Raw genomic sequence first — 70,173 nt, 5'->3', positions numbered from 1 at the left:
ATATATATATATTTAAAAAAAAGTATAAAAAATGTTTTTAGTGTGTAGTATTATACAAATTAATGAAAAGAAAATTGAAAATTTTTTGAATCCTACTTTTATTTTTTATTTTTAACTATTGTGACTATATTAAAAAAAATGTATAAAAAATCTTTGTATTTTTGCTTATTTAATAGATTAAGTTATTATCATTTTACTTTTTGTTATTTATATATAAACTATCTTATTATATATATATATATATATATGTGTGTGTGTGTGTGTGTGTGTATTTCCAATCCACATATTTTTCATTAAATTTTGTATTATATACATATACTTTTTATTTATTAACTTACCATTTCCAATATCTTTGTCAAATTTTACATCATAGTTTTGAGAATGCAAAAAAATCATATATGTAAGATTGATATATGTTTTACTGAGGGTGATTCATTTGATATGTCAATTATACTCACATTTGAGAGGTTGTGGGGCTAAAATATTGGAACCAGAAAAATTGTTGTAAATGATAAAAAAAAAAAAAAACACCATAACTATGTCCATAATAAATAATAATAATATATAAAATATAGAGTTAATTATACTTTAGTATTCTATATTTTGACAAGAATGTATATTGAACGCTCAAATTTAAATTGTTTAACATTGGATTTGTTTTATATTAGTCAAAATTTCAAATTAATTCCCAAATTGATTAAGAGAAAATTTAAAATTTGAAATAATTGATTAGTTTTTTCATTAATTAATTAATTATTATTTTTTTGGTCGAAAGAGAAATATTATTAATCGAAAGTCATTGTTTACAATTGCAAAAAAACGAGGAGGAACTAGACCCTCATCCTCGAAAACACATTTTATTTTTAGTTGCCTTTGCTATCCAATTAGCAACCTTATTTAATTTTCTAGGAACATAGTTCACGTAATCCTAATACTTAAGCAATTGTGAATATTGCAGAGTAAATTAGATTGCCATCCTTGAGCACACATTTTATTTTTAATTACCTTTTTTATTTAATCAATAGCGTTATTTAATTACCTAGGAACATAGATCACCTTTCAATACTCAAACTGTTGTAGATATGCCTGAATATCCAAAATGATTGTTGCGCCATGAGAAGTGATTTCATGTATAAACTCCTTAGAATCACCTTAAAAAATAACGTAACTCCACCCCCACTTAACTACCCAAATGCACAAATAAAGATGTGCTAAGCTTTTAGCTTTTAGGCTAGAGTCAAAGGGTATTTGGTAAGGAAAAAAACCAACGCATATAATATCAATCAAGATTAGAAACAAGGTCAACAGAGTCATAATTCTAAATCAATTACAAATCAAATCAATGGTTATTAATATCTTATAGCTCATTCTTTCTATCAATAATTTTATATCTTGTATAGAATATTTTATACCTTTTATGTATTAGTCAATGCATGTATAAAGAGGTGTTGTTTGATAATGAAAAAACAAACTTTATCATTCTTTTTCCTTGATTCATTGTATGTGTATATGTATATATATATATATATATATATATTTCTTAGCATGTAGTATTTGATGAAAATCTGTTTCCCATATGTCCTACTTCCATGTCCAATCAATCTTCAAACTTGGAAGTCATAATGTTCCCAAGCTTTGATGAATGGCAAAAGCCTGATAAGATTCGTTCTAATAAGAATCCTAATGTAACTGTACAACTCTCCTGTTGACGTAATTTTTGTCTATGAAATTGATGTAGGTTCCCTTTTTAGAAAATTTCAAAGAGATCATGATTCATCTCAACATATGGATATAATGACCCCAACCATTTTTTAAGGAGACAATGATTCAACTCAACCCATCAACATAGAGACTCCCTTTTTACCTCAGCTTGCAACATTGATCAATTATGTCACTATGGAAATTTTATCAGATCCCTCAATGGGCTCTACAAATTCCTCCTTGTTCAAGGAATTCTCTGTTCATATTAATACTAATAACCAACTTAATGACCATTTATCTATGATCTTCCAGTTGCACTTATATTGTGGTATTAGATACTACATCTGACATGACTCATTCCGGAAACCCTCTCAGGATTTCCTAGGTGATCCCACCTAGTGAAGTCCCATTGGACAATCCCTAGAGGATATCCAATAGAAACTCACTTAAAACGTGGACAAACGAACACAAGTATTATCAATAATACCTCAATATATAATATAAAACCACAACAGCATAAAAGTCCACAACTATGGTCCACAACCAGCCTACTATACTATAGGTTATAACTACACATGTATATAACATGGTCTTTACTGAGTCCAATATTTAGTTCAAAGCATTCTAAGAGTGTTTGCAAAGTTTAGAAGTACTAATAAATAATAAATAAGTCCATAAAGATAAGGATAAAATAAAGGAAGATGGGTACTGCTGCTGCTGTGGAAAGAAACGAAGTGACAAACAATGCGCGAGGTAGATTGCTAATAACTGTCTGGACTTAAGGAAATGAATTTAAAACAAATAAAATGTGAGATAAAGAAATTTCGGTGACTAGCATAGTATAATAGAAAAATAATAATTTATTTTCGTAAAACTTTCTCTCAAGACCTATCGTTCCACTCATTTGAAAAGTTTCATGTTTAAAAATTATTTCACAAAACCCAAACTTGTACTCCAATTCAATATCATAAAATCGGTGCTTAAAAAGAATACAGTGAATGATCATTATAATATTATAGATATCTTAATCAATATATAAATATTGAGCATAAAATATTATAAACACAATTTCACAAAATAATTATGAAAGTGCAGTAATAGCCACAATATTGAAAAACCAACAATATACTCAGAACATATACAATGTACCATACGATAAACCAAAACTGTAAACCGTAGGATACACACATCTCACGACCCTTAATGTACGAAATGTAGCGTGGAAATAGTAAACCATTGGGATATATCAAATCTCACCGTCCGTGGCAATAATAAACCTGTGGGATGAACCCAACCTCACAGTACCATGGCAATAATAAACCTGTGAGATAAATCCAACCTCACGACCTGTAGCAATAATAATCCTGTGGGATGAATCCAACCTCACGGCATTGTGGCAAACCTACATGCTATAATATAATACTGATTCGAAACATTGGTACTATATGGTACATCAATTAAAAATAAAAAATACAGCATCCGTAAAAACAATCTTATGAAATCATACTTTTCCAAACGATGCTGTATCATAAATCACAATTTAATATTCAAACTTAATCGCTTGTTTAAATATTTAAAAAATTTCAAATCATCATTTCATGCTAAAACTAGAAATACCACCATGAAATATATATCACCATAAATCAATTTTAAGAACATAAAATTATAAAATAATTGAATACGCTTAAAATATGCTTAAAATCTTATAATTTTAAATCTGTTTTCTTAAATCGATTGTTTTCCAAAATGATTTAAAATCTCAATTCAAATACCACGATATTTAAATACCACAAGTCCATTTATGAACTCATTAGGATTGGAAACTAAAATATTGTCAAAAGTCACATAAAATGATATCACATATATGTAAAAGAATCCTCATATATGCATAAATGAACATTTAAATCAAGCGATATGTTTATGTAAAATACTCAAACCACATATATATTATACTACATGCCCAAAACATTTTAAAAAAATAACCATTCACAGTATTGTAGATGCTCACTCCCGCTCCCCTGTAGGATCGCCTCCAAACTCAACTCAAATGTATGTAATATAATAACATATTTCTCAGACTCCAATAACTAAACCAAAGACATTGATGTGTATCAAATATCTTAAAATTATTTATATAACTATAAAATTATATAAATTGGACACCGACTAGTCCAATTATACAGTATACCCTTAGAACTTGATATCCAAAATTGGAGTTTTTCACCTAAAGGCTAATATTTTGAAATTTAACCTTCCAATGTGTTCTATTAATATATAATTTCACTAAATTTTCCCAATTTGATCAAATTTTTCAAACACAGTTCCAATTTATCCGGTATTTAACTAATTTACTCAAAAATGGAAAAATTATCAAACGATGTCCAAAATTCACAAACTTCATATCTACGGAAAGCCTAAGAGATAAGAAACACACTGGTGTGCTCATCTCGATCCAAAAGTATCTCCGGTGGTCCAAAAACTTGATGGAAATATTGGTCGAACTTCCCGTTGACGTATCTTTCAAATAGTAAAGAATCTGGGCAAAAGGAGCATGGAAATGAGTTCAGAGGGTTCAAAAATTGGAGGAATGATGTATGGGTTGGCCTAGAATGGCAAGAAAACATGAAAATTTGGGTTGGCCTAGAATGGCCTGATCTGGGCGTGTCGGCTGACCATTTACTATGACATTTCATGGTTGAGGTCGCCGTTAGATGCTCCTTTCCCCTGTGTGGTGCGTGTATGAAGAAGGTGGTCGGATTTGGGCAAAAAGATGATGACTAAGTTGGATAGTAAAAAGGTTCAAAATGATTCGGTTTGGACCCACAGGTCTAGAGAGGAATTTTCTCCAGTTTGGGGGGACAAAACAAGTATTTTAGAATTTGTCTCCTATTTGACATGCTTCCCAAGGCTTATATAGAGCCTTGGGTCACTAAAAGACAAAATCTTGGGATTGATTTGGATACTGATATAAAATCGATGCTTAAAATTTCTCAGAACTATAATTTTTTATCCGTAACTTGAAATTTGGCATGCTACTAGTCTATGAACTCGTATCGATGAGCTCTACACAATAGTATCTCAGTTAAACAAAAAATATTAAGCATAGAAAAAGGCAACGTAGGACCCATATATAGTCGACTTGGTCAAACCTATACAACAGGGGTATTTTGGTACGGGTTGTTACAACACTTATTGTTGATCCCATAGGTTAAAGGCGTATCTTTCTTTGGTTTCACAAACAATGCATTTAAGTTTACAAAGTATCGCACCTAATACTATTGTACTACATTTTGCACCTGCTATTGATCCAATGATCACTCAACGATCACATTCTATGGTCACTTGTCATAGGCTAAAGGCCCATCTTTCTTTGGCTTCCCAAACAATGCTTAAGTGCAACTAATATGGTGAGTTCAAAATGGGCCCATCATTTGAAATATTAAAAGGATGGCTCTCTTGATCATTGTAATTTGACAGGACTGCTCCTAGGGTCTTTCTTTGAAATCTGAGGTGGTTCTATTTAAGAAAATCCCACTGAACTAGTATTGAAAGTTTACTGAAACCTCCCCATAAATTAGATATAACCTAATAGTATAAATAAATAAACATAAACACTTTTAATAGAATTTCCAAAAATAGTAATTACAACCATTTTTAGACCCAAGAGAAAGAAAAATAAAAATAAAATTTATATATATATATATATATTAGATTAATCCACCAGGCCATATGAAAAGAAATATATAAGTCCAAAGATAAATAAAAAAACATAAACAATAAGTCCCATAAGAGTGTAGAAAAGGGAAAATACAATGGTAGCGGAAGGACAATAAGGATGAAAAATGCAAGAACGATGCGATACATGAACATAATGATGAAGAATGCCTAAAAATAGCATGTGTTGACTGTTAGCTGAGGCATGTAGGAATAATTTTAAAATATAAAATTGTGAGACGAATTCAGTGAGTGAACATGTAAAATATTATGAAAATAAACATTATTATTAAAAATCTTTTCTCTCATAACCTCACTTTTACTTTTTGAAAATTTCCTTATTTGTATAAACAATTTTCACAAAACCTTGAATTTTCCTAAAAACATAACAATTCTCATAATTCAAAAGATAAAAAAATTAATATAAGAAAATATTCATCACTTCATAAGTAAAATAACATCATTTTAAATTATAATTTATAATATCAATAATCATATACATATATATATATATAGATATCGTATCCTTAGTGTACCTATTAATGTTCATGTGCATTATAACCTTTACCATAATCTGTTGCATGACCACATTTAGTGTCTTAGTTTATTGTTGACTATCAAGGGAAGGGAAAATTGTTAATATGATCCTTCACGTCCTAGAGGCGTTGCAAACTGGGACTTCCTATCCAACTTAAGAAATCATGTAATCAAGTATAGGATGGCCAATAAAGCACGCGTAATCATAATCCATCAAATCCATAACCATGATGCAGTATGGTACACAAAAATCCACAAACTAGTATACAACTCATAATCCAAAATATATATATATATATATACTTTAGTTATTCATAGCTACACTGTCATTATAGCTTTGTTTTGATCTTTAATGATTAGGCTTAAAAGTATTGTTATAGATAAATGTCTATCATGATAGTTGATCTTACCTTTATTAGAATGTATATCTATAATTACTACTAACCTGTTCTTGATTTTGCAATATGTATGTAAGTTTTAACATCAATGAAACTGTCAAGCAATTCATATCATTTACATTGTTAGTCTTTACATAGTATAACATCATGTCAATCATTCCTACAATTTCTTTTAAAATTCCTTAACTTAGTCAAGTATCCTTTCCAAACTATCCTTTCCCTTCAACTACATGCTTTAGAAATCATAAATATTGCTTATCATCATCGGTAGCAATTTGAAAGGATTCGTGACTTGTGCAATCAAGACACCACCTGAGTTTATTATCATCAAAGTTTCAAAGAAAATAGACTTTTCTAAACAGATACCAAACCCGAATATTTTGCTTTGGCTTCAATTGGATCAAGCACTATTTGCATGGATTCAATCATCTATTTCTAGAGAGGTACACATTTAATTGTCCAAAATTGATATATGTTTTCAACTTGGGAACTCATTAGGTAGGTTGTTTGGAAGCCATTCATATGCTAGAATCATGTGATTGAAGCTACAACTTCAATCCACCAAGAAAGAATCAATCTCTATCACTACTTATTACACCAAGATGAAAGAAATTTCTGATAGTCTATCCATGACCAGCTACAATGTTAGTGTTAAAGATTTCATCGTGCACATCTTGCAAGGTTGCATATTGAATATGATGCTGTTATAATGAATATTAATTCTCATAGTATACCTTTAGAAGTTAAAAATGTGCAAGTATTGATACTAAGCCAAGAGATGTGCATCTCAAATGCAAAACAAATTGCCCAGCTTATTCCTCATGCTGGTAAAAATACTAGCAAGAAACCAGGACAAACAGTGTCAACCCATGGTGGAGCTACTGCAAATCAAAGTGGATGAGGCCGAGAAAAAGGTCTGGGTTCAGGATCTTGTGTTTTCTATCAACTTTGGTAGCTAACTAGACATATTTCCCTAGACTGCTATCATAGATTTGACAAGGATTTTCAAATGCCAAAAATATAAACAACAGGTATTTGACTTATTATTCAAGTTTTAGCATAGTAGCTAATCCAGAGTGGTTGATGGGTAGTGGTGCTACCTACCATGTCATTGCTGATCTGTCAAATAAATATATATATATATATATATAAAAAGGAATATGGAGGCATGGACAAATTAATTATCTGAAGCAGTCAAAGTTTGAAAATTAACTATACTAATTCTTCTACTTTTGAAATTGGTGCTAAAAATATTAAATTAAATGATATATTGCATGTTCCAAAAATAAAGTAAAATCTTTTAAGTATAGCAAGATTGACAATAAAGCACTAGCTTTGGCTTTCAATGCATGTTTAAATATTAATTTTTTTAGTTCTTTTTACTCAAAATTTTCTAGTGATAAACTATGGTATATTTGCCATAGACATCTATCTGTTTCTATAGTGAGATTTATTACCAATGAATGTAAATATTTTTTTATATTACGTTATGTTTTTTTAATGAGTCCTGCTTCCCATAAGTAACTTGCAAAGCAAGTTCCCCGCATCTGATAAAAATTCTTCATCTTTCATCCCTCTTAACCCTTTTATTTGTAAAATTCCTATGATTTCTAATATTATAGATAATCTAACTAGTCCACCTCTTGAAGTCTTATGGTGAAACAACCGCACCCAATCCTTTTGAGTCACAGTGTGAGCTATGACTTGATATTATGGATCAATCAACATCGCTTACTCCACACAGACACGCCAATCCCCTTTAGGTAGCCTTATTTGCACTCTACAACGACGAACTCAGAATCAAACCTCCATAGAAATGTGGAATCCTACTTATGTAACTTGTGTTCTTTGTCATCCTTCAATCCATGCAATCATGCTTCATGATCGAGCATCTTCATGGATTGGTAGACAAATCATAGGGCCTTTTGTCATTGATTCTTCCACTTCTTTTCCATTTATTGAAACTCGTTATACTCATCCCATGATAATGAGATGGATTAGAATTTCTAAGATAAAATTATTCCTTCATTAGAAAATTGTAGACCTTGACCATAATGAGTCTACCACTGTTAAATAAGCTTTGTCCCTAATGGATTCAAGCTATGCAAAATAAGATTACTACGTTACAATGTAATCAAATTCGGATACTCGTTTGCCAAACTGTTGGGATGAATATTACTGGCAGTAAATAGGTGTTCAAAATTAAATAGAATCTGGATGGAACCACTAGTCGTTACAAAGTTAGACTTGTTGCCAAAAATTTCCATAAGAACCCAAGCATAGATTTCAAAGAAACTTTTAATCCTATCATTAAACCTTCTACCATTTGTATTATCCTCTCTAGTGTCATTTCTCATGGATGGGTCATACACCAAATTGATATCGATAATGTGTTTTTAAATGGGCGTTTAATAGAGACCATTTTATGAAGTAACTAGATGGGTTTCTTGACTTTAGTAAGCCATCACATATCTGTAAGCTACACAAGTCTATCTATGGGTTGAAACAAGTCTCTAGAGTCTGATATGATTAGTTGAAATTTACTATATGTCAATGGGATTTGTCAAAGGTTTCAGATGGATTCTTCTCTATTCATAATGCAAACCACAAGTTTAGTCATTTAGGTTCTCATGTATGTGGATGACATCATTGTTACTAGCAATGAAACTACTGTAATTACTAGGTTCATTCACAAACTTAGCTTATCTTTTTCTTTTGAAGATTTAAGCTCCTTGTCTTTCTTTCATGGCATTTAAGCTTTTAGGGGCTCTGCTAGCCTCTATTTATCTCAAGAAAAATATATATGTGATCTTCTTGCCAAGACTGCCATGCTTGAGTGCAAGATGAGTTCTACTCTTGCCCACTTCGTCCAATTAAGGAAAGATATCGATGCTCCTTGTTGATAAGTGACTTTATCAAAGCACTATTGGCACATTGCTATATTTGTTGATTACATGACTGAGTTGGCATTCATAGTGAACAAGTTGAGCCAATATCTTCAATAACCAACCAAACTTCATTGGGTTACATGTAAATGTTTTATATTACTTACAAGGGACTATCAACTTAGGGCTTCACATTAGACCATCACAACATTTTTCTCTCTATGGATATACAGATGCTGATTGAGGCACCTGACATAGATGATCAACACTCCATTGGTTGTCTTTGTATCTATTTTAGTGATAATCTTGTCTCTTGGTTGTCCCATGAATAAAATGTAGTTGCTAGGTCAAGTACATAGTTAGAATATCATGCTTTGGCTAATGGTGCAGCTGAACTTGCTTGGATTGAGTCGTTAGTACATGAGTTGGGTGTTTTAGTACCTCAAATTCCACTTCTCTGGTGTGACAATATTGGAGCAAGTTATCTTCTTCTAATCTAGTTTTATGTACATGAACTAAACACATCAAAATCGATGTTCATTTTGTGTTTGATAAAGTTCTTCATGAGAGGCTACAAATTAATTTAGTTTCCAGGTCTAATTAAGTTGCTAATATTCTCACTACAAGATATTTATCTCCGAGACAAACTGAACCTGAAGCATTACCTATCCTTTTTTTTATTTTTATTTTTAAGGGAGTGTTTGAGTAGTTACTTTAGTTACTCATGGATAGACTTTCATTATAGCTTTGTATTAATCGTTAATGATTAGGTTTAGAAGCATTGTTATGGTAATAAATACCTATCATGATAGCCGTATCTTATCTTTATCAGTATGTATATCCGTAATTACTACTACTTGTCCTTGATCTTGTAATTTGTGTATATATATATATACATTTTTTTTTAACATGAATGAAACTTTCAAGCAATTCATATCATTTACATTATTAGTCTTTACAAATATTATCTATATATTTTTATAACAATATATATCAAAATATGTACGGGTTCTATTTTACAATCCCTTTGTTTTATGGTAACCAAAATGGGTCTATGGAGTCTGATATGTTTTTGTTTCTTCAAATGTTTGCCTTTTGCCAAATCCATGGGTTTCTCTTTCTTCTCTATCATCTCTTATGTCTTCTGCTAAACTCATATCTCCAATTTTGTCTACTCCGGATCAATTATTGGTACTCATTTGAATTTCAAACAAAAATCTACAAAATGAAATATATATAAAAAATTTGAATTTTTTTTTTTAGTTCGAATTATAATTTAGAAATTCAAAATGCAAAACTCCTTTTGTGCATCCAAATATGATATACCACATGGAAGTCTCATTTTTAATTTGCTTTTATTCTTTTTTAATATTCTAGTGTTTTTAGGATACTATTTACATTTGTAATACATATTATGGAGGATTTATATTTGTTATTTTCTTTTAGTAATTATGACCCTATAAATAATGACCATATAATTCATATTAGAATTATAAATAATGATAAACAATGAGCATATAATTAGACAATGACTGACTATATTATTTTTATTTTATTTTATTTTATTTTTTGGATAGAATTAATCAAACTGTTGAATATTGCTTCCAGTCCAAATGATGCTTAAATTTTTTTTTTTACTATTAGTAATATGTTATAAATATGATTTTGTTTGATAAACATAAATTTATGGAGATTTTTTTTTTCTGGTAAAATGGAGTTATATTTTTTAAAGTTGGTAGTTTGATTTGAGAATCTATACCTTTTCCTTTTGAATGCAATGCTTACACATGTTACCGATTTATTGCTATGTATATTCATTCTTTCTTTTATTTTTTTTCTTTTTTCTTTTTTTTTTCTTCTTTGGTTTTGATACTGGACAAACTCATATTGTAATGTCAGTATCTTGAGTCTATTGCATTCAAGTTTTCCTCATTCATTTTATTATATATGCTTCTTATTTCCATAATATTTTTCATCACTAAATTAATTTGGTGTAAATCTTAAGCTTTATATGATATATTAATTATTTTAATCATTTCTGTTTGATTACAATTAATCTCTTGGAAAATCATGAGTTGTAAGTCCAACAAATTTAATTCCTCTATTTTGCATAAAATTCTCCAAAGTTGGTTTTTTTTTTTTTTTTTGGGTCTATTTTTGTGAAGTGGGTACAAGAAAATAATGGTTCTTTTAGATTAATTGGTAAGTGCTGAGGTTGGTGGCTGAGATTGAAATGTTAGTTGTAAGAAATAATGAGATCTTGGTTTGAGAATGAAGAAAAATCTGTTAGGGATACAAATATAAATGTTGTAGCCATGACTTCTTTGCTACGACTTTTCTCTCTTTCTCTATTGCAGTGGCTAAAACAGCTCCAATAGATGGAAGTGGGTGTTTGTAAGAAGTGGATTGAGTTTATAACTTTTAGTGGAACTTAAAGGCCTTATGGATTATTAGCTCTTTTTACAAGTCCACTTTTTGACTGTATTGTTTATTGGGAATGTGCATATAAGTGATAGAAATGTTCCATTGATGTTGTCACTTGGTTTATTAATGGTTAGCATTCAAGGCTTCTACTAGTAGTATTTCTCATTTTGTTGAAAGTAAATTTGTCTTTTTTTTCATTAAATTATGTTATATATAATATCAAAAAAGAAAAAAAAATGTTGTTTACTTATTTTGTTGTTTGGTTGCAGATTTTGACTGCATACATTGTTTTGATTGGTCAGACAAGAAAGTTTAGATGGTCTTTTAAAGCTATAAATTATTCACAATCTTCGATTGGGTGAAAAATAGATTGTTTTTATAATTTAGAGGTATGAAGTGTTGGCTTCTTTTTCTATCTAACTATCCAAGGGGTAATTCTTCTCATCATATTTTATATGTAATACCACTCTAAATACAGGAATATGCAAGCTCAAAATGGTTTGTGTTTAATGATGCATGATTGATTAGATTAATGGATTGTTTATACACACAAACGATACATGGTTATGATTTGTTTATTTTGTGAATAAGCTTTGCTTTGTGTGTATGGTTCGGACTTGTGTATTTTGTATAAGCTCTGGTTTGAATATATACACACATTAATTTGTCCTCTATATATGGCCATAGGCCTTAATTGATTATTTTTTGGCATGCAATAATCACTGTAACAAAGAATGTAAGATCTAATTCACTCAATTTTTATGTGTGAGTGAACGAGTGTACATGTTTTGATTATGTTCCATCTGATGGTTTAGTTACTGTTATTATTATTAATTTTCTCCGCATCAATGAACTCTTTCATTGTAGTGAAAGACACTCAATTTTAAAATTGTGGTATGTAAACTGGTTTTAGATGTGCTGCATGATTCATTTTTACGTGCTTATGCAGAGTTATATGAGGTGGATTTAAGAAAATGTTATGATCTGCCTTAACTTGTTTTTAATGAACATTAACTTTCCTTACCCATTTCAAATTAATATCCCACTTTCAAGTATGGTTATGATTTATCTTGTGTTGATGTTGTAACTTTCTTAGTTTATGAATCAATCAAAAAATAAAGTCATATTGCAAAATTGGAAATGGTCATAATCTTTCTTAAGTGGGATTTTCATTATGTTTTCCTTGCTTTCTACATTTTCCCCCCTCAATGACTAAGCTTTCATCAAGAGGTTTGAAATGAAAATTTAATAAAACTAGCATATTTATTTGATTTCCTTGCAAGTCTGGCAAGCTTAGTTGTAAGATGGATTTAGGTGGTATGTTAGTTGAAGGAACATCGCTTGGCCGATTCTTGTTAGGACTAGATGAAGGAAAATCACTTAGCCGATTCCTGCTAGTGCATATACAATTGTAATTCAAGAACCATTCGACTTTATAAAATAAATAAGACTCCACCAAAAAAAGTAATAAAAAAAATAACACTATTTCCTAAGTATCAGAGTTGGTGAAATAGATAAAACGAAAAGAAAGAGGAAACACAATGATTAAATGTAGAGATGGGAAACCTAAAGAAGAAAGAACATTTTTTCTCCTATTTGTGAGAAGGGGATATTGACATGTGAGGGGGACTGCCTACGTAAGTTCTAATGAAATATAGCATGATTATGTTATATGATTGATTAGAACTAGATAATTATTAATTTTGAATCAATAATTCTAAATTTTTGGATGTCAATATATTGAGTAACATCTTTTTTCTTTTTTTTTCCTTTGCAGCTATTTATAGTTGAAGTTGACAACTAAGAATATGCTCATCCATTACTCATTTGCTCTTGCTTGAGGAGCTACAAATGTTTTATGATACAACTATAAGGCTCACATGTGTTATTGGTGATTGATTGTCTTTTGCAAATCTAGTGATAATAACTTTTATGCTATGTTTGCTTAATACTAATAATCTTATATCGATATACTTACTTAGACAATTGCAACCTAGTTTCATGATTCGTATTAAGGAAACTGTAAAAATCTTGAATTTCTTTTGAATATTGTCATTTTCAAAAGTGGATTTCATGTGTAAAACTCTTAAAAAAATTCAAAATATTAAAGGTGAGAGAGAAAACAAAAATAAAAACTTGCAAGTTGTAACAGTTATCAAACAAGTTTTTGTTTTGGTATTTTATTTTTTTAATTAAAAAAAAGATCATTAAACAGGTTGCTAATACTCTTTTTAAAAAACATAATAGAGAACCAAAAACCAATTTGTTACCAAATGATACTGTAGGTAATTTATACAGTAGCTAAGTTGCTAGTTTTGTTCTCATTTTCTTTTATGAAATTATTTTCTTTCTTTTCTTTTTGTTTCATGGATGTTAAAAATGTGTATACGTGATGCTTTATCCATGAGTATGGCCTATAGGAGTTATACAAGTTCAATTATTTTCTTATTCTAGTCGTATAATTAAAAAAGTTTAATGTTCAATATTTCATTTCTTGAAGAAGAAGCATGCGCACTAGTGAAATACATTGTGTATTGAGTTTGCATTCTTTTTGCTGTAGTTGTTACTTTTCTATTGAGTTGATGGAAGACATAAAGATTGAGAATGTATAGCCTAGATTAATGATTTATACTTCCATTTCCTTTTTATTTTTGAAATTAATAAATCATTTTTTTTTTTCTGTTTATCATTAGTGATTAGTATTTATGGCCTACTTTGGTGTACTGAATTTGTTGTTCGAGATAGGCATTTAGTGTAGTGCTTAGACTGCTGTTGCAATTCCTTAATCTTTATAGGAGATGGAACTCTTGTCCTACCTATTTTCATTTAGTTAGTAGAGAATCTTTTGCTCATGGATAGCCATTTGAGGTAGCTACTCATAACCAAAGTAAACAAAGTTCCATTTCTATTGTTTTCTCAAACTTATGGAAGCATTTACACCCCCGCCTTAGCCATGATCCTCCCACCACTAATGCTTAAACCTTTCCCTAAGCCCCATGGTTTTACTGTATCCATTCCTTTGCTCGTGATGTTACCACTTACCATGAACTTTTCACTATCCTTGAAACGGTTGATCCCATGGAAGATGCACTTGAAAATATTCTCCCACATCTTTCCCATTGCATAGTCACCTCGATCATCCAAAATTATCCAAATCATTTATTAGGTTTTCGATTCTACATATAAGCATTAAAGAAGAAAATTTTTCACACTTGGGTGTCTTAGATTTTGATCATTGACATTCTTATCATGGATTGTGGCTTTGAGTTGTATTGGAAGACTCTTAAACAGCTAAGAGAACATCGAACTTTAATTCCTTCACATGCCATTTGGGTGTTGATCAATGGATATGTGAAAATGGGCATGACTAAAATGGCTATGGAATCATTTTCTTTAATGAAAGATTTCAATTGGGAGCCTAGTGTTATAACCTAAAATACAATTGTATATAATGGTACAAAAAGAGGTGCTCTTGCTAGCATTAATGATCTATTACCAAAAATTGAAGTCAAGTTGTTCTCCAGATATAGTTACCTATAACATTTTGATTGATGGGCTATGCAAGGCTAGGAAGATTGATGATGCCTTCATAATGTATTATGGAAATTGCTTATAGAGTTATAACTCCTAGTGAGATAACTTACACAATTATTATTTCTAGGCTATGCAAAGGAAAGAGACTTGATGAGGACATAGACATTTCAATACAATGAAGGCAAATGAGTGTAATCATGGTTCTGTCATTTGCAATGCTTTACTTGATGGATAATGTAAATTAGGTAAGCTTGATGAAGCACATACTTTCCTACACTCACAAAAGGATGGATATGTCATTCGGTTCAAGAGGTACAATTGTTTAATTGATAGCTTATTTAGAGTTAGGAGATATAATGAAGTACTTGGATGGTATGGCAAAATGATTAAAGGGGGTATTGAGCAGGACATTGTGTTTTATACCTTAGTATTTAGGGGTTAATAGAAATGGGCAAAACTAAGGTTGCTTTAAAATTTTTTATGAGGTGAAAGATAGAGGTTCGACTTCAAATGCGCATTGTTATAATGTTGTGATCAAAGGATTTTGTGATATGGGCTATTTAGACAAACTAGGTTGCATCATGAGATTACAATGCAAGATTGCATTTCTAAGGCATGCACTTACATCATTATCATTTGTGGTATGTGTAAAAATGGTCTAGTTGGGAAGGCACGACGAATATTTAATGAGATGGAACAAATCGGATGCCTTCTACTTTGACATTGAATGCTCCTATTGATGGCCTGTGTAAGGCCGGTAGGCTTGATGGAGCCTATATGTTGTTTTGTAAGATGGGGATTGAAGGGATAAATCATTTCATTGATTCTCCATCTTTTTCAAGGCTCAAATAAGTTTTCTAATAGTGAAAGTCTTCCAAAAATTATGGAGTCGAGACTGATTTTAAGGCCTACATAATTCTCATACAGCAAGCTGATGGAGATGGTGTGGTTGTTCTAGACTACACCCCTATACGAGATTTTGGTTAATAGGTTTTGCAAGGCTGAGAAACTTAATGGTGAAGATAACGGTGGTGAGATGCATTTCAAAGGCATGGAACTCAAGGGGTTGTCTCTAGATTTCGTAATATATGGAGCATTTATAGATGGATTTTAAAGGATTGGTAGAGAAAAATTGCTTTCCAGGTCCTTGATAAAATGTCAAAAGATGGATAGACACCTAGCTTTATGGTTTATAAATCATGTATGACTTGGTCATATCGGAAAGGAAACATCTCATTGGTTTTGAGTTGGTTGGAATATCAAAGAGACTTTCTTGGAAGGGATAAATAAGAATTTAATGCAATTGAGGAGCATTTTAAGAAGGGAGATATTGACAAGGTAATTCAAGGCTTACTTGCAATGAATTTTGGATTGAAAGGTTTTGATTTAGCAACATTTTTTATTTTGCTCATGGGATTGTGTCAGGCAAGGAAAGTAGATGAATCTTTGATAGCCTCTTTGGTTTCAAGGAGTGGAAGGTTAATGTAAGTCCCCCAAGTTGTGTGAAGTTGATTTCCTGTCCATGTAAAAAAAGAAATCTGAATTTGGACTCAGCAGTCAATGTTTTTCTTTATACGTTGGAGAAAGGCTTCATGTTGAAGCCACAAATTTGCAATCGACTTCTCAAGTGTCTTCTTTCTTTTCATGATAAATAGGACCGTGCTTTTGAACTTATTGAAAAAATGAAGTCCTCAGGATATGATTTGGATTCCTATCTTTATCAAACTACTAAATGTCTTCTATGTAGTTATTCGTTGAATGATACCACCTCAGTAGTATGCCCAACCAATAAAAACATTCCCCTTCATTAATTATGCTACATCTTTTCTCACATCTAGCTAACTAAATTCCAAATAAACAATTTTTTATCTGCTAGTAAATTTCCTTTTATTGCAGTATGTTGACATGTTTAGTTTCCTTAGTAGAATCATCCTCCTCTATCTATGTTGACATGTTTAGTTTCCTTAGTAAAATCATCCTCCTCTATCTTATTTAAACATATTTTTTTTAAAAAAAATCTAAAATGTAGAAAATTCAATAAAAGAAAAGAAAATTAGTGAATAAACTATGAAACTTCATTCTGCATATTTAAACAGTGTAGTAATGCTATAGGTTTCAAAATGTTTACCAAGTTTATTTACGAATTAAAATATTATTGGTTGACATATTCATATAACCTAAATATGAAAATATAAACCTTTAAATGGATAATTGAATTAAAAAATAAATCAATTAAATGTTGTCACATCATCTGCCACACATCTGATAGAAAAATTCGATAAATATTTTAATAATTTTAGCATTTTTATAAATAATTAGAATTACATTCTGCATATTCAAACTATTAGTGTTATGTGGCCAAAGTGGTTGGTTAGATTTGTAGGGTGTATTCAATTTAGAGTATGAAGAATTTTAAAAGAGATGAAAAAAGTTTAAAGATATTTGATTCAGATTTTAAAAGAATTTATATAAGTAAATGGATATTTTATTAAAATTTTAATGAATTTCATAAAAGTTTATTGAAATCCAGATATATTTAGTTAAGAGTTTGTAAATTTTTTTTAAATTTTTGGGGTATTTAAACGGTTAATGATTTTAAATGATTTTAAAAAATGATAAATTTTAATAAATTTCATGAATTATAAAAGGAAATTTTGTATAAAAGTGTATATATAAATTCACTCTCAATTCCAAATATTTCAATAGAATCAATAAAAATGCATAAAATCTTTTAAAATCTAGATTTTTTTTTTTAAATCCATTAAATTCTATATTAAATATATACCAAAGAAATCATCTGCATATTGCAATTTTGAACGGATTGAGATAGATATAAACTCTGGACTATCTTGAAAAATTATTCTAGGCCTGCCCCTGTATGCCAATGATAAAAAATAAATAATAATAATAATAATAATAATAATAAAATAAATGAATGGAACATTTATTTTACATACTGTTGTGTTTTTTTTTTTTTTTTTGATAAAAAATGGGGAGTTATATTAACCAAAAGGATGCAACATACAAGAGTGGGCATGTTGCCACAGAGTCAGGATGTAGTTTGCATACCACCTTCTTGAATCATCTATTCTACATATTGTTATGTTTTGTTTTAAAAATTATTGTTTAAATATATTATGTAGTGAAGAATTGCTTTTGATGGAAGACCAAGTCTTATCTTCGGTTATAAATATTTTTTGTGGCTTAGTAATTTAACATTTGTTAAATAAAATTGCAAAGTTATATTTTTTAATGTATATGCTATATATTACAACTACACTATATGGTTCAAGATTAGAGCGTCTCTAATTGCTTCATTATTATTAGATTTTTTTTTTTACCATATTAGAAAAATAAATGACCATTGAAGAAAACCTCTCTAGTAAGATCAAACTTATATGGTAAGAAAAGAAAAATAGACATTGTCAATGTGACTCTATACTTTTGGGAGGGTTTATCAGATATTGCAAAGCTTTTTTAGAAGAAAATTTTCTTTAAAAGAATCACATTTTTCAAAAAAATAAAATAAAAATTAATAATAATAATAAAATATATGCAATTAATTAGTAGTTATAAATAACATTTTGTGAATTACTATTTGAGAACAATTTTAAATTAATTATATATTTATGCCATTAAAATTAAGATGATATCAATTTTTATGTCATATAGATAGTAATCTATCATTAAAGATGCTTTTACATTTGTCGACCAGCTAGAGAACTTGCATACAATGGTGTTGCCATATCATTCCTTACCACTTCCATGAATCACGTGTCACGTAAAATTAATTATCTGTAATCAAGTAATATGTAACACAACGATAAAATAAAGCATATGGGTTCTACAAAATATTTATTGAATGTCCGCTTATAAGTGATCCGTTGTACCACATCACCTATAAAACGGTTGTATTTAAGTTTTTTTTTTTCTAAGTATATATATATATATATATATACAGAAGTGCTATAGAATGAACCCATCCGCACCACATGGAGAGGACATTGATGTCCGTTTCCTTGTCTCCATTTAATGAAATGGTGCGTTGGCACCCCTTTTGAAAAAAAAATAAAAAAAAGAACAAAACCAACATCCATTTCTTTCTTTTAATGAATGGTGCGTTGGCACTCCTTTTAAAAAAAAAAAAAAAAAAGAAGAAAAGAAAAGAAAATGCAGGTCTTCCTTCCTAACGCAGTTCATCCTCTTCTTTTCTAAAATCCCTAAACCAGCAGCTCACCACCCACCAGTTTTCTTTCTCTGCCACCTAACGGCTTGCCGCAGCTCACCATCCTCTTCCTTCCTCTCTAATCTTATGTAAGTTTCCTTCTCTCTCATTCTGCATTTTGCGCTCTGCTTTTTAGATTTTTCATGAACTAAATATGATAGTAGTGATGATTTAGCAGTCAAATATTCCTACCTTGTCTAGCATTCAAATATGATAGTAGTGACGATTTGGCTAAAGTAGAACTAAAAAAAAAGTTCTACCAAGATTTTATAAACGATGGAAAGTAGCTAGGGAGAGTACTTAATTTGCTTCTTATATAGCACACACAAAAACAAATTAAGAAGGATGTGGGTTTTGTTTTGTTTTTTTTTTGTGTGTGTGTGTGTGTGTGTGTTTTTTTTTTTTTTTTTTTTTTTTTCCAGAAGAGGTGCCAACGTGCCGTTTCATTAAATGGGGAAAAGGAAATGGACGTCAATGTCCTCTCCATGTGATGCGAATGGGTTCATTCTATAGCACTTCTGTATATATATATATATATATATATATATGTATTTGATAAAACCACATACATACAGACAAATAATATGATCATATTACACTATATGTGTATGCTTACATATGGATAAATAGATTAACAAAATATATTTTTTTTATACATTTGGACTTTTTTCAAAATTAGCAAAAAGAAAAAAAATTAAGTACATTTTTTTTTACACTTTTTTTTGGTGAATCATATTGTTTTTGGGTGAATATAGAATTAAATACATCCTCTAATAAAAAGGTTTGATTTCTATAGAATTAATATAAAATAATTAATAAATATTAACTTCTTCCACATATTCCCCAAAAAAATAAAAATTCCAAGCATTGAGAAATTAGACTAGGCAACATGTCATGTTGAATCGTGTTTGTATTATATTCGTGAAATTTAATCAATACGAATATGACCTATTAAGTTTTCGTGTGGAATTAAGTAAATCCGAACTTATTTATTAAATTATCATATAATTCGTTATCTAATCCGTTCATTTATTAAGAATATATATAAATTTAAAAATTTAAATTTGACATAACTTTTAATTAATAAAATAATATTTTAAAAAAAATCTTGAAAATAAATTTTTTATTTTTAAATTTTTAAAAAATTTAAACTAAGAAAAATAAATTAATATATATTTAATAGTAAATTAAATATTTTTTATATTATAAAATTTATATATTTGTAAAAATACCTCTTAATCAATTTATCATATATTATCATATTTTATATATATAAATATATATGTTAAAATCTATTAATTTATTAAATATTGCATATACTTTTTCCATTGGCCAATGCAATTTTTTATTTCAATACAAAAGCGGAGCTCCGATCGGACCGGCCAGTAGTTGACCCTAGTTAACCAATCCAATGACGCCAATCAGCTTTGGACTCGAGCATGTAATTTGACCGAGTTTTGAAAAACGCTCCCAGAGAGTCGGACTCGGAGACATTCGACTATGTCTATTGCACGAGTGAGAATGAATTTGAACGCTACGAATCAGCGACAATGGCAGTCCCAAATTCATCTTCCAAACCCCTGTCGCTTGTCAGCTCGAAATCTCTCCGGTTTATCGCGAAAACTTAACCTCCCAATCTCTTCGTCGCCTTCGACAATCTCTTACTCGCTCTCTTTAAGGCTTTCGGTTCGTTTTCGGTCCGGAGCTCCGTGTCAGTTTCTTCGCTTCCTCGTCGGAACTCATAGCAATTCTATTATCTATATTTTGAGTTATTATTGAGTTCGTATTTATTTAGTAATTAATTTTGTCCTTTCTTGGATTTTTATTCCGAAAACAGTTCGCAGATGTACCTCGGCGGAGATTCCAGAATCTGATTCGGATTCGGGTCAATCATATGTATCTGAACCGATAGAGGTGTTTTCTCGATTTACCTTCGTCTCGGTTTCTTTCACTTTTATTTTTATTTATTTATTTATTTTTGTTTCTACGCTGAATTTTCCATTTTTGTTTGCTTTTGGGTTGCTCAAGGTTTAACTAGAAAGCTCAAAACCAGTAAAATAATGGAAAGGAGTCATTAATCAATGTTAAGCTATCACATTAATAATACAAAATCGCTCAAATAATGAAATAAGTTGAACTACTTGAGGATTAATGACAAAAAAGAAAAAATCATTGTCATTTGTAATTGTGAAACCCAGCATTTTTTTTTTTACCCTGATTTTTAGTAATAAACAATTTGATAATGAGTGCATCTTTGCCCCAGTTGTTAATGCATTTATTTATTAAGTGCACAATTTGCAGAGTTTGGTCACGACAAAGTACTTATTCATTTGTTTAGTATCAACTGTTTCTGCTAAACTGGTTTTAATTTTTTTTTTCTTTTTTGTTTTTGGTGGGTTTCAGACCGTTCAGCAAGAGAAGATTTCTATTGTTAATGTCTTGAAGAACGCAAATTCATTTCTGCCTCATGTGGTACTTGCTAGTACACTGTTAGCTCTAATATATCCACCTTCATTCACATGGTTTACTACCAGGTTGTAAATCTTCTTCAGAGGAATCTTATGGTCTATGAATGTGTAAATTCCATGCATTATAAAATTCAGGAGCAGCTGTGAGAAAGAATGGTTTTAAATGAATTTGCATCTGTTCAAGTGCTTTTATGACAAAAAAGAAGTGTTCTTCGTCTCTACATATTCAAGAAAGAGGACCAATGGACTTTTCTGGAGATCTATTTTAAAGGGCCTTCCTATAAAAATTTGTCCTCTTTTGGTACAAAAAATACACATGGAAAAGAATTTTGCCATTTTCCGAGGGGATGTTCCATGTTGATTTTCTCAACTTGGTCATTACTTTTCTAAAGATAGGATTGTCATTCTTTATCTCAACAGCTGTGTAAAGCATCTTCCTACTGCTGGGGAAGATGTAAATCTACATATGTGAAAGAAATGTCAGTTTTCAGTAAAAGAATCTAGTATTTCCATAATATATTATAATTATTTTATTTGATCTGTTTTCAGGTACTATGCACCTGCTTTAGGGTTTTTGATGTTTGCAGTTGGGGTTAATTCCAGTGAAAAGGATTTCCTCGAAGCCTTTAAAAAACCAGCTGCCATATTAACTGGTTATGTTGGTCAATATCTTGTGAAGCCTATGCTTGGATATTTTTTTGGCATTGTATCAGTGGTAGTATTTGGTCTTCCAACACCCATAGGTGAGGTTTGGCCTGCCCTGTTTTCCAGACTCTGGTATGGCTGTACTAACTATTTCTGATTATACAAATCAGGTGCTGGGATTATGTTGGTATCTTGTGTTAGTGGTGCACAGCTCTCAAATTATGCTACTTTTCTGACGGACCCAACAATGGCCCCTCTAAGTATTGTCATGACATCCTTGTCTACTGCCACCGCAGTAGTTGTCACACCACTGTTATCGCTCTTGCTTATTGGAAAGAGACTACCTGTTGATGTTAAAGGAATGGTGTCCAGCATTCTGCAGATTGTAGTTACACCAATTGCTGCAGGCTTGTTTCTGAATCGGTGATATACTGAGTCTGGATAAATTCATTAACACAATGTTCTTTTCTAAAATGTGCTTATGCATCTTATATGATTGCACCTACAGGTTCTTTCCCCGGATTTCTGATGCTATTCGACCATTTTTGCCTCCACTTTCAGTAATAGTAACAGCTCTCTGTGTAGGAGCACCACTTGCTTTAAATATAAAATCCGTGTTGTCTCCTTTTGGAGTAGTCGTTTTGTTGCTCATTTGTGCATTTCATGCGTCAGCATTTATAACTGGTTATGCCTTTACCGGCATTGCCTTTCGTATGGCACCTGATGTGAAAGCACTGCAAAGAACACTATCCTATGAGACAGGTTCTACTTGTATCTGTTATATTACCAATCATAATACCCCAAGAAGTTATGACTCAGTCTAATTGATTTTTCTTATGGTTTCAGGAATGCAGAGCAGTCTTCTGGCCCTTGCACTTGCAAACAGGTTCTTTCAAGATCCACTTGTTGGTATACCTCCAGCAATCTCGGTGAGTGAATACTACCTTTGCATAAATGCCAATTTCTTTTCTGCCACCTCTAGTTCAAACATGTCTCCTATTTAATGACAATATCGGTAACAAACATAGGTTTTGGCTTATTCTGTGCTTATATTTTCAAGTATAATATTCTCTTTTAGCAACTCCACTGATCAGCTCTGTATGTGTTGCCCATGATGTTTTGTCCCAGTTTTCTTCTGTTTCTAGGGAAAACTTTAGTGGCTAATAAACAAACATAATCTGCCACAGCTTTATTATAGGTTCTATAATGTTTGATCCCAACATCTTTGTCATTCATTTACAAAATCTATTATGGCCTTTATGCTTGTCTGTTGAGCTATATCAGTTGATTCATTATATACATAATGTTACAACTATAGAAGTAACATCTAATTCTAACATGATGGTGTGCAAAATAGATCATGGTTGTTGAATTAGCTGTTAGAGTTAAATATTATCAGAAGGTTTGGGACCTGCTCCAAATTGTTTTACACTCTCATGCAGATGATGATCAATATATCTAATACTGGAAAATAATGGAGGTGAACATTCAGAATGAAATTAATTATAGTTGATATTTATTTTTGTGTAAGACAGAACAAGGGCTTTTCCACACTCGACGCACAATCTTTATTGAATATCATCTTCCTAGTGACTTTTCCCTATTATTATATGCCTTTATATTTTATACTTTATTATAACATATAATAAATTACACTCCACGAATCCTTTCTGTAACTTATTTTAAAAATTCCATAACTTTGTTATTTTAAATGACATTGCCATAACAAAAGTGTTGTTTGCTTTTCTAGTTTTGTAATATACTAAACGGCAATCATCACAGTACATTTCCATTTAGTGTATATTTGCATTTAGTGTTCGTAGAATTGAATATATTCTTATGTTTTTGTTGATATGCAGACTGTAATCATGTCTTTGATGGGCTTCTCACTTGTCACGGTTTGGTCTAAAAGGAAAGATCAACTTTGTTAGGAAGCATCTCCTGCGTCTGTAATTCTATTATCTTGCTGCGTCTGGTAATACAAGAGACTTGTATCAACTCTGTTCTTACATTAGGATGTATTTCCTTCTGAATATATCAGAAGGAAATTGTAATTAACATACTTCTAGGAAGATACTGCAGTTTATTTTTGTACACTGCTCTTTCCCCACCTCTCTCTCTCTCTCTCTCTCTCTCTCTAATATTGTTGCAAGTAAATAATGTGGAAAAGGGGAAAACTATTTCTGTCGAAAAGGGATTCTCTTTTTCTTTTTTCTTATTTTCATGCATTGTATTTCGAGCTTCAAACAAAATCATGAGTTTATTTTTCAATTTTTAAAAAAAAAGCTATTTATTTATTTATTTTAGAGGAAGAAGCTATTTATAAGTTGATAGCATATTTATATCCATAAAAAAACAATATCAAGGAATATTAATAATAACAAGGGTTAATTAAGCCATCCATCTTATTTTATAAATATTTTTCAAATTTAGAATTACAAAAGTTGTTAAAATAGATTTTCTTATAGTCCCTAGTTTATGCATTTATATACGTTGCTTTACGTTTTTTTTTTTTTTTTTTTAAATTTTTTTTTAAAGAATTTATTGAAGATTTTATAACTTCCATTTTTTTCCCTCTTTTTTGGGACACTTGTTAAATTTGGAGAGCGATAAGAGATTTTCTTTTTATCTCCAAATCAAATCGAATTCAGGTTAATAATAATAAAAAATTCCCATGCGGTGGCAGAAAACGGCTAAACGGTCTCTAAGGACCAAGTCTATGAGTTCGTTGGCCAATCTATGCAGATAAAATGGCTTCAAATTGCAAGTCCCACCTTATCTTAACACCCTTATTTATTTATTTATTTATTGTTTTATTTTAATACTATAAATCTTCCAAAAATTATATTTTCTGCGTTCCTACAAAATCACATGCTTCACTGTGAAATTCTCAAAGACACAAAACCAAGCCATGGCTATGAACGCCTGCTTATGCTTCCACAAACCTTCATTTCCTCACAGACCCACCACCGTAAACGCTTTCTCTTCTCCTTTGCCTCCAACTCCAAGGTCTTGTAGAAACCCAACCATCCAAACCCATCCAAGGAAGCGCGTTAGCAATGGCATCACCTGGAGCCCTAAAACCATGATGGCTCTGCTCGGGGCCGGTTTGACCCTGACCCTTGTGGGACCTGCTTCTTCTGCTGAATTACCATTGTTGGGTTCTTTGCAACTCAGTGAACCCTCCAATGCCCTCTCTTTGCCCACTTGGGCCGTACACGTCTCCAGTGTTGTTGAATGGTAAGCAATTTTCTTATATATATATATATATATATATATTTTTTTTTTAATTCTCTTTTTGTGGTTGGGTTTGGGCAACTTCCTTCCAATTTCCTTGTAATACCTTTTTTTTTTTTTTTTTTTTTTTTTTTTTTATAAATAGTTTTTCTTTTATTGTTTGCTTGATTGCCTAGAAAAAAAAATGGAAGAAACAGAAGTGGCACTTCTAGTCTAGTATGTTAAGTAAATGGCTGATTTGTTTATAGTTGAATTTCTGTTGTAGGATTACAGCGATGGCTTTGGTTTGGCAATATGGCGAGAAATCTGGATATGAATCTTGGAAAGGGCTCTCTTGGGGTATGGTGGGTAATTCTTTTCTGTCGTAAAAAGCCCTTGCAATTTCTACTTGAAGCGATGTTACATTGTTATTTAAATGCATCAGTAAATTCTCATTGATGAATGATATTATATCGATGACATTGCTTAAGATCTTTTCCGGGGTTGTGTACAATATTTCAAGCATAATTGGTCTAAAGATGATTGTTCCAACACTTGCTAGTTGCTTTCATCGTCTAACCGATACTAAACAGAGCCTTAATCCCAATCAAAGAAATAAAATGGACACCCTGGAAAAGAACAGGTAGGAAGACAACATAAAAGAAAAAAAAAAAAAAAAAAGTAGCGCTTTCTTTTTTAAACTATTATTCTTTTTTTTTTTTTAATTTGTTTTTATTTTTATTTTTTATGTCTTCCTCTGCCTGAAATCTTGATGGTGGTTTGTCTTCCTTTGACAAATCTTGATAATGTTTGTTTCCTCAATGAAATTGTTAGTAACATGATTAACTGGCTTAGGTACCCCTTCTTGGTGGAGCATTTTGTGCATGCACATGGCATTTCTTCTATAACTCGGAGTCTCTAGAGGTAAGCTTGATATTCTTTACACTAACATATATAATTTTGTAGAGAGCTCATTTGTTTATCTATCATCTGGATGTGAGAGATGGAAATGCGGAACATACTCATGGAATTTGGAATGTAGATGATTTATAAAGTTTTTACTCAGTATAAAGTTGATTATTGGATTATTAGGTAACCGTATTTTCATAGTTAGTTAGTTCAGTTTTTCTGTAGACATTAGTGAAACAAAAAGATTTATACAACAGTTCAGTGTCTTTATGTTTATGAAATAATTGGACAAATGGAATTAATTCCACTACATTTTTCCCACATACACGAATGGTTATCATTTCACTTTGTTATCTTATAGACTAAACCTGGTTTTATTGTCTATATGATGAATGGAACTGATGGAACCTAGAGTATGTATAAGGCTTTTTGGTTGGGCGTTTCCACTGGCTTTCTCAGTATTGATTACTTTTTTGATAACTGAACAGTACATTAATCAATGTATGTTATTAGCACGGACTAATTTGTCTTCATCTTTGTTTTAGCTTTAGGCATCTAGTTAAGCTATCTCATTGTGGAGCGATCCTCCTTTCTTGTTACTCTCATCTCAACTTTATTTTGCTGTCCCCTCTTCTCAATATTCTCCACATGCTTCCTGCCTCTTTTGTGAGGAGTGTTTCACCTTAGCAGATTCTGATGTATTATCTGCTGCTTCAGATTCGCTGAGATCCATGCTTGAGGTGATCATCTTGAAAGAAGGTCCCCATTTGCATAAGCATCCTATTAATGTGGTTATCTAGCCATTCTTTGAGAAAAGGAAAATGGCCTTCCTACACTAGCAGATGTGATGACTAATTAACAGAATGAGAAAAAGCTGGAAGTAAATGAAAAAACTAAGAGATAGACTCCTTGAGGCATATAAATAAATAATGGAAAAAATATGGATTTGTTAATACATAAACCATTCGATGCTTTTCATCAATCATGCAGAATGAGATTTGAGATAGAATACTTAAAAACAATGTTGATACTCCTGAGTTGTAGGTATTGGTGGCTCTTCAAGCAGCCCTAACAGTTATAGGCAATGCTACAATGTGCTTTGCTGCTTTCCGCATATATAGATCATCAGAGGAGCGCTCGAAGAATCTTTGAAGTTTCTCTCTGCATGCCAAAAAAATGTTCATGAATGAATCTCTTCTTCTATTTTCTTCTGGTTAGGTAAATTAACTCTCTTTAGCAGAGCACTAATGTTTGAGAACAAAGCACCACTTGGTTATAACCATGATTGTATGCATATATGTGTGCTCTTTCAGGAGAATGATCACAGAATGAAGCTTTGTCATTTAGATGAGGTCAAGCCAGAAATGGATACAAAGAGAAAGTTACACGATTTTATTACAAAGAAGTCTCTTTTTTCTTCTGCTAGTTGTTAAATATTTGGAGACTCACCGCTGTTAGATGGTAGAATTTGTTGAGCTGTTTATAAAATTCTTAAATCTATATATTGCAAAAACGAATATTTTGTTTTTGTAGAAATCTTAAATCTCTACTAGGCGGATTGACATGAACGTCTCTAGTAGAATTTTCAACTATCGTTAATGATGAATATGTTGTTAAATTTTTTATGCTAATAATTTTGTCAAATAAATCTTTGTTAAGCAATAATGCTTGAAATACAGAGATTATTTATTAGCAATGATGTGGCAAATGATGTGACATTTGCTTATTAGCTTCTATTTGATATTCATATTTTTTTTTAAAAAAAAAAAAATGCTATTTGTATGATGAATGATCACTGATGGAATCAATATGGAAGATAATAATTTAAATGGTTAGTATTAAAACGTTTACTTATAGAATTTTAATATAAAAATAATATAATTATATATTTCCAAGTAAAATGTATTACGTAAATTGGTAATCGTCACAAGTGACAAATAGGAAAATTTATTTCAGGTTCATACGTCCTGTTTGATTTATATTACTTTATCAGTCAATAATATATTGATGTATTATTTTATTATATCATTTGATAAACATTTTGATGTTACTAATATGACTTTGTTTAAATTTGTTTTGGTCAAATTTTTGATCTTTCTATTCAAGATATTAAAATTCAACTTCATTAGTCAAAATAAGTAATTTTTTGTAATGGCTTGTACAAAGAAGTCTCATCCTTTTATAGACCTCTCTTTTCCTAACATTCAAATTCAAATCATATCTTTAATATCAGGACTAATGTAAAGATTAATAGATAATAGGTTGTTATTGCTATATATTGTTCTATTTTTATATGTGTTATATGTGTCACATGTATATAATCTCTGCTTAGAATTTCTTTTTAACTGTTGTATTTAAGTTGATTTTGGTCTTAATGGAAAATCAAGTCTTTTTCCTATACTCTTACAAATTCTATATGGTATTCGAGCAATAAAACTCTTCAGTGAGATTTTTTCCCCCCTTTTTGTGATATGATCAGATTAGCCATGCTTTTTCTTCACCTTCGCTGTCTTCTTCTTATTCATTGTCCATGTCCTCTGGAATCGTCCCCATCAGTATTGAACCTTCTCTGTCTTCTAAAACCCTAGAGGTCATTAATATTGCAATGTAGGCTTTGCTTAAACTTATTAAATATGTTAGAGTTTGGGCCAAGGCCCACATGTGTGAATTTGGGCTTTGGGTCCTTTTTCTCTTTATTGCATTTTGATGAAATAATATATATTTTAATAAATAAATAAAATAATATTTTGAAATAAGTGGGTTGAGAGTTTTATGGAAAAAGGCTTTCTAAGTTGAGAGTTGTGTGGGATCACATTTTTTTAACGTTCTTTTCAGTTTTTGAAAAAACACAGAGAAAAAGTTTTTGAGTTTTTTACATGAAAAACAGAGAAAAAATAGTGATGGTGGAAAAATGAAGGTACGCAGATAGTTTGAAGAGGAAAGTTTCGGAGGTGTTAGATCTGAAAGCTTTTATAGCTGTTGTATCCTGGAAGACGTTCGTCACAAAATTTCTGCACCGGTGGGCAAAAACATCTTAAGGATATTGTGTTACCACATAGGCCTCGGTCGATTTTATAGAAAGCAGATCAACTACAAAGACCTACAGGTTCTAATATGTTTTAATTATTTTATGTAATTTTATTTATTTTTGTATTAATTTTTCCATATGTATTTACATACATAAATATTCATACATATTTTTCCAACAATTCTGGCTATACTAGTATCATTATTACTAAATTTAGCCAGTATTTTATCTACATAATGAGTTTGATTAAGAATGATGCCATGCGAAGTCCTCGTGATTTTCATACCTAAAATCACATCAACAAGTCCCATATCTTTCATGTTAAAATTGAAAGTTAATATGACTTTTATAGTTCGGACCATATTGTTGTCACTAACTACTACGAGTATGTCATTTACCTACAAACATAGAATGACATATCCATTCTCTGTGTCTTTTACATAGATACATTTGTCACATTCATTTACTCTAAATCCATCTTTTAGCATGGCATTATCAAATTTTTGATGCCATTGCTTTGGAGCTTGTTAAGTCCATATAAGGACTTTACCAATCTACAAATTTTCTTTTCTTGTCATGAAGCGGTGAAACCCTCAGGTTGCTCCATGTAGATCTCTTCATCTAGATCTCCATTTAGAAATGCTATTTTCACATCCATTTGATGTACTTCAAGATCCCGTAAAGCAGCGATTGCCAGTACCATCCTTATGAATTTATTCTCGTTATTGGAGAATAAGTGTGAAAATAATCAAGACCTTCTTTTTGCTTATACCCCTTAATTACAAGCCTTGCCTTGTATTTATCTATTGTTCCATTTGCTTTCATCTTCCTTTTAAAGATCCATTTGTAACCCAAAGGTTTACAACCTGGAGGAAGATCTACTAATTCCCAAATGTGATTCTGCAAGATGGAATCAATATCACTTTTTACACCTTCTTTCCATAAATTCCCTTCAGGAGAATTTATAGCTTCTTGGAAGTTTTGAGGTTCACTTTCTAACATATAAGTAAGAAAATCCGGACCATAGGATTTTTTAGTTCTTACTCTTTTGTTATGTCTAATCTCATTCTCAGTCTCATCTTCATTCTTTTGCTCCCGATCACTATCATTATTATCATCACTGATAGTATCATAAGTTCATTTAGACGAACTCGGTCTTTCTTCCACTTTATACGAAAAAATATGTTTGAAAAATGATGGATTTCTCGATTCCATTATTGAGTTCTTGTGTATATGACCTATACACGAGGAATCGATACACATTACTATTCTGTGCATATCCTATAAAGATGCAATCAACAGTTTTGGGACCTATCTTCACCTTCTTAGGTGTAGATACCACTACTTTGGCTAGACACCCCTACACTCGTAAATATTTGTTGGAATGTTGTCTTCCCTTTTATAACTCATAGGGTGTTTTTACCCAATCTTTTCGGGACATCTTATTTAAAAGGTCGTTCGCCGATAAAGTGGCTTCCCCCAACAAGTTATAAGGTACTCCAGAACTTATCAGCATTGCATTCATTATTTCTTTTAAAGTTCTATTTTTTTGTTCAACCACACCATTTGATTGTGGTAAATATGGTGGAGTAGCTTTATGTATTATACCTTGTTGAGCACAATACTCTCCAAATGGAGTCACATACTCTTCACCATGATCACTTCTGATCACTTTAACCTTTTTGTTAAGTTGATTTTCAACTTTCGTTTTATAGAGAATAAATTTCTCTATAGCTTTATCCTTGCTCTTTAGCAGGTATACATAGCAATATTTCATGCTATCATCAATAAAGGTGATAAAATACTTATTACCACCTTTAGTCGGTGCGAATTTTAAATCACATACATCACTATGTATTAAATCCAAAGGTTCATTATTTTTATCAATTGTTTGATATGATGACTTTGTTGATTTTGCTTCCACACAAGTTTCACACTTATGACTACAATCAATTTCAAACGTGGGAATATGGTTTAAGTTAATTAACCTCCATAGAGAATTAAAATTAACATGTTCTAGTCTACCATGCCACAAAATGGAAGACTCAAGCAAGTAAACAGAAGAAGTATTAGCTTTATTCATTTCTTTTGGTTTTACAGTCATTACATTGAGTTTAAACAAACCATTAATTACATAGTCCTTTCCTGCAAACATCCCAAATTTGGACAAAATAACCTTATTTGACTCAAACACTAAGCGAAAACCATGTTTGCTCAGCAGCAATCCAGATACCAAATTCTTACGAATGTCTAGAACATACAATACATTATTTAAAGTCAGCTCTTTTTTCGACGTCATCTTTAGGATTACTTTGTCCACACTTTGGATTTTTGAGGTAGCGGAGTTTGATGGAATTTGGTGTAGGTTTATGTTGTTATACCCTAGAGCACAATCATTCAAGGTGTTAGTCAAGAATGATTGTTGTTGGTTCTTGGTTCTTGATTTTGTTTTTTTGGGTTTGTTAAGGTTTTGTTTCTGGTTTTTAATGGAGGTTTAGGGTTCTTGAGAAGGTTGTTAGCTTTTGAGAAGAAGAAGAAACCAAAATGTAGTAGTTGAGAGAGAGAGAGAGCCGAAATTGTTGTTTTTCAAAATCTTTTTTTTTTTTTGAATATTTTCTTTCTTTCTTCTTTTTTTTTTTTTTTTTTTCATTACAATTTTCGTACTTTTAAATACATCAAAAAGACAATAAGACATGCTGCCATATTGAGCCATAAATACAAAAGCATTAAAAGTAACCAACCAAGCCAAACTACCTCAAATAACTCTAATCAATGTGCTGGGCATGCAAGAAACCTTCTTTAATGGGCAGTTTGGCTTGTCTAAGGCATTTGAATTTGAAAACCAGCTCCATTTGACTTGAAAATTGGAGGGAAGCATTTTTGAATATTAAACTATGTTCTAGCCAAAAACCAGATAAAACAAAGCCCATTTTCCCATTCAAAAATAATCAAACCCGAGGCAGTTTTGCCCAGTTTTCTGGGCAACAAAACTGCACAAGGGTCAGATTGTTTAGGGCTTAACTCAGCCTTCCCAGCTCCAAATTGGACCATTCTTTTTGCTGATGCTTCCTCTGCGTTTCTAGCTTATTATATCCAAAATTCAGATCCAAATCCCAAACCTTCTTCAAGCGGCATCCAAGGAAGTGGACTTATGTTGCTGGAAATACAATTCCAGCAACTAGACAAAAAGGCCCTAAGCTATAGTTAATGAGCTTAGGGCATTACAAAAAAAGATATTGTTCTTAAACATTACAAGATAAAATAAAATGCATAAACATAAATAATGTTTGGTCTTTGATGTTGCAAAACAAAGAGTGCAAGTGTAACCGAACTACCTTGCACATTGTGGCAAGATCACCACATTTCAACAGAGTTCCCCATGAACAACTTCTCCCTGTTCTTCTTTGGTTTGAAGGAAGTGAACATACTCCTATCTGAACACACATGGCGGGTCGCACCAGTATCTACCCACCACTCTCTAGGATTGGATCCCACCAAGTTCACCTTAGATATCATAGCACTAAAGTCAATGTCATCAGCCTCTCGAGTGATTGCCTCCATCACTTGTGCCTGGTTCCTCTTTCTCTTTGGCAGCCTGCATTCCGTAGCTCTGTGACCCATCTTGTTACAGTTAAAGCACCTACCTTGGAACTAGGCCTTTTTGGGGATTCCTCCTTTAGGCCCCAACTTGGAAGCTTTTTTAGTCTTCTTCTTATTCTTGGAGATTTGACCATGCTCCACAATATTAGCCTTCAATTCGGCCTTCGAAGCTCTCTTATCAGGTTCACTTTGAACTTGATAAGTTAAATTAACAATATTTCATGCTAGAGAATATTTCGTTGTCTTTTTCTTCTTCAATGTTCACATCTTCTGGAATCGTCCCCATCAGTGTTGAACCTTCTCTGTCTTATAAAACCCTAGAGGCCATTAATATTGCAATGTAGGCTTTGCTTAAACTCATTAAATATAATTATTTTCAGTGGCGAGCACAAATATTTGATGCACTATTAATGTATGATCTTTATGGTTATGTGGATAGTTCCCTCCCTTATCTCTCTCCAAATGTGGTTGATTTTGCTATGTTAAATCCCTATCATCATTTTTAGGTCAGCCAAGATAAACTTCTTTTAGTTGCTGTTCTTGCCTTTCTTTCTCGAGATGTCAACCAATTTTTGTCTTGTGCACAGAGGCCTCATTTGAAGCTTGAACAAAATTGGTAATCACTTTGCTAAGCCTTCTCATAATAGGCTTCTCTGACTCCATGAATGGCTTATTAAAATGCAAGGGATGAATATCTCAATGACGTGAAGGCAACAGTGGATAAGTTAGCTTTTCTTTCTAAATTGTTTGATGATGATGAACTCATGCTGTATGATATCAATGGAGTTTTATCTAATATGTGTGATTTATCAGTTGTGGTACGCATGTGAGACACTTCTATTTACTTTGAGAAGCTGTATGAAAAACTGGTTGAACATGCTATCTTCATTAAGCAAACTGAACCACGCACAGATGAACCAATAACCATAGCTCATGCTACCAGTCGTGCTTCCTCTACCAATATGACTGGTCATCGTGGTTTTCAGTCCAAAAAGCCATCTGCACCATCTGCCAGCTTCTCCTTTAATTGGTCTCTCAACTCCATTTTCTCCAATAACAACTTTCCTTTCAATCGACCTTCCAACTTTGGCTCCTCCAACTATCATGCAGTTGTCAAACTTTGTTCATAACAAGCCATTCTGCAAGGTTGTCTTCCTATTTTACACAACACTATTTTTGGTAGCAATGGGTTTATAACCTATCTTTACTGAATCATTCTCCTATTCCACGATCCACAACACCTCCTTATGCCTTCTATACAGGCTTTTTGGGTCTCATCACCATGGTTGGTTGATTCTGGAGCCTCTAACCATGTTTATACAAACCTTCAGAATTTAAGCCTTCACTCTAAGTATGATAGTATCGATGAAATTGTTGGAGGCAATGGTAATGCCCTTCCTATTACTCATATTAGGTCCATTCACTTATCTGCTCCTTGTAACTTTAAATTATCTAATATTTTATGTTTTCCCTAGATGAAACAAAATTTACTTTCTGTTTCTAGCTTTTTCAATACTAACAAAACTTCAATTCAATTTTTCCCTGATTGGATTGTTGTCAAAGATTTGCAAATGAGAACAGTTCTACTTTGGGGTCCACTTTAGAGGGGGTACATATGAATGGCCATCACAAATAGAAAAATTTGTTTTCTCTCCATCTCCTCATGCATTCACTAGTAGTAAAGTTAGTCTTCAATAGTGGCATCATTGTCTAAGTTATCTATCAAGTCCAGCTCTTAGTAAGATTATTTCTAGTTATTCTTTTCCAGTTTTTGAGTTTAAGTAGTTCAATTGTAATTTTTGTAAGTGCAACAAGTCTCATAATAGCTTTTGGCATGTCAACCGGCAATTAACCTTTAAAATTAATTTATTTTGATATTTGGGAACTTTTCCCTGTTAAGTCTATGATGATTTTTCTTATGATGTTATATTATACTAAATATGTTTGGTTGATACCTTTTAAAAAATAAATCTGATGTGTATTCTATATTCTTAAGTTTAAGGTTGTAGTTGAAAAATATTTTTAGAAACCTATAATTTCTTTTTATTATGATAAAAGTGGTGAATTTGTCAAACTTAAAACTTATTTTCAAAATAATGGCATAAGTCACTTTTTTACTAACCCATATACTCCTAAATATAATGGAAATGCTGAAATTAAAGACAATATAGACAAATCGGGAGTTTGGGTTGTTTTTGTTAACTTAAGAAAATCCTCCCCACAACTTTCGGATATATGCTTTTATAATTGCTATCTATTTTACAAACAAATTACCAACAAAACCACTTCAGCATGTTTCACCTTTTGAAAAATTATCTAATAAATCTTGTAATTATAAATCCTTCAAATCTTTTGGATGTCTTTGTCATCCTGGGTTAAAACCTTATGTTAAACATAAGCTTGACTCTGAACCTATCCTCTATATTTTCTAGGATATTTGCCAACTCAAGGTGGGTTCAAATGCTATGACCCACAAATTGATAAAATATATAATTCATGTCATGTTGTTTTTTAAAAGTCAGTATTTCCATTTCCTACTTTGGTGTATGTGTCCTCCTTCCAAACTAGTAGATGAGTCTCCAACTTCTCCATCTTTCGTAGTTTCTCATTTTAATATTCCATTAACTTGTTCATCTTCTCCTTCATAGTCAAGTATTTCTCATGGATCATGTTCTACTACTGTTGTTCATTTGTTGGAGTCCCCCTTTATTGATCCTCCTAAAAAACTATTCCTATATGTAATTCCTCCATGCAAGCAATCACTACCCACAACTCTCAAGTCGATCAGCCATCTATTCCCACAGCATTTGACCCACTTGCTGACATCGCCATTAGTCTTTCCTCAATGGTGTCACCCCATGCAGACTTGTTCTTGCAGCAATATTTTTAAGCCAAAAGAATTTTTAGATTTTTATGTGGATAGCAAACATCCCCCACCTATATCTAATGAGCTAAGGATTGCTACTCAAGCTTTAAATAATGACCTCAAAGTTTAATGCACTTTTACAGAATCACACATGGGAGTTAGTTGCAACCAATTCTTTTCAAATTGTTGTTGGATGCAAATGGGTCTTTCGTATTAAACATAATTCCAATGGATCTATTGAAATATATAAAGCTTGTTTTGTGGTAAAGGGTTTTTATCAACAACTTGGTCTTAACTACTCAGAAACTTTCAGTCCCATTGACGAAATGGTCTTCTTCTTTACTTGTTGGTTTATGTTGATGATATATTATACACTGGGAATAACAGTCAGCTGTTGGCTCTATTTGTTAACTTTCTTTTTGCTCATTTTGCTCTCAAGGATCTAGGTTACTTGTCCTATTTTTAAGGTGTGGAGGTGTTACCTATTTCGACAAGTATGTTTCTCACTCAAAAGAATTATATTTTGTATTTTTTTTAGAGAGAATCACTATGATTGTCGCCAAAGAGCTTACCACTCCCATGTTGTCCTCAACCTCTTTTGCTCTTTTGATGGTGCTTCACTTTCTACTGCTACTCGTGTTGCTAGAAGCCTTCAATATATGTCTTTAACTCCTCCAATTATTACATTCTCTATTAATAAGTTGTCTCAGTTCATGCATCAACCCATTAAGGTTCTTTGGACTGTGTCAAACGTCTTTAGTCCTATTTTAAAGGTACTGTGCATTTTGGGTTATTTCTTACATGCTATATTGCTCTTGTTTTGCATGCTTTTTGTGATGTCGATTGGGATGGTGATAAGGATGATCGTGCTGGAATCATACAGCGGAAATCAAGAATCGTATAGTTGAATAAAAGATATTTAATAAATATATTTTCATTATCCATTACTAACTTGTAATAGTGTAGAAAATATCATCTTGAATTTACAGGACTTGCCAAACTATTTTCTATGTGATGCATTTGCATGTAGGTGCACTGATCACAAAAGAAACAAGAAAGTTAATCTGAAAAATATTCTAAAAGCTCACAGTTTCTGTTTTTCTCTCAAGGTGTTTGATTTTCTACTAAGATTCTCAATCTTTAGAAAATAATACTTAAAACCTTATGTGACTGAAGGCTAGTAAGCAATGTATTTATAGACTACTAACCTTAATCTTTTTAAGGTTTCAGAACACCTTGGGCTCAATTAATGGGCTCGTATTATAATAACCAATTAAATGGGCTTATCATTTAATGAGTCAGTTTGGAGATTCTATGGCCTATTATTAATTAAGGCCCTTGGTTAATGGATTAGCTTGTTCCAAGAGCATAAATCCAACAATCTCCCACTTGCTCTGAGCAAGCTTGGGACTTTGATTTAATCTGATGCTACTCCACTAAAAGCCTAGATTTGCACTCCAAGATTAATAATATTTATATTAAATGTATTTTTTCTTTGTAAAATATCAATAATTAATTGATAATAATTTTTTGTTAATCAATTAATTATTTATTCTTTTGACTTATTAGTTTCTCTAACTAATCTAATGCATTGGCCGGTAACTTTCAATATTCGAGTATCAAAACATATAAAGAAGATATATTTGGTAATAAAAAAATCATAATTCTTAAAATAGACCTCATTTATTAATAACTCAAAAACCATAGCCACTTAAGTAACTATTTATAATATACCCAGGATTAAAAAAAATAACATATCCAATATTGCCTGAGATTTAATTTCTTTACCAAAAATTTATCCTTAATTAAATTTGTCCTGATCCTCTCAGAATGACCATACTTCATTCCAATATTTATAATAACTAAGATAGATTATTTCATAAAATATTGTAGCCTAAATAAAATGCCGAACTTTATTTATCAACTGTGAGACAATGAGAACATATGATCATGTCTTCTATGGATTCATTCATATGATCATATACTACACAATTAATCTGGACGTTATGTGTAAAATATAATGTGCAAAACTTTTTTTTTAAAAAACTTCATATTATTAAATCAAAAAATAAAATTACAACTTGTTTAGCTTCTAGAAAACAAATTTAGTTAACTCCTACTCACTCTAAAGTAATTCTGGGACTCTTTTCAGACCCATACTATCTACATGATTCTCAAATACTTGTTGAGGTAGAGGTTTAGTAAAAGAGTTCGCCAAATTTTCCTCAGAAGCTATCTTAGTAACCATTGTGTCTCATTTTTGTATGAAATCACGGATCAAGTGGTACTTCCTTTCTATGTGTTTCTTTCTCTTATGATACCTAGGCTCTTTAGACTGTGCTATGGCTTCACTGTTTTCATAGTAAAGGGTAACGGGCCGATCTGTACATGGTATCATTTGAAGGTCCATAAGGAATTTCTTAAGCCACACAACTTCTTTTGCAGCTTCAGATGCAACCACATATTCATCTTAGTGATGGAGTAAAAAAACATAAGTCTGTTTAATGCATCTCCAACTAATGGCTCCTCCATTTAGGGTAAACACATAGCCTGACATTGATTTACTTTAGTCAATATCTTCTTTAAAATCTGAATCTGTATAACTAAGGGTTTTCAGACTCCCACTAAAATTTACAAGCATATAATCCCTTATTCTCCTTAGATACTTAAGTATATGCTTTACTGCAACTTAATGTTCCACTCCGAGATTTGATTGGAAATGACTCACTACTCTTACTACATAGTAGATATTTTGCCTAATACACAATATGGCATACATTAGACTACCTACTGCTGAAGCATAAGGTTTTTTACTCATGAATTCTTTCTCCTCAGAAGTGTTTGATGATTGCTCCTGAGAAAGATGTATTCCATGTCTGAAGGGTAAAATCCCCTTTTAGAAGTCTCCAAGCCATACTTGGCACTATTTTGTCAATATAGGAAGCTTGAGATAAAGCTAACATCTTATTATTTCAGTCTTATAAAAGTTTGATCACTTAGAATATTGTTAGCTTCACCCAAGTTTTTGATATCAAATTGTTTTTTCAAGTAACTCTTTGATTCTGATAACACTTTCATATCGTTTCCGATTAGAAGGATATCATTTACATAAAGGAATAGAAAAACTACTACTGAACCTTAAATCTTTTTATACATGCATGCTTCATCAGGACTTTTTTCAAAATCAAACATTTTTATGGTCCGATCAAACCTAATGTTCCATGATCTGGATGCTTGCTTAAGTTCATAAATTCACCTATGCAATTTGCATATCATGTGCTTTAGCCTTTTGCTATAAACCTTTTTGGTTGCTGCATATAGATGTCCTTTTCCAACTGACCATTTAAGAAAGCTGTCTTGACATCCATTTGCCAAATCTCATAATTGAGAGCTGCTGATATATCTACGAGAATCCAGATAGATTTAAGCATGGCTACTGTGAAAAGGTTTCATCATAATTTATACCCTCTTTCTAGGTATAACTTTTTGTCACCTATCTAACTTTGAAATTTTCTACCTTTCCATCTGGTTCTCTCTTCCTCTTGTAGATCCACTTACACCCAATAGTTTTACCCATTTAGGTACTTCTACAAGAAACCAGACTGAATTAGAATCCATAGATTTCATCTTATGGTCCATAGCCTTTTTCCATTCTTACACATCAATATCCTCTAGTGCTACTTTATAAGTGGTAGAATCATCATCTGGATTATTCATAATGGCCTAATATATCTCACCTAACAAGGCATACTTTGTAGGTTTATGTATCACTCTCCTACTACGAGTTTACTGCACTGACTATTGTAAATGTATAGGAGGATCCAACTTCTATGGTTGTGGTGGTGGATTACCACTCCATTATCCTCTTCTTGTTCTTGAGTTTGGTCTTGAACTGGTTCATATGCTTGTTCACCTTTGGGTACTTCTAGTACATTTTTTCCTATTTGAACATATATAGGAAATAGGAGTGGAGCCTCAGGAGTTTCAGGTAGCTCTCGATTCGAGTCCATCTTTTTAAGAATCATTTTACTCTTAGTCTTGAAATTTATCATATAATCCTCTTCTAAGAAAGTAGTGTGAGTAATCACAATCACTTTCTTTTCCTTTGGATTAGAAAAATTCCACCCCTCGTTCCTTTAAGATAATCTATAATCATACACGGTTCTATACAAGATTCCAATTTTTGAGATTTCTGTGCTAAGACATATGCTGGGCATCCTAAATCCAAATATGGTTTAAACTAGGTTTGTGCCTTTTCCATACTTTCATGGGTGTTTTCGAAATAGATTTAGATAGAATCAAATTTAGTAGGTATACAACTATTTCTAAGGCATATTTGTAGAATGACTTAGGTGAAAATTAATAACTAAGTATTGACCTCACCATACCTAAAAGAGTCTTATTTCTTTTTTCTGTAACTCCATTTTATTGGGGTGTTCTAGAGGATGACAATTGAAAAATTCTCTCTTCTTGAGCTAAGAAAGACTTGAACTCACTAGATAGGTATTCACCATCTCGGTCAGACCAAAGCTGTTTTATATGGATCTCTAATTGCTTTTCTACCTCAGCCTTATACTCTTAAAATTTCTTAAAAGGTTCAAACTTATGGAGCATTAGGTAAACATAACCATATCTTGAGTAGTCATTAGCAAACTGATAAGATACTCAAACCCACCTCTCGCTTGAACATTCATTGGTCCGCATACATCAATATGCACCAATTCTAGCTATAGAGTGGTTCGATTCCATTTGGCCTTGAAGGGTCTCTTTATTATTTTGTCTTCTAAACAAGATTCACATACTAGTATATGTTCAAAAATTAAGAAATTTAAAATTCCATTTTTAACCAAACTATGAATTCTGTTAAAGTTAATATGACCTAATTGCTAACACCAAATATAGGTTTCATTCAACATTTTTCTTTTCTTAGAAAAGGGAAGTTGGTCATCATCTATATTTTCAATGGCATTAATACTATAGGACAAAGGAGTTAAAAAATAAAGACCATTCATCAAATCTCCAAAATAAATAAAAGTATCATTACTCTTAATTGAAATTGAGAAATTAAATTGTACTGTCAAACCATGTTTAAATAAACACCTAATAGCAATCAAATTCCTTTTAAAATTTGGAACAAATAAATAGTCTGACAAATATAAAGTTTTATTATTAAAAGATCACTCCATTAGTCCTATTACCATTACGGAGACATGCTCCTCATTTTTTAACTTCAAACTTCTTTGTTCTTTACTGAGCGAGCTGCTTTGTTTGAACCGCTGCAAAAAGTAATAAGCATGGTTAGTAGTTCCTGAATCAATGATCCATTTATCATTATAATTCTCCATTAAAACAAACCTTAACTAAACGTAAATTACCCATTGATTTACGGAGAGGGAATGAATGTGAAAAAGGGACTGTAGAGCTTGTGAGAGTCTTTGGTCGGCCTCTGTATGAAGTATACAGGTCATTTTAGGGATTTTGGTGACGATGGTGCTAAGCTCATGACGTTAGAATTTGATTAATGTGCATCATCTTTTTTATACTTTTGTTTTTTTTTAAAATCACAAAGTTCTGTTTCTAAGTGGATCGACTTTATTTTCCACTATTAAGCTAAAAAGAACTGGAATTAATCGCAACCCATATGAAATTCCAAAACTTTATCTTCAAATTCAATTTGCATCCCTATTCCTTTGGTATTTCCCTCTGTTCGTTTAAGAAAAAACAGAGCTAATTCGCCCAAAAAAAATAAAAAAATGAAAGTAACCCAGAATAGTCAAGAACAAAAACCAAAATTTAAAAACAAATAGACAAGCAAAAGATGACAATTAGAATTTTATAAACTGAAACTTAAAACAAAAGGATTTCAACAGCTTGTCAATATTTAAAAAAAAAAAAAAGGTGGAAAAGACCTTTTGCAAAACATAGAGTATACCCTTTTTTAAAACAAAGAGTATACAAAGAGAAAAAGAAAAAAAGAAGTAGAGCTTTAGCAGAAGTAGTTAGTTCCAAGCTGAGATAGCGAGTGTGGTGGAGTCTTTGTAATGTCAAACACTATCACCATGTGGTGGATTGTCCCTCCTTTGAATGGATCCCTAATTTCTAAATTAAGAACAGTAAAATGACCTGATTTAACCTTGCTTTATAAGCACATGTGTAATGCATGATCATTCCGTTATGGATTTTTAATTGAAAAACCAATGGTGCAAACAAAATGGAAGTTTGAGAATAGTGAAATGACCTGATATAACCTTGCTTTATAAGCACATGCGTGACACGTGATCATTTCGTTATGGGTTTTTAACAGAAAAATCAATGGTACAAACAAAATGGAAGTTTGGGGCGCAGATTGTCAGGAAAAAAAAGTTTGGGATGCATAGCTGATAATATCCTAAAGAAAAAAATAACATTTACTATCAAAATATGTATATTTTACCTATATATATCAAAATATATTTAAACAAACAGAAACTAATGATATCTTATTATAAACCAATGATAGAGAAATTAGAATTTTTTTTAGGAAAAGGGAAAGTAGAAACTTGAATTGTTTACACAATAATGTTAGATTTACCCAAATATTCACAAAATTTGTTGACCAAATGATGTGGCAATTTTTAATTGGTTTATTTTTTTAGTTCACTTTTTCATTTAAGTGTTAACTCATCCATATACAGGTTATATAATTATATCAACCAATAACATATAAACATGTATCACTTAGTGAATGTTTTGGTACTTGTAGCCTTACTGATTATTTTTAATAGTACAACTATAATCATTAGACTAGGTTTATTTTTAACCTCTAGTGTAATTATTAAAATGCCCTTCTTAATAGGTGAAATGGCTCATTTATAATTTCACCTGTTATGATCCATTAATGTAACGAATGTTAATGGGTTGACCAGTTATCAACTTGACTCATATTTGTTAAAGCCAAACATTGAATAATTCATGTAGATTTGTGTTTTTTTAATGGGTTATGTGAGATTTTATAGGGTCTACTCATGAGGTTGATTTACTATTTAAGATCAGCTCAGAAGCTTTGTTTCTTGCTCAAGATTTGCTCGTTTTCTAATCTTGAATCAATCATGAGCTACTCGAATCTAGATAGAGCCCTAACTCCCTCTTTCTGTCTTTCTACACACACACACACATATATATATACATATATAGAACTAAAAATCTTTAAGTAATATATAGACCATGCAGGCTGCTAAAAATTTTCTTGTAGAACTTATGCTGCTAATTCTTTTTCCTTTGAAAATCATTTGGCATTTGCGACTACATAGGTTGTTTATCAACTTGCAATATTCTTTTAATTAGCATAATACACATTGATAAAAATATATATACACATTCATATATATAAACTTTGGTGCCTCTTTTAAAAGAATGTGGGCATACCTCTTTTAACATGTGCAACAAGAGTAGCTGCTGCTTCGATACCATGTTGAACCATAACATAATACCACTATTTTAAAAAGTTTAAAGTTTTTAGAGTTGGTTCATAATTGAATTATATATTTTAGCACCCCAAATCATTTGTATTCTTTGTAGTAACAAGTCTGGCATAGAGCGAGCACATTATAAGAGGGAGAAGGATCATAAGCACTCAAGGGTTAGTTTCCTTTGGAACAATTAAAATAAGGATTGTTGGTCTAAATGTCATGGCTTTCTTAATGAACTTTTTAGTTCTTTATTTATTCCAAAAAATGGATTCAACAACATGATCTACACATGCAATTGTATATAGAGATGATAAAAAAAAGTAAGATAAGAAAAAGAAGAAAGAGAGGAACATATGCTTACAATTCATAGTTGATTAAAAAAAATTATTAACTTAGCCATCTTCAAATTCTAATAGTCTAGTTGTTTGTTGTTTAGGTCAATAAATCTTCAAATGATTGGGTGAGACAAATATATCATGATTGAGAGTGATTATTAGCAAATTTACCTTGTTTGAGACTATTCCTACATCCTCTCAATTGAGCTATATAAACATCTTTCTTTCACCGTAATTAGATGTGGGGCATATTCTTTGACATGTGAACTATGAACATTGGACAAAACCCACAAATACACATGGTGTGGGTAATATACTTTAACATCCTCTCTTCATCATAAATGGACACATGAGGTTGTTTGAGTTAGAAAGTAACTCTTTTGGAGATAAAAATGAAGCTCAGAAATTATTTAAATGGAAATAAAAGTTATAAAGGATAAAGATAAATTTTATGTGGGATAAAAATAAGATTATCAATTGAGCTATATACTTTAAGAGGCTTTCTACTTTCCTGTTTTTCAATTAGTTACCATATAATATTCATTTAATTGTCATCTATATTCAGTTTGTTCTTCTTTTATTATTTCCAATTTATACTGTTAGTTGTATTTCTTCTTTTTAATAAAGTTCTATTTATTATTTCCTTAAGCATTTAAAGAATCTATTAGACTGTTAGATTCATGTGCATTATTTTTTTACTTTTTCATTCAATGTAATGTTTTTTTTATAAAGTGATACATGTGCAATCACAGAGATTGTTTAATATTAGCAACAAAGGCGCATCATTTCACGAGACGATTATGAATGTGGGAAAAAACTCACAAATGGACCTGAGACCAACTTGTTAACGGGCCGACCATTCCTAAATGAGAAAAACACATAAAGAAGGCCCAACATGTGAAATTAGATTTAATTTTTGAAATATTATTATACTTTGCCTAAGACTATTTCTTTCATTCTCCCAATTAGATGATATACCTTTAACAATCTCATTCATATATAAGCTAGAACATAGGACGAAACCCATAAATAGACATGGTGCATACTTTTTTTTAATGATTGTAGTAATAGGACATGCTGCTGTGATATCAAATTAAATAGCAACTTGATACCAGTATTTTCAAAATCTCATATTTTTGAGGAATGGATCAATATTGGACTACATACAACACTCCTAAATTATACTTTGTAATAGAAAATCTGGCGAAGCAACAAAAAAAATATGACCAGGAGGTAATAAGCACTCAAGAATCGATGTCCTTTGGGAATAGATAAAAATAAGAACCTTTAGTTTAAACATTAGAGCTTTCTTAACGAACTTATAAGCTTTTTTCTTTACTCCAAGGAAAATGCTGTAAAGTTGAAAGTTTAGGCAATGTATAATTTTTTAGACATAATTAGAGCTATAAGTGGAATTTTAAGGTGATTTTAGTTGGACAATAGACATTTAGGGTGATCTCTGTGAAATTTCATTGCAATCTAACAAGTCAACCAATGCCAGTTTTATTTTAAATTAAGCAAAAAAAATGCACAGTTTGACAGGCTACAGTCTTGTGGGAAAATCAAGTTTTGAATTCTTTATGGTATCCAAATGCTTATTAGTATGCCTTTATAAGCCAAACCATAGTCATATCTTTTCCAAGTAGTTCCAAGGCAAAATAAGTAGATTTGGATATCCAAAAGTTGGGTTAAAGGTTAGCTAACAAAAATTTTATTAAAAAAGGGAAGTTTTAGTACAACTAAAATTTAGGAATACATATGAAAATTTAGGGGCAGCAAGGGCAATGAATTTTAGAATATTAAATCAATAAGTAAAACCAAAAATTAATCCCCAATTTCCATGGAAAATATGGACCTACAAAATTTTCCATTAAGTATTTTTGGAAACCTAGTTGGCTTGTTTCAGGACTTGTCTAAAATTCCTTACCAGAACCGGAGACAAGCACTGACTAGAGAAACCCTATCGGACTTTCTTATAAAAAATCCGACAGTATCTCCCCTAAGGGTTGGATATGCCCTAAAATTCCTTGCACAGAAAATATACACCAATAAAGCACCACCTTATTCCTTTCACCTTACAACAAAAGATTTCCACAAAGGAAGCACGTTAAAATAAAACAATACAGGGAATAACACAATAGTAAATAAATAATAATCATCCAACATAGTGCACAGAGCATACTAGAGTTTACAATAAGTCCATAATTTAATAGAACACAGGGAGATATAAAAAGGAAAATTATAGGAAAGAAATATAACTCTTTTCTCGAAAAGAGCAACAACGAAAGGGAACAGTGAGCTTTCACCTCAGATAGTCAACACTTATTACACCTAGACCTAGAAGAACAAATTTAAAAACAGAAAAAGATAATAAAATGCTAATAATCCCAGTGAATGACAGCCAACTACTACATTAAATATAATATTACGATGTACGAATAATAATGATAAATAAATGTATAAATAAATAAATAATTAAATAAATTAAAAATGAATAAGTAAATAAATATTTAAAATAATAGAAAAGTTCCCTTTTTAAAACTATTTTCACAAAACCCATTATTTTTATATCTCCAAAAATCAAGAAAATAAATAAATAAATAAAATACAAATAATTTAAAATTGAAATTAACATTGAAAATAATATGGTAACAAATTATTAAATTTAGAATAAAATATAATAAGGTAAAATAAGATGATAAATAAAATTTGAATTAGAAAGATTAATATAGAAACAAAATTATTAATATATAAAATTTTGATTAAATAAATTAATTAAATAACAAAAGTAATATTTTAATTAATTTAAAACATCAATTTGAAATAAATAATAAAAATATAATAATACGTTTTAAATCATTTTACTAGAAAAACGTGATGCACTGTACTATATACCAAATGGTGGCAGGCAGTACTCGACGTCCCAAGTACCACTCTGACGGAAGGTTAAATAGAACAAGTATTTTGCATAATGAGCATCAATCGTCCCTCTTTCATTATAGGATGACTGGTTATTAGTATCGACGCCTTGGATACCTAGGTATCCCTCTTGCTAATTGCTCCCACAAGATGGCCATAAATACATGTGTGGTAATCATAAATACAGTACAACACACTATTATTGTATGGTGCATCTAAAACTATAAAATCTGTAATATTACGAATATATAAAAATTTCATAAAATGCCATTGGATTTATTACATTTTTCTAAACCCACATTTTCTTTTAAACAATCATCATAAATCTAACAATTTAAAATAATTCAATTTTTACCACAATAAATCCAGATTCATAAATATTTAAATACACAAATATATTTTTATACACAATAAATTAATATAATTATTTTTCTTAAATCCTTAAAATTGATTTATGCAAAACTATATTGTATCACGTGAAATTTACAAATAAATAAACACACGTAAATATATTTTATTTTGCATAATAAATCTAACAATAGAATATAACAAAAAATTTAACAATAAATAAACATAAATAATTTCTTCAAAACCATATAATCAATTTTTATATAAAAAATATATTTAAATCACAAAAAATGGCATAGTAAAATGAAATAATTATTTTCTTAAGTTTTAGCTCATACACAATATTTTTTAAAATTTCTAAATAATACAAAATATATATAAACAATAATTTGAAAACAATTTTGGAAAAGGACCAGTCACCTCAAACGTGTGGCTCACTCGATATCCTCCATAAAATTAGTCCCACGGTTCACACAGGTGCCTAAAATATCAACAATACATAACATCAATTAACATAATATTTTATTCAGGTATAATATACATGATTTGTCTAGAGAAGCTAATACATACTTTGTCCAAAATATGCAAACTATATATTAAAACGAAGCTTATAACATGAGAATTAGAGATTGGGCCATTGGTGGCCAGGATCTGATCAGGAAGCTCAAGAGCTAACTGTCCCTAGATCTTTGATCTATCGAGATTTGGATAAACAGACCTCAGATTTGGATTTAAGGAGGACAAATGGGGGGAAAAGTCAGTGGACATTTTGGAAGCTCGTCAAAACTATGGATTCCGATGAGCCACCACCATTGTCAGTAAACATCACCGGCGCCAGTGCATCAAACATCCACTAGTAGTGACATTTGTTGGGATGGTTAGCCTGAGCATGGATAACACAGTGGTAGGAGAAGTGTAACAAAACACCCTTATCCCGACTGGTAAAGCTAGCGGCGTTGCCAACAGAAAACACCTTTATCCCGATGCATCACCGGCTAGTTGGCCATGAAACTTGGCCAACCGACTGATCTCGAGGTGGTCAGCCTGCTGGTTTAGTGCATGCACACAGATGGTGGCTAGAGCATGGCAAATCAATGTTGGCCAATTTTCTCCTCTTCTCTCTCCTTGTTCTCTCCCCTCTTTCATGTCTTTTTTAGCCAATAAAACCACATTATGGGTACCACTGTGCACTCATGAGATTGGTTAATGGATTGACATGTGAAATAGTATCGGTAGGCATTGTGCACATGTTTTTCATAGCACAAAGATAGGTATCCGGTAAATACAGTCATGGAAAAATTTAACAAATTTTGAAGGTCAGTAACTTTTTAATTAAATATCTAAATTAAGCATATCACTAGTCTATAAACTTGTATCGATGAGTACTTTACAACCATGTACAATTCAAAACCAAATTTTACAAGAATAAAAGTCAAATATGGCACCACTCAACAGTCTGGACCACAAATTTTTTTTTTGCTTATAACTTTCGAACCACAGCTCCATTTTCGACGAGTTATTAGTCCACAAATTTGGATCGATGTGTACTTCGCAATAGTGCCTCGGTCAATGCAAAACTCTATTCCATAACAAAATGTCAATATGACCACTTAATTAAACACCATTAACTCGGTCAAACTTAGTTAACATGCAAAAAATTTTAGTTTACTTTAGGGTGTGGTGTTACAACCTGCCCCCCTTAAAAAAATTTGTCGATGAAATTTTTTGCATCACTGGAACAAGTAGGGGTAGTGGTCGTGCATATGCACCTTGGACTCCCATGTTGCCTCCTTGATTAAATGATTCTACCACGGGACTTTGACTAGTGGGATGGTGTTGTTGCACATTTCTCGCGATTTAGGATCTACACTGGCTACTCAAAATATGACAAGTTCTTTCAACTCATTGTTGGTAGTCTCTAGCATATGCAATGGGTCTGTAATGTACTTCTATAGCATCGAAACATAAAACAAGTTGTGCACTCATGCTAACTCCTCTGGGAATGCCAATTTGTACTCTGTTGGGCCAATTCTTTCAGTTATCTTGTTAGGACTAATGTAATAAGGATTTAGCTTTTTTCATCAGCCAAAGTGTACAACTCCCTTTTATTGAGACAGCTTCAAGAAAATGTAATCACCGACTTTGAACTCAAGATCTTTCCTATGCACATTGACATAACTCTTCTGCTGGTCCTGAGTAGATTTCAATCTTTCTCGGATGACTCTTACCTTGTCCATGGTCATCTGTAGGTATTCAGATCCAACTATGTTGTTTTTCATAAGGAGCTTCTCCTCATCCACTTCACTCCACAATAGTGGGGTTTGGCACTATTTCCCATACAAAGCCTCATCAGGGATATCTCGATGCTCACCTGGTAACTATTATTATAAACAAAGTCTACTAGTGAAAATTGGTCGTCCTAGCTTCCTTGAAATTGCATAATACATGATCGCAGCATATCCTCTAAGGTCTTTATGATTCACTCTACTTGTCCATTTGTCTGCAGGTGGAAGGTGGTACCGAAATTAAGCCTTCCTCCAAGTGCGTCTACTAACTTTTGCCATAGTCATGAAGTAAAGTGCAGATCTTAATTAGATATGATGGTGATAGTTACTCAATGTAGACTCACTATACACTTCATGATAGCTCGACTCACTTCTCTGGTGAGAAACGTTCTCGCACAGATAGGAAGTGCACTGACTTGGTGAGTCGATCGATAATTACCTAAATACCATCGTACCATCTCGCTGTGAGAGGAAGTTTGAACACAAGGTCCATATTGAGGTGCTCCCACTTCCGCATAGGGATAGGCAAAGGTCAAAGTTGTTTTAAAGGTCTTTGCCTCTCTACCTTTACTTGTTGGCACATCAAAATGTTTGACACAAACTCCATGATTTCCTTTTTCATGTTAATCCATCAGTAGTGCTTCATTAGTGTTCGGTATAACTTTGTACTTTCAAGATGCATCGCACATATCAAATTACACGCCTCCTCTAGGATCTCCTGCTTAAGCTTAGGGATGTCAGCAATACAGAGTCTATCTCATACACAAGGGCCTCATCGTTTTTGATAGAGAATTTTGAATCAAGACCTTTTAGTACCTTACTTTTGATCATCCTCAATTTAGGATCTTCCATTTGGCTCCAATATGCGATCCACTAATACTGGTCACATCTAAAAACTAGCCAAAAAGACTTCGAAAGGATGCATGTGCATCACCACTCCCATCTTCTTCAACTCGACCATGAGAGAAAGTTAAACCGATCATATATGGGCAAAGGATCTAGTAGCTTTTTTACTCAAGGCATTAGCTACCATGTTTGCTTTGACAAGGTAATAGTCAATCAAACAATCATAGTCCTTTATAGCTCCATCCACCTCCTCTGCCTCATATTTAACTCATTTTGAGTGAAGATATACTTGAGGCTTTTATAGTTGATGTAAATTTGGTATGTGGCCCTATACAAGTAATGCCTTTAGTTTTTTAGAGCAAAGGCTATTGCTGCAAGCTCTAGATCATGCATAGGGTAGTTTTGCTTGTGCTGCTTCAATTGTTGTGAGGCATACATAACCACCTTTTGGTTCTGCATCAACACACAACCCAAACCTTGACAAGATGCATCACAATAGACTTTGAAACCTTCATTCCTATAAGGTAAAGTCTAGATAAGAGCAAATATCAATCTTTCCTTTAGCTCCTGGACACTACACTCACACCTCTTCATCTATTCGAACTTAACTCCTCTAGGTTAGATAGTGGAGTGGCCCTGCTATCTTAACAAACCATTGGTAGTATCCTTCTAGGCTAAGGAAACTTTGCACCTCTATCACTATATTAGGTCAATTCTAATTCAGCACGATTTTCACTTTCTCGGGATCCACATAAATGTCATCTGCTAACACGATGTACTTGAGAAACTTCACTCAGTTCAGCCAAAACTCACACTTATCAAACTTATATATAGCTGATGCTGCTTTAAGGTCTAGAGTACTCTTCTTAAATGCTTTATGTGCTTTTCTCTGCTCCTCAAATAGGCCAAAATGTCACTTATGAACACAATTATAAATGGTTTAAGTACAGGTAAAACACTCGGTTCATCATGTCCATGAATGCCACTAGGGGAATTAGTAAGCCCAAAAGACATTACTAGGAATTCTAATGCTTATCCTTGTCTTGAAGGTAGTCTTGGATATGTCCGACTCCTAGATTATCAACTGATGGTACCCGGACCTTAAGTCGATCTTGGAGAACACCTTGGCACCTTGAAGTTGATCTAGTAGGTCATCAATCCTAGGCAACGGATAATGGTTTGAGATGGTCACCTTGTTAAGTTGCTATTAGTTGATGCACAATCTTAGCCTACCATCTTTCTCCTTTATAAATAAAACAAGAGATCCCCAAGGTGATGATATGAACCTAGGTTGACCTACTCCTAAATCCGTATTATATTAGCCCAGATCTCAATTAATTTTAGGTTCTAATGGTCACCTTAATCCCTATTCAACTTGTGATTAGAAATCTTTGTATATGATGAAGATGCTACAATAGGTGATGGATGTTCTATTGATAAATCAAACTAAAAGAATTCTTTCCACTAATATTTTCCTATATGAATAATGTACTGAATTTTATTGAGAAACTAAACCTTTAAATAGGTTTGAAAGACAAAAAAAAAAAACCTAAAACACCATAGAGAAATCAGCCATAGGTTTAGGAAACTAGGTGTGGCCAAATTCTCCTCCTTTCCTAATCTAATTTTGGATTAATTAATTCATTTATTTTGAATTAGGAATTAATTAATTTACAATTTAAATAATAAAATATCAACTTTCCTAAGTTAATTTGTCTAGAAAATAAACAAATAAAAACCAAAATAAAAGATAGTTTCCTAAAACAAAAAGTCAAACTCACATTAGGAAACTAATTGACTAGTTCACAACTAAACTGTCTTTATCCAATCTCCAGCTAGTTTTGACTCCAAATCATAATGCAAAATAGGATTAATAATGATTCCCATATGTTTCCCTTAACTGGAACAAAGAGAAAGTGCTTAATTAACAAAATAGAACAAAGCCAGCACCAAAATGAGCAATTTCGGCCAACAAAAGGAGTCATGTGCACAAGTGGAATTTAAATGATTTTACTTACACCTTGACATGATTCCATGGCCTCTTGGTGATATAAATTGAGTTCATAAAGTGTTGAATCCATTCCTTGCTGCCCGGAGCCCATAGCAGCACCAAAGTAACTTGCCGGGTCCATTTCAGCCTTCATAACTTAGATGCATAAGATGGGCTTTACATCTTCTGGTATTGTCATGCCCTCTTAAGATTGAATCACTCTTTGGATGAAACTAACCAGGTTGTCCTTGAATCTCTTAGCTTATGCCCTCGTGATTGGTGCTATCTTTATTTGTACAGGATCAGCACCCCAGCGGGTAGTCGGTTGTATAGGTTTGGACAGATTCTCACTATGTGACATGCTCAATCTGATAAAATCTTTTTCCACTAGATCTTGGAGCTGAATCTTTAGCTCCCTTAACTTTATGATGTGATTCCGCCCGAGCCCGCTCAACCGATAACCCGCTGGGATGTTGACTCGACACGGATGAAGACTAGGCCAATCACAAGAGCTCAAATTAAGAGATTTAATGAAAACCTGGGAGTATTTATACAGGGGGTAATCAATCTCAACAGAGCTTGTCCATACTTGAAGATACAAAGCCTATTCTAAGCATCCAAGTGGTGGAAGCCGATACGGACCCGGGTGACGATTTTGGTACATTTTTGAAGTCCGGGAAGCATGAAATGGTTCCAATGCTTTATGGGTTCAATACATATGCCTAAGAGGTCATGGAATCAAGTTAAAGCAGCCTCAAATGCAATCAAAAAGGGCTTGTACGGACAGCCTCAACAATTTGGCCGAATTTGCTGTATTACTTGCTGGCTTTACTGTATTTTACTGTATTAGCCTTTTCTTATTTTTCCAAGCATGGGAAACGTGTGGGACTTCATATTCAGCTTATTTGGCATCCTAAAAATTATCTAGAAGCTGATTTGAAGCTCAAAGAGGTCAAAGATTGATCAAAGTCAACTTGATCAAAAAGGCTAGCATTTTTAGTTTCCTAATTTGTTTTTACTTTTTGTTTTAGGAAACTACCATTACTTTTTGGCTTTTATTCATTTATTTTCTGGACAAATAAGTTTAGGAAAGTTATTAATTTATTATTTCCATTGTAAATTAATTAATTCCTAATTCAAAATAAAGGAATTAATTAATCAAATTTAGTTTAGGAAACTTAGTTTAGGACATATTAGAATTCGGCCAAGTTTCCTAATTCCTATAGGAGTCCGGTTTTGAATTAATTTTTTAGGGTTTTTTTCTTTGTAATCTTAGCCTATTTAAAGGCTTATTTTTCAATAATAATAAAACTTTGATTTGATAAAGAAAATACTTGTGAGATTAATTATCTCTTTGTTCTTTGAGAACACCTAAAACACCATTAGAGAATTGGTTGTTTTAGCTTGACTTATCAATAGGTTTTCCATCCCCTATTGTGGCGTCTACATTATACCAAGGTTTCTAACCACAGCACTTGAACTTAATTAAAGATCCGGGCTAATATAATACGGGTTTAGGAGCAGGTCGTCCTAGGTTCGTATCATTTGGTATCAGAGCTAAATTTTGCTCAGGTTTGATCTATCTTTATTTGCTTTATTTGTTTTCGTATTATTCTGCAATTTTAGCATTAGGTTAAGGTTGCTTCTATCATCATACACGTTCTGCATTTAAAAAAAAAAAAAATTCATTCCTAGTTGACTTAGGTTTCCTAGTTTTATCGTATTTTTGTTTCCTAATTTGTTGGTTGTCTTTTATCATTGTTCTTGATAATTTTGGTTTTTGTTGATTTTCCTTTTCTGTTTTAGTCTTAGAAATTTTCATTCATATATTCAAAAAAAAAAAAAAAAAAAAAGAGTTTGCGGCAACATTAAAAAAAAAAAAAAAAAAACTGCACATTTGTGTTTATTTGGAGGTCACGGGTTTGGTGTTTGTTTTGGAGTTGGAATTGCAATTTTGGTAATTATTCTTGCTACTGCAGTTGTTTGTGTTCTGTGAGTGAAAACAAAAAAAAAAAAAAAAAAAAAAGAAGAAGAAGAAAGAAGAGGTAAAGCCGAATAAAAAATAAAAAAATATATATATATTTCAGTTTGTTGGTGTTTGATTTGTTTGCTGGAAATTTGTTGGAGCTGCTGGTTTTTGATTATTTATTCAATATTTGAGTTGCTGGGAAATTATTTTTGCTGCTGTATATTTGGATTTTGGGTGTTTAAATTATTTGGATTAAAATTAGTTAAAGGAATTGATACAAAACTCGAATTACAAAGAACAACAACCAACAACTTTTCTATATTTTTGTTGTCTTTGATTCTTGTTCGTATTTGAATTTCTTTTCCTGGAATTTTATTCTTGAACTCATAATCTACTACCATCTGGTGCAGTTTTTAAAAATTCCAACGTTTTCCCATTATTTTGTGTTTTCTTGCCTAGAAAGCCGAAAAAATTAGGATTTGTTGGATTCTTTCGGTATTGCCTACTTTTTGCTACTGTTTTGTTGATAAGTTTAATTAAAACATATTAGTGATCTAATTGTTGTTTTGTGGGTGTTTTAATTAGAACTTTGAGATAATTCATTGAGTGGAAAAAGGCAAGAGTGTGTGAGCTTAAAAGAGGGTAAAAAGCCGAAACAAGTGTGCAAACACGAGTGTCGAGTCTTCATTTGAGTGAAACACGTAAGGGAGTGAAATTGGTAAGGTCCTATTTTATTTCTATTGCATTATTATACTAACATGACAGAATCAAGAATGAGGAGAGGAGATCCACCTTTGAGGATCAATGAGGAGGAGTCCGTAGCATACCATCGCGATGCTCGAGCTACCTGGAGCGAAGCCCAAGTGGACATGCAAGCTGTTTTAGAGTCAATACAGTGGGTTAGTGCTCAAGTTGAGCATGTGAATCAAAGGACGGGAAGGCTAGAAGTTTCCCAAGGAATTCCAAACACAAGAAATAGGCAAGAATTCCATGGAGGACGAGGAGGTCGCGAGAGACCGAGAAAGGAATTTAATGAGGAGCCATTCAGTGGAGACTTTGAGGAAGGTATGAACAAAGCTTTTGCTGTCCAAGGAAGATATAGGAGGGAAGAAACAGATGACAATCTTAGCAATATCAAGATCAACATCCCACCATTCATGGGAAAAAATGACCCTGAAGCATATTTGGAGTGGGAAGAAAAGATGGAGATGATATTTGACCGCCATAATTATTCAGAGGCTAAGAAGGTGAAATTGGCAGCAATGAAATTTGGCCATTATGCACTCCAATGGTGGACCAATGAGCACAACACCTGAAGGAGAGTTGGTGATGACTTGATTACTACATGGCGACAAATGAAAGGAGCCATGCGGAAGCGATTCGTACCATCACACTATCATAGGTTGCTGCATCAAAGACTTCAATTTTTATCTTAAGGACATGGATCTGTGGAGGATTATTATAAGGAGATGGAGATGCTTATGATGAGATTGAACTTGAATGAAGATAGGGAAGCAACCATGGCAAGGTTTCTTGGTGGTTTGAATCGTGAAATAGCCAATCAACTAGAATTGCAACAATATGTGGAATTGGAGGAGATGTTGCATGTGGCTATTAAATTAGAGCATCAATTCAAGAGGAGGGGTGTAAGATCATGGTTTGGAGGTGTTTCCAACAGTGGAAGGTCCAATTCTAGTGGCTGGAGGAACAATCCCATCTATGAAAGCAAGCCAAAGCCGAAAGTCAAAGAAGAAAGTTCAAATTGGCCAAGGAAGGAGACTAGAACTGAATCTGTCCAAGCACCAAAGAATGAGGTAAAATTAGATCCTAAACCTTTTAGAACTCATGATGTTGTGTGTTTTAAGTGACAGGGAAGAGGACACATTGCTAGCCAATGCCCGAATAGAAGAATCATGGTGTTAAAGGGCAATGACGAGCTAGAATCGGAAAGTGAGGATGAAGCCAAGCAAGAGGACGAGGACTTGGAGGATGAACCCGAAACCTTGCAAGCATCCAATGATGAATTAAACTTGCTTTCTAGGAGAGTACTTGCTGCATACAAAGATGAGGATGAAATTCAAAGAGAGAACATCTTCCACACCCGATGTGAAATTCAAGGGAAGATTGTAGTCTGATTATTGATAGTGGAAGTTGTACAAATGTAATTAGTAACATTGTAGTTGACAAATTAGGCTTAATAACTATTAAACATCCAGAACCTTATAGATTACAATGGCTTAATGATGGTGGTGAAATAATAGTGAATAAACAAGCCAAAGTAAAATTTAATATAGGTAGATATGAGGATGTAGTTTTATGTGATATTGTACCCATGATTGTTGGACATATACTATGAGGTAGACCATGGCAATTTGATAAAGATGCTACTAATTTTGGTCGAGAAAATAGTATTGTTTTCAGGTTTAAAGGGAAGAAGGTCAAGCTGGAACCATTATCTCATAAAGAGGTTTACAAAGACCAATTACAAATGCAACAAAGGATAGAAGCCGAAAAGCTTAAGGAAAAAGCAAGTATGGCACCAATGGCTTCACCATCCTTTCAAGAAGGTAAGAATGAGGTTGTTGATCAAGGTAAGGTTTCTAAGACTCATATTGAGTGGAAAGATCAAGGAAAAGCCGAAAGAGAGGGGAAAGAAAGTGGCAAACCCGAGAGCTTGGAGAAGGAAGAGAAATCTGAAGGTTTGCGCCAATCCAAGGGGAAAAAAGAAAAAGAAAGAAAAGAAAGGTTAAGTAGCAACTTTTATTTGAGTTTAGGGGATATTAATAAGGTTATTGAGTGTAAGAAACCTTTGCTGGTCATCATTTATAAAGAAAATTATTTTAATGATCAAACTAACTTTGAAGAACTTGAATTGCCAAGTTCAATGATTTCTCTTTTGAAGGAATTTGGAGATGTCTTCCCAAATGAAATTCCAATTGGACTACCATCCAATCAAGAGGGAAAAGGTGAGCTTGCTGTCCGAGGTAAGTCTTCTAATACTCAGGTTGTGTGGAAAAATTTTATTAAAACCAAGAGTGAGAAATTTGGTGCAAAAGCCGAGAGTGAGGAAGGTGAGATGGTCGTAAGTGGGAAAGGAAAAGGAAGACAAGAATGGAAAAATATAATTTTTATCTTAGCTTTGGTGATGTTAATAAAGTAATTATGAATAAGAAATCATTGCTGACCATGAATTTTAAAGATACCTATTTAAAGATGTCTTTATTGCATAGAACTTTTTCTGCATTGTTGAGAGCTTTACTTAGTGGCAATTTGAAAATTTGGGAAATATTGTTTGCTAACTTTAAAAAGTGTAATTTTTACCATAATGAGCATGTATTTCTAGATTGTTTAGAACGAAATGACACTTCAACATGGGATGCATAACAACACACAATCCTTTAAGGATACAAAAACCTAGAGCTTTGATACAACTCTGTCAAGACCCACTCAAGATTCCCTATTGGAACACTAGACAAGCTCTAATTGGGAAACCCTATCGGACTTTCTTATAGAAAATCAAGCAGCATATTTCCTAATGGTTGGACATCCTCCAAAAATTTGTTATACAGAAAACACACTCCAATAAAGGACCACCTTATTGAAAAAGATTTCCACAAAGGTAGCACTTCAAATAAAACAATATGGGGAACAGACACAATATTAAATAAATAATAATCATATAATAGAGTATACATAACATACTAGGTTTTACAACAAGTATAGAATTTAATACAACACATGGAGATATAAAAAGGAAAATTATAGGAAAGAAATAAAACTCTTTTCTTGGAAACAACAGTAGCTAACAGGAACAGTGAGCTCCCTCCCTAGACAGTCAACACCTATTACAACTAAGCTTAGAGGAACGAATTTAAAAACAGAAAAAAATAATAAGATGCTAATCATTCCGGTGAGTGGCACCCAACTACTACATAAAATGTAATATTACGATATAAAAATAATAATGATAAATAAATGTATGAATAAATTATTAAACAAATTAATAAATGAATAAGTAAATAAATATTTAACATAATGTTTATTTTCTTCATTCAAAACCCTCATTATTTCACTAAATTGGAAAAGTTCCCCTTTTAAAAATTATTTTCATAAAACCCATCATTTTTATATTCCCCAAAAATAAAGGAAATAAATAAATAAATAAAATACAAATAATCTAAAAGTAAAATTAACATTGAAAATAATTTGGTAACAAATTATTAAATTTAGAATAAAATATCATAAGATAAAATAAAATCATAAATAAAATTTGAATTAGAAAAATTTAGTATAAAAGCAAGAATAACATTAATATATAAAATTTTGATTAAATAAATTAATTAAATAATAAAAGTAATATTTTAATTAATTTAAAACATCAATTTGAAATAAATAATAAAAATAAAATAAAATATATTATAAAACATTCTGTTTTGAAAAATATGTTAAGAAAACAACACGATGTACTACACTATATAGCAAGTGGTGTTAGACAGTACCCAAAGTCGTAAATACCATTGTGAGGGGAGGTTAAAGAGAGAAACCTATAAACAATCACCTTAGTATCCCATGACGTCGATGCTAATAACTAGTTATCCTACACCAGAGAGAGGTAGTTGATGCTCATTGGGCAAAATACTTGCCAACCTCTTACCCATAGCTTCCATAGGATAGTTATACATATATATACGCTAATTACAAATATAGTATGGAACACTATTATTGTATGTTGCATTTAAAACCATAAAATCAACATTATTACAAATATAAAAAAATTCATAAAATTCCACCTTTTCTTTTAAACCATCATCATAAATCCAACAATTTAAAATAATTCAATTTTTACCACAATAAATTCAAATTCATAAATATTTAAATACACAAATTTTTTTTTTTATGCACAGTAAATTAATACAATTATTTTTTCTTAAATCCTTAAAATTAGTTTATGCAAAATTATATTAAATTACATGAAATTCAAACATAAATAAACACACATAAATATTTTTTATTTTGCATAATAAATTTAATAATAGAATATAACAATAAATAAATACAAATAATTTATTCAAAATCATATAATCAATTTTTATATAACAAATATATTTAAATTACATAAAATGGCACAATAAAATGAAATAACAGTTTTCCTAAAATTTAACACATACACAATCTTTTTTGGAATTTTTAAATAACACAAAATATAGATAAACAATAACTCAAAATTAATTTTGGAAAAAGACCACTCACCCCAAACGCATGGATCACTCAAGATCCTCCACAGGATTGATCCAACATTTCATATAGGTGCCTAAAATATCAACAACATAGAATATTGATTGAAATAATATTTTAATCGGGTATAATATACATGGTTTGCTCGAGGAGTTAATTACTTTGTCCAAAATATGGAAATAATATACTAAAATGAAGCTTGTAACATGAGGATTACATATTAAGTCTTACCTTTTGGAGATTGGGTCGATGGTGATCGGGATTTAACCTGGAAGCTCGAGAAATAACTATCCTCGAATATCCCAAGCCATTAAGATTTGGAGGAAACGGATCTCGGATTTAGGTTTAGGGAGATTAAAATAGAGGGGAAAGGTCAATGGACACATCGAAAACTCACCGAAACCAAGGATTTCGGCAAGTTGCCATCGTCTCAAGTAAACGTTGCTGGCACCCTTGCATCTAGCAACCACTGGCCATGAAATTTGATGGGTTGGCCTACTTGAGGGTGGGTAACATCATGGTAAAAGTGGTGCAACACAAGGGTGGATGGATTGAGAGAATCTACCAACAACGCGGGCAGTGTAGCTGTCAAAAAACACATCGATCTCGATGCTTCATCGACCTATCGGCCATGAAACTTGGTTGATAAGTCAATTTTGAGGCAGACAAACTGGTGGTTTGGTAGGCGCTCACCAGCGGTGTCCAGAGCACAACAAATTAAGGCTTGTTGATTTTCTCTCTCCTCTCTCTTTCTTTTCTCCCCTCTCTTACGTTCTTTTTAGCTAATAAAACAACGTTGTGGGTGCCATTGTGCACTCACGAGATTGATTAATGGATTGTCGCATGTCACAGTGTCGGTGGGTAGTGTGCACATGTTTTTCACATGCACAAAAATAGGTACATAGTAAATGCGTAACGCAGTCTCGGAAAAATTTAATAAATTTGAATGTTTTTAACTTTTTATCCAAATGTCAAAATTAATTGTGCCACTAGTCTATGAACTCATATCTATGAATATTTTACAACCATATACAAGTCAAAATCAAATTTTACAAGAATAAAAAGTCAAATATGGCATCAGTCGGACAATCCAAGCTGTAAATTTTTTTTTTCACTTATAACTTTTGAATCATAGCTCCATTTTTCTTTGTGCTACTAGTCCACAAACTTGGGTTGATGCATAATTCACAATGATGCCTCGATCAATGTGAATCTCCATTCTTTAACAAAAAAACTCAATGTGAATCGCACTTGATCAATCCCAATCAACTTAGTCAATCCCCATAAACTCGTTCAAACTTGGTCAACATGTGAAAAATTCTAGTATACTCTGGGATGGGGTGTTACAGCTTGGATTTGGAGATTAACGCTATTTGCTTAGGATTCAAACCATTGCTTCCTTATAAAAAGGGTGCAAATTTTGACAGCCACATGAGGAGACATATACACAGTAGTGAATTCCCTTTAAGGTTGAAAGAAGGATTAAATAGCTACTGGAAAGGAAAAAAAGATAAGTAAACCTAAGGAGGGAGACCAACAGCATGAACAATTAAAGAGCTTGAAATCTCTAGTTTTTCTTCATCTTTCCTTTTCTTTTCAATTGTATATTTGATTGATTATGGATGTTGAAATTATGTTTATGACTAATATTCCAGTCTAGAGCTTTTATGAAACCCTAGTTATGGATACTTGATTATTATGTTTGGTTCATTTTATTAGCAATAAAATTTTGCTTATAAATTATTCTATTCTTAATGCTTTCACAGACATGAAAACTATGAATAATTTAGTTTCGCTTGCATATGAAAGAGGTAACATATTTAAATTTCAATAATTCATATAGATGTCTTTTAATCAAAAGATATTAGGTTGCATGCCAAATTCTATGTTAGTTTATATGTTGCATGTTTGATTGGAAAATTTTCATGTTACATTTGATTAATAAATATTTAATTGTTGTTTAATGATATTTAAATTAAATTTAGGTTTCTATCCATTAAGAATTTATCTAGGTTTATGTGAATAATTTTGAGAGAGCATGAAATGGCTTTTAATAATTTAGAGGATCAAGTTTGGTAAACAAATGTTGCTAATAAAATGGATTTATTCGGTGATTAGGTTTGAAGTAGCTAGTGATGGATTCTATGCTCTAGGTCTCATAATGATTGAATTTCCTTTATCATGCAATCTTGCTAAATTTCAGCTCACTTAGTTAATTTAGTTTGATTTGCTTTTAAATTTTTTGCTTCAAAAATTATGAATCCATATTATTCCTAAGTTTAATAAAAAAAAATTAATATTAAATCAATCCCTTGAGTACAACAACCCCTTAAAAACAAATTGTGCAATTGTGAAGGTTTTTACACACAACACTCCAAAAGGAGGTTTCATCCCATGATAGTACAAGAAATTGTCTATGGAATTGACCAAAGAAAGCAAAAAGAAGAAAAAGAGAGAAAAGAGGCTTAAATTTATAATAGAAACAAGATATTCAATGGTGGGATAATAAATGGAAGGCAAAATCAAGTCTTACCAACTTAGAACCTCACAGGGCAGAAGCTTCAATATTTCTTGTTTAAAAATAACAAGTAAAAATAACAATGAAATATAACACCAATAACATTTAAACCATTACATTATTAAGAAAAACCTAATAAAGCAAATGACATACTATTAAGATGTTTGCCATTACCTCACAAGACAAAAGCTTTAAAATTTCTTTGAAAATAACAACTATGAAAGCAAAAATAATATTGAAATATAACACCATTAACATTAAAAAAAAAAAAAAAAAAGACAGAGAAATTTTTAGGCTTTTTTTTTTTTTTTTTGGGATAAATCATGGAACTTTTTACACTCAAAGTAAAGAGTTCCACACAAAATTAGAAAAGTTTTCCGGGAGAACCATTATATAAATATCATTCAACTATTTTCTAATTTATACATTGAAAATATACAAACATATATAAAAAATGCATTGTTGTTTGCTATATTGTAGCCTGTTAATTAGAATATTAACAAAACCAATTTAAGTTAAATTTATTTTTTTTTCCAATTTTTTTTTTGTTTTATATAGAAAAATATGATTTTAATACTTTGACTGATGTATTTTTGCATTTACAGCATATACATTATCTCTCTATTTAATATAAGTAAAATACTACTTGAGGTAAAAGAAAAAAAAAAAAATCTTCAATGTTATATTATGGATTAATCAAAGAAATTAAATGGACAAGTAGAAAAAAAAAGTAACAAAATAAATGTATAATTCCAATTTAAAAAGGTATGATGATGGTAAAAGATTATTGATAAATATTATAGATATATTAAGAGACAACCAATAAAGCAATTAATACACAGCTAAGAAGTTTGTGATTACCTCACAAGTCAAAGGCTTTAGTATTTCTTGTTTAAAATAACAATGGTGAAAGTCAAAATAAACACTAAAATACAACGCCAATAGCAAATAGAAAAGATATAGAACTTTTTACACGCAGCATACAGAGCTCCAGACAGTAGCAAAATTAGAAAATTTTTTAGAGGCACCGTTATATAAACATCATCCGACTGTTTTCCAACTTATAATTGAGAATATAGAAACATTTACAAAAATGCATTGTTGTTTGCTATGTGTTTGAAGTGAAAATAAATATATATTTTTAAAGTTTATCTTAATACATATCTATCGATTAACAAAAATATTTTGCTAAATATTTATCATCAAGCATATATGGTGGGTATTTTATGGGAATCATCTTCAATTAATTCCTAAGATATGGTTGAGTTTTGATAAATATAGACTTGTGGAATTATTTATATTTATTAAGTGGTTAAAATAAATTAGAGATTTTAGGTAAATACATGATATTATCAATTTTGAAGATTTTTATTAAGAATTAAAACTATCAAGATTAAACTTATCAAGCTTATCAGTTATCGAGACGCTTCGGTTAGTGCCTATACACCTTAAAATCTCCACAGAAATCCTCTGTAGAATTTTTCTTCTTTCTTCTTTAGTTCTTCAAGTTCTCAGTTTGTTCTTCTAGTTCGTTGTTCTAGTTTATTTATTTTGTCATTTGATCGATCCATTTAATTCATAATCTAGAAATCCGTTAGTGTGTTTGTTTTGTCACTAAGATTTTATTTTATTAAAGCTATTTTATTCTTTTAAGGAATTAGAACCCAATTTAGAATTCTCTACCCTTTTTTATTTCTAATAAAATTGTTTTATTATTTTGTTATTTACTTTATTTTATTTTCCTTTATATTTAGCATTTGATTTGAAGGGGGCATGCCCTACATTTACAAAGATTGCTAAATATTACAACATTTTTTTTGGCACGCTCAATGGGACATCCCTTTTACTGAAACCTTTTTGAAAATATGGTGGACACAAGGCCTATAGCATCAAAGAAAAGCAACTCTAGCCTAATTGAAAGAGCACCGACGAGAAGGTGGACTCAGGCAAAGAAGTGGTTGAGATTCCAAAGATGGAAATATCATTACAAGTAGTTGTTCGGGAAATGTCTAAATCTTAGGCAAACTGTTTTGTAAGGTTTACCAAATCCCAGGTAAATTCCAACCAGGAGATGGCTACGCTTATTGAATCCATGTTGCAGATGATGAACATGTTCCATACATAGTTCCAAGCTAATCAAAATGCAGTGAGTGCACCCAAACTGGTTGATCCAGCTATCCATGCTTCAATTCCACCTACTACCATACATGTTGTACTTATTATTGTACTTGCTATTACTGCACAGCTTCTTGCTAACCAAAGAACCAAACCCACTAATATACTTGTTGTTCTACCACCTGCTTCTAATGATATGCCCAATCAACTATATGTACCTCCATAGGCAAAAAATCTAATACAAGCCATAGGATATAATGCTAGTAACTGAAAACATAGCAATGAACAACATCAAGGGCAACAATGCCGTCACTGTGTTAAACATCAAGGTCAACAATGAAGGAGCAACCCTGCATTTATTCCTCACTTGTATAAAGGTCCAGGAAATAACAAATTAACAATGGTTTGAGAATTAATTGTTTGTTGATAAAATGATCAAGAAGTTATTGGTTCTGTTTGTAAATGTATTGGTTGACGTATCTATAGGAAGCCATATTCGAATTATATTGACATATTGAAGTATCCAAGAAACTTCAAAAATTTCAAGTTCACCCTTTTTCCAGGAGAAGAGAATTAGTTAATGGTCAAGCATATGGGTCATTTTAACGTGACATGAACCCTCTAGAAATCCCTTCAGGATTTTCAAGTGGCCCTGTATAGGGAAAGTTCCACCAAAAAATCTACAAGTTATTCGGCCAAAAATCCCCTTAAAATGTGGATAACCCAAACATTTCTATAATCAAACTCACTTTAAATATATCCACAAGAGTAACTCAACCTTCAAATTACAATTTAACTATTAATCCACAACCTCAACTTAATTGTAATACTACCAATGCCCAAATGTTACTATATTCTTAATTATTGTACATCAGAGCAATACTAAGAGATTTCACATAATTTAAATCAAATACAAGTGTGATAAATTATATAAGCACGATAAAATTAAAAAAGATAAGGAAAGCTATTGATGAGGATAAACGCATGAGAAAAGCTGCTGTCAGCTAACAGTCAAGATCTAAGCGAACAAGGTAAAATAATAAAATATGAGTTAAGAATATCTTCATGAGTGGAATAAACAATTTAAGAAAATAATTGTAATTTATCTTTCGAAATTCTTTCCTCCCAAAATCTTACACTTTCATTCTTTGAAAAGTTCCCTATATTTGAAAGTTCTTTCACGAAACTCATATCCATAATCCTAGAGGTTTATTGAATTTGATACTCGATGAATAAATCAACGTTTGAAACCACTTTAATATAAACAATTAAATAAGCTAGAAGCATAATTAACTATGTATATGAGGTATTGTACTCAAGCACAAACCATATAGATCTCACTAGGGAAAACGATCAAATAATATAATTAAACCATTATATTTGTTTACTCAAAAACATAATTAGTTTCATAAATATGAAATTCATCTTAAAGAGCAATATATCATATGATATATTTAGTACTGCCAAGTGACCCTCAACATCCCAAGGTATAATAGGACAGAAGGGGGATGTGAAAAATTGACTGATCAAATAATATAATTAAACCATTAGATTTATCTAGTCAAAAACATAATTAGTTTCATAAATATGAAATCCATCTTAGAGACCTGTGTATTATATAATATACTTATTATTGCCAAGTGACCGTCAGCATCCTAAGGTATAATAAGACAGAAGGAGGAGGCGAAAAATTCTTCATGATTCTTTAGCATTTTGAAGGTGTATTGGGTGGTCGAGAGAGAGGGAGAGGGGAGAACATCATTATTACTCTCTACAATGAAGGATGACCAAGTAGCACAATAACACGTCAGATATCAATATGTAGAGGAAAGCATACATCTCTCTCATCATATGAACAAGGTAGGGGATGAGTACCATCATGTAAGCATAACCAATATCCAATATATTCACTGATATTGTATGGTATACTAAGCCAATCAAACTTGACATTATTATTCAACTATACGATCCGTAAATATATATATATATATATATTCCACAAGTTCAACTCTCCAATTCATCAATCATCCCATGTGAACCAACCTTTTTCCAGGTAAGCCAAGATGCCATAATTTTCATTTCTCATGTGCAAAATTTATCAAATAATACTATCTGATTTTGCTCCTTCTAACCAATCATTTTCATTTCACAAAAACTCAAATCATTAACAACTGGACTAAATCATGAATTCAAATACCAAAATATGTAATTATTAAAATTCACAAGAGTACTATGAGTATATTAGAACTTGGATTATCTAAAAATCTTGTCAAAAACCACATAAAATGCAGTACCGGCCTTAACCGTGGACCTGGCGTGCAATGGCACCATTTGGAAAGGGCCCTAAATGTTTTAAGTGTTTTTTTTTTTTTTTAAATATTTAAAAAAGTTTTAGAAATTGAAATATTAAATTACCTAGTAAAAATAATTATAAGATAGACCGCTTTTTATTATTTTAGGTATTTCTTATTAACTAACAATTAATATTCTCAAAGAGTTTTCTAATTTTCCAAGAAAAATTACAACCATAATTATCTTTTTTTTTTTTTTTTGGGCCACAACTGTGGTCACAAACATACTCTCACTTTTCTAATTTTTATTATTTAAATGGACTAATAATGGTGTTTACTAAAAATAAAAAAAATAAAATGCTAGAACAATTTGATTATAGTAGTTTAATTACGAATTTTGCATATAAATATGCTAAAGAGTAAATTTTAAGTGAACTCTTACAAGTTTTAAGAGTATTATAGCATGTAATTTTGAATTTTTTTATTTAATATAAATGATTATTTTTGTTCATTTTTTATATTATTTATTTTAAATATTTATATAAAAAAAACCTATAAAATAAGCGTAAGGCCTCCAAAATCTCAAGATTATCCCAGATGAAAAGATAAAATTTGTATACTTTCACATTTATATATTCATATGTACATATACATAACCATAATTCAATATTTTTATAAAAATTCAAACCATGAAATTATCAATCTAACCAGCCCAAAAATATATTTAAAAATAATTTCACTCACAGTACAGATGATGTCCATTCCTGCTTAATTACAGGGTCGTTTTCAAGTTTAGTACAAGCGCCTAAAATATACATAATATTATTTAAGCGTTCAAAATCAAAACAAGAACATTGGTGAGTACCATATGTCCTAAAACGATTGGAAAAACTTTAAGATTATTGAAATTAGACATCGAATGGTCCAATTATTGTAAACACTAAGAATCCAATATTCAAAATTGAGTTTTTTCAAATTAAGGTCAATTTTATGAAATTAAACATTTTAATAGGTGCTTATAACCTCTAGGACACATTATCAACTTCAATTTGGTCTTGGATTGTCCATTTACAGTTTGATTTTACCCTGTATTAAGTTAATTGCTATAAGAAAATTGATTTTTACTTAAATAATAATCAAAATTGACAAATAACATACCAATGGAAATCCCAAGTGAAGGAAAAAGGGTGGGTAAGGGATATGGCATGGCTTGAAATTGCTGGAATAGGCCAAATTTTTCTCGATCTATTGGGAATGCTAAAGACGACTTTAAGCCACCTATCCTAGTGCATTTGGTGACTGTGAAATTTCAGTGGTGTCATTGACATTGAGTGTACTTCCATGGGAGTTGGCATGTGGTGGTCTGAGACCAAAAAATTGATCAAAAAGGATGAGACTTATTTAAATATGGAAGCGGGTCCCGGCTAACTGATTTAGGTCGCAGTTTGTAAATGCTTATGGTCTGGTGTTTTTAAGGGCAATTTTGATATTTTGAAAAGTTTGGGTCCCAAGGCATGCACTATTCGGTATTTAGGGACATTTAGATACGCTAAAAACAAAAACAAGTATTAATTTAGACATTAATAAACTACTAATATTCAAAACTTTACAGACCCATAATTTTTTTAACAATAACTTAGAATTCAACGTGCTGTAAGTTTATAAACTCGTATTGATGAGCTTTATACAATGATATACTAGTCAAGCGAACAACTTGACCATAAAAAATCCCAAACCTAGAATCCATATAGAATCCAATTGGTTAAACTTGATTAACGTGCACAACAATGGTATTTTTTTTATATGGGTAGTTACATACTATGCAGTGTGGAGAAGTTGCAGAAAATGATATACTGAAATGAAGTTGTTAACTTATATGCTCAGACTTGTTAAAAGATGGAAGAAAAGTTCCATGAACAATTTTATAGTATTGAGCTTGAAATATCAATAGCCGACCTCTCTCTCCTTTACAAAAAGAAGGAGAATTGGCTAAGAATTATATTGGACAATTCAAGATAGCAAAAATGAATGTCACCTCAACATTCCAGAATGTAAGTTTTTAAAATTTTCTAGAGCGATTTGAATTATAAGTAAAAGAAGAAGTTTGAAGGCATGGAGTTCAAAGACCTATTTGAACTTGTTTCCCCTACAAAAAGATTTGAAAATATTTGAAAGAAGAATAAAGGAAGAAGATTCAAAGGCTATTTACTATAGAGATCCCAATATAATAATTCATTTAGTTCAATCAAAACATTGGATAGATGATGAAGAAGTGATCGAAGTTGACTTAGTCAATGTGGTGGCTACTAAGCCACAAGTTTGCAAAACCTTGGTAAGGTCACTAAAGACTCAGACAATTCCTCTGTTCACTTATGATGCCAAAAAAAAAAAAACGGCTTCACAGCCCAGAAAAGATATATATTTTGATATTATGGAAGTCAATCAAATATTTAATCACTTGTTAGTTGACAAGTTAATTCAATTGCCTCAAGGACATGTGCCTCAATGGAAGAAGAGGTTCAAGAAAAATCCCTACTACAAATGGCATTTTACCGAGTCCCATTTACAACACAGTGTGTATCTTTCAAAAAGCCATACAAATGTTGATTTAGAAGGGAACTTTGAAATTTCTAGACAAGGGCAAGATGTCATGGGTGTAGATAAAAATTCATTTCTAGCTATTGAAGTCAATATGGCCACAGCCAGCATTTCTAAGCTTGTGTACTCTAGAACAAATGTCAGGACTACTCCTAAGGTTCCTAATGGAACCCTAGAATGCCCCCGACTAGGGGAAATTCCATTGAAAATTTTATTGAAAATTTGGCAACGTTTCCCTTGTAAAGTAGACTTTCTCCACTGTTCCCTGCACAAGAAATACATTTTTGTATACACAATTATCTTATTTCTCTCACTCATTACAATATCCACAAATTTGCAACACTTTAAAAAATAGTAACAGCGTAAGATTATAAATAGTAAAAATCTTTACAAGTCCACAGTCAGTATTAGCGCATACTAATAATAATGGAACAATAAGATATAAATGTTTTAATTAAAATTAAAAAGAAATAAGAACAATAATTAAGCAACATGGAAAGAAGGGTTAAGAATACTAACAAATCACAATGGAAGAAATGAGATCAAGTAGTGATGCATGCTGCTCGAACGATGGTCTAACTATCTTGACCCAGGAGAATAAATTTGAAAATAAATAAATCAATAAACTGCTAGTCTTCCTAGTGAGTGATATTTAACTAAATGATAATGATAATAATAATAACAATGACAACAACAACAACAACAATAATAATAATAAAATAAATAAAATAGATATTTAGAAAACATTTTTTCCTTTCAATAACCCTCACTATTACATTCATTTTGAAAATTCCCTTGCTTAAAACATTTTCAAAAAACTCATTATTTTGTATTCCCTTTTTTTTTTTTTGTGCTGGTAAGGTTCGAACCCAGCTCATAGGCTAGATGTTGGTGCTGCTACCCATCAGGGCCACCACACGACCTCTTGTATTCCCAAATTTTATGAAATATTTTTATCGAAAAAGACATAATATAAAATAACATTAAATAGATAAATGAAATAAAACAACAAAATAGCTAAATGTTCAAAACAAATAAATAAATAATTTAATAATCTTAAAATAAATAAATAGATAATTAAATGAATAATTATATAAGTAGATAAATAAATAAATAAACCCAGTAA

General features: G+C 31.6%; 2 protein-coding genes across 6 annotated transcripts; both read left to right on the top strand.

Annotated features, from left to right (window-relative positions):
* The first annotated feature begins 20,767 nt into the window (after nucleotides 1-20,767).
* Nucleotides 20,768-24,837, top strand: LOC107434622 (probable sodium/metabolite cotransporter BASS6, chloroplastic). 3 transcript variants are annotated; one of them, XM_048464015.2, is made up of 8 exons: nucleotides 20,768-21,129; nucleotides 21,256-21,332; nucleotides 21,822-21,952; nucleotides 22,490-22,629; nucleotides 22,702-22,954; nucleotides 23,040-23,293; nucleotides 23,378-23,460; nucleotides 24,391-24,837. In XM_048464015.2, exons 1-8 carry the CDS (start codon nucleotides 20,919-20,921, stop codon nucleotides 24,460-24,462), a joined length of 1,221 nt encoding a protein of 406 aa, XP_048319972.2. In that variant the 5' UTR covers nucleotides 20,768-20,918; the 3' UTR covers nucleotides 24,463-24,837. The 3 variants fall into 3 exon arrangements, with proteins under 3 accessions (XP_048319972.2, XP_015901592.3, XP_060674296.1); XM_016046106.4 differs by having other exon boundaries at nucleotides 20,769-21,129; nucleotides 22,436-22,629; XM_060818313.1 differs by having other exon boundaries at nucleotides 20,963-21,104; nucleotides 22,436-22,629.
* A 291-nt stretch (nucleotides 24,838-25,128) lies between these two features.
* On the top strand, nucleotides 25,129-28,290 carry LOC107434625 (uncharacterized). 3 transcript variants are annotated; one of them, XM_048464017.2, is made up of 5 exons: nucleotides 25,129-25,771; nucleotides 26,034-26,112; nucleotides 26,603-26,671; nucleotides 27,374-27,396; nucleotides 27,701-27,839. In XM_048464017.2, exons 1-4 carry the CDS (start codon nucleotides 25,443-25,445, stop codon nucleotides 27,380-27,382), a joined length of 486 nt encoding a protein of 161 aa, XP_048319974.1. In that variant the 5' UTR covers nucleotides 25,129-25,442; the 3' UTR covers nucleotides 27,383-27,396; nucleotides 27,701-27,839. The 3 variants fall into 3 exon arrangements, with proteins under 3 accessions (XP_048319974.1, XP_048319975.1, XP_048319973.1); XM_048464016.2 differs by lacking the exon at nucleotides 27,374-27,396 and adding an exon at nucleotides 27,970-28,290 and having other exon boundaries at nucleotides 25,144-25,771; nucleotides 27,701-27,874; XM_048464018.2 differs by lacking the exons at nucleotides 27,374-27,396; nucleotides 27,701-27,839 and adding an exon at nucleotides 27,202-27,356.
* The last annotated feature ends 41,883 nt before the right edge of the window (nucleotides 28,291-70,173 follow it).

Source organism: Ziziphus jujuba, chromosome 6 (genome assembly GCF_031755915.1).
Source record: "Ziziphus jujuba cultivar Dongzao chromosome 6, ASM3175591v1".
Lineage (NCBI taxonomy): Eukaryota > Viridiplantae > Streptophyta > Magnoliopsida > Rosales > Rhamnaceae > Ziziphus > Ziziphus jujuba.
This window is presented reverse-complemented; position numbering and strand designations above follow the sequence as displayed.

Excerpts from the sequence above, each read along its gene's own strand:
- LOC107434622 (XM_016046106.4), top strand. The coding sequence starts at position 20,919 with ATGTCTATTGCACGAGTGAGAATGAATTTGAACGCTACGAATCAGCGA. Across the intron at positions 21,130-21,255 it reads TTTTCGGTCCGGAGCTCCGT|TTCGCAGATGTACCTCGGCG; the intron begins GTCAGTTTCTTC and ends TTCCGAAAACAG. Across the intron at positions 23,461-24,390 it reads GTATACCTCCAGCAATCTCG|ACTGTAATCATGTCTTTGAT; the intron begins GTGAGTGAATAC and ends GTTGATATGCAG.
- LOC107434625 (XM_048464016.2), top strand. The coding sequence starts at position 25,443 with ATGGCTATGAACGCCTGCTTATGCTTCCACAAACCTTCATTTCCTCAC. Across the intron at positions 26,113-26,602 it reads AAGGGCTCTCTTGGGGTATG|GTACCCCTTCTTGGTGGAGC; the intron begins GTGGGTAATTCT and ends TAACTGGCTTAG. Across the intron at positions 26,672-27,700 it reads ATAACTCGGAGTCTCTAGAG|GTATTGGTGGCTCTTCAAGC; the intron begins GTAAGCTTGATA and ends CCTGAGTTGTAG.